The sequence below is a fragment of the Phaseolus vulgaris genome, chromosome 9 (genome assembly GCF_051622355.1).
Source record: "Phaseolus vulgaris cultivar YP4 chromosome 9, ASM5162235v1, whole genome shotgun sequence".
Classification (NCBI taxonomy): domain Eukaryota; kingdom Viridiplantae; phylum Streptophyta; class Magnoliopsida; order Fabales; family Fabaceae; genus Phaseolus; species Phaseolus vulgaris.
In genome coordinates, this window is record NC_143506.1 from 2,601,898 (window position 1) to 2,673,986 (window position 72,089).

Below are 72,089 nucleotides of genomic sequence, written 5' to 3' on the forward strand. Positions count from 1 at the left end.
TAATGTACATAAAAATAAAATCAATACAACTAAACTAAGCAAAAATAAATTGATATTGCATCTTATCAGATTATGAGATATGATGTATAAAAGCATTATTCATGAAAAAATAATAATTAATTAGAAGATATAACATATAAATACATATAAAAACAGAATTAATGTTAATTAAATATGATTGGTGAAGGAACTGATGTTGTAGTTGACATATTTTTGTTGTAACAATATTATATTCAAATTATCAACCATTTAAATAAGTAAATCGTTATTAGCTTAGAAATTAAAAGTGCAAAAAAATAAGAAAACAAATGAGTATAAGTAATAAAGAAAAACACTTAACATGTACATAAAAGTGATGAGTATGAAAACAAAATAATTAAGCATGAGATGTGAAGCAACTGATGTTGTAGTTGGCATATTTTTTGTCGTAACAACATTATATTCAAATTGTCAACCATTTAAATAAGCCAACCGTAATTTTATTTATTGTAATTATTAGTTTTATTATCTACTAGCGAGAACACAAGCGCGACCGCATTTTTTAGTTTTTATGATTACAACACATGTGACACTATTAAGAAATAAACCAAAAATTCATCCTCACTTTAATCAACATTAATCATGAAAAATATTAAATACAAAAGAAAAAAATATAATGAAATATGTTTCTCTTTTCTTTTCTTTGCCTTGGACCCACAGAGAAACTTAATCAAATTGTTTTTATCCTTTACCACCACCGTCAATCACTTCCCTTCCATATCCTTCATCACCACCATCCCCTTATTCTTAACTCTCCCAACCAAATCACAAAACAAATCATTTTTTTTTCTATTCACAAATAAAACTACCAACCTTTCCCTAGACTCTCAAGTGGATGTAGAAGCACATGCAACTTTTTTCTAGGATGCAACACGCACTAAATCCAGATTACATACCGCTCTTAACAATGTTCCTTCTTATTGGAACCTTGTGCTTGGGGGTAAGCACAACAATGATAGGATAACACACGAGAAATAGTGCATTGGGGTTCAGTGTCTTCCTCTTTCTACGTTCTTCTAACTGAGTTTCTCCCTGTTTGAAGACTGTGAATAAGTAAATTAGATTGGAAGTAACTTTTCCGTAAAACATGAGAAAATGAGAATATATTTTAGTCACCGTTCTGTATAATTTTATTTAAATCCATAAAATTGTTTCCAGAAAACGTTTTATGCTCAAGGACTTTCATCACTTACCTTATGTCTCCTCTTGTTGAGTCCTTCTTATACCTCTAGTCACATGTTTCAATCGCAATTTCATAAGAAAAATGTCAAATTAGTGTTTCACAAATTGAAATGCACATAAAGAGAATTACCGATTGTTGTGATGCGTACTGAAGATATTCAGATCCAATAGGGATTAAAGATGACTTCTTAAATCAATTTGAAAACTATTCTTACATACATTTTTCATAAAATATTTTAAATAAAAATTTTGTTTCCAATTTTTTACCTAATATATTTATAAATTTTGAAACTTTAAAATTTTTGAAAATTTTATTATATTTTTTTTTGAAAATTTAAAATTTTTCGAAATTTGAAGTGTTTCGAAAAGAGTTTAGGGTTTGAAAATATGAGAAATTTAAAATTTTGAAAATTTAAAATTTTGGAAAAATTAAAATTTTGAAAAAATAGGAAATGTCGCAATGGCCATAATAATAAAATCAAATCAAATATTTCAATCGCAATTTCATAAGAAAAATGTCAAATTAGGGTTTCACAAATTGAAATGCACATAAAGAGAATTACAAATTGTTGTGATGGTTCCCGCAACTCCTTTTGTTAAGTCCTTCCCCCCATCTAGTCACAAACTTCAATTACAATTTCATAAAACAAATGTCAAATTAGGGTTACACAAAGATTAATCAAAACATATAGAAAGAGAAAGAGAAGTGAGAATAAACATATGTTTTTACATTCAAAAAGGAAAGGAAAGAGAAAAGAGAATGGAAAGTAAGGCACAGAAAAAGTGTGAAGTAGAGTGGGTACATGAGTTTATGTTAGTGAAGATATTCAAATCTAATAAGGATTAAAGATGACTTTTTAATCAATTTGAAAACTATTCTTACATACATTTTTCATAAAATATTTTAAATAAAAAATTTGTCTCCAATTTTTTACCTAATATATTTATAAATTTTGAAAGTTTAATTTCTTTTTTGTTAAATTTAAAATTTTTCAAAATTTGAAGTGTATCAAAAAGGGGTTTAGGGTTTGAAAATTTGAGAAATTTAAAATTTTGAAAATTTAAAATTTTAAAAAAATAGGAAATGTCGCAATGGCCATTATAATAAAATAAAATCAAATATTTCAATCGCATGTTTCAATCACAATTTCATAACAAAAATGTCAAATTAGTGTTTCACAAATTGAAATGCACATAAAGAGAATTACCAATTGTTGTGATGGTGCGCGCAACTTCTTTTGTTAAGTTAGTCACAAACTTCAATTACAATTTCAAAAGACAAAAGTCAAATTAGGGTTCCACAAAGATTAATATAAATATAAAAAAAGAAAGAGAAAGAGAAAGAGAAAGAGAAGTGAGAATGAAAATATGATTTTATATGGAAAAAGGAAATGGGAAATAGGGCACAAAAAAGAAAGTGTGAAGTAGGGTGGGTACATGGGTTTATGCGTAGTGAAGATATTCAGATCTAATAGAATTAAAGACGACTTCTTAAATCAATTTGAAAACTATTCTTACATACATTTTTATAAAATATTTTAAATAACAATTTTGTTTCCAATTTTTACCTAATATATTTAAAAATTTTGAAACTTTAAAATTTTGAATTTTTTATTTAAAATTTAAAATTTTTCAAAATTTGAAGTGTTTCGAAAAGAGTTTAGAATTTTAAAATTTGAGAACTAGAAAATTTTGAAAATTTAATTTTTTTGAAAAAATAGAAAATGTCGTAATGGCCATTATAATAAAATAAAATCAAATATTTCAATCGCATGTTTCAATCACAATTTCATAAGAAAAATGTCAAATTAGTGTTTCACAAATTAAAATGCACATAAAGAGAATTACCAATTGTTGTGATGGTCCGCGCAACTTCTTTTGTTAAGTCCTTCCCCTCCATCTAGTCACAAACTTCAATTACAATTTCAAAAGACAAAAGTCAAATTAGGGTTCCACAAAGATTAATATAAACATAAAAAAAGAAAGAGAAAGAGAAAGAGAAAGAGAAGTGAGAATGAAAATATGATTTTATATGGAAAAAGGAAATGGGAAATAGGGCACAAAAAAGAAAGTGTGAAGTAGGGTGGGTACATGGGTTTATGCGTAGTGAAGATATTCATATCTAATAGGGATTAAAGACGACTTCTTAAATCAATTTGAAAACTATTCTTACATACATTTTTATAAAATATTTTAAATAAAAATTTTGTTTCCAATTTTTACCTAATATATTTATAAATTTTGAAACTTTAAAATTTTGAATTTTTTATTTAAAATTTAAAATTTTTCAAAATTTGAAGTGTTTCGAAAAGAGTTTAGAATTTTAAAATTTGAGAAATAGAAAATTTTGAAAATTTAATTTTTTTGAAAAAATAGAAAATGTCGTAATGGCCATTATAATAAAATAAAATCAAATATTTCAATCGCATGTTTCAATCGTAATTTCATAAGAAAAATGTCAAATTAGTGTTTCACAAATTGAAATGCACATAAAGAGAATTACCGATTGTTGTGATGGTGCGCACAACTTCTTTTTGTTAAGTCCTTCCTCTCCATCTAGTCACAAACTTCAATTACAATTTCAAAAGACAAAAGTCAAATTAGGGTTCCACAAAGATTAATATAAACATAGAAAGAGAAAGAGAAAGAGAAAGAGAAAGAGAAGTGAGAATGAAAATATGATTTTACATGGAAAAAGGAAAGGAAAGAGAAAAAAAAATGGGAAGTAGGACCAGAAAAGAAAGTGTGAAGTAGGGTGGGTACATGGGTTTATGCGTAGTGAAGATATTCAGATCTAATAGGGATTAAAGACGACTTCTTAAATCAATTTGAAAACTATTCTTACATACATTTTTCATAAAATATTTTAAATAACTTTTGAATTTTTTTTCTAAATTTAAAATTTTTCAAAATTTGAAGTGTTTCAAGAGGAGTTTAGAGTTTGAAAATTTGAGAAATATAAAATTTTGAAAATTTAAATTTTTGAAAAAATAGAAGATGTCACAATGGCCATAATAATAAAATAAAATCAAATATTTCAATAGCATGTTTTAATCGCAATTTCACAAGAAAAATGTCAAATTAGTGTTTCACAAATTAAAAAGCACATAAAGAGAATTACCGATTGTTGTGATGGTGCCCACAACTCCTTTTGTTAAGTCTTTTCCCCCCATCTAGTCACAAACTTCAATTACAATTTCATAACACAAAAGTCAAATTAGGGTTTCACAAAGATTAATCAAAACATAGAAAGAGAAAGAGAAGTGAGAATGATAATATGCTTTTACATGGAAAAAAGGAAAGGAAAGAGAAAAGAAAATGGAAAGTAAGGCACAGACAAGAAAGTATGAAGTAAAGTGTGTACATGGGTTTATGCTAGTGAAGATATTCAAATCCAATAAAGATTAAAGACGACTTCTTAAATCAATTTGTAAACTATTCCTACGTACATTTTTCATAAAATATTTTAAATAAAAAATTTGTTTCCAATTTTTTACCTAATATATTTATAAATTTTGAAACTTTAAAATTTTGATTTTTGATTTTTTTTTTAAATTTAAAATTTTTCAAAATTTGAAGTGTTTCGAAAAGAGTTTAGAGTTTGAAAATTTGAGAAATTTAAAATTTAAAAATACATGTTTAGAATAATAACCTATACTTATCTTTATGTGTTACATATAAATAAAACGAACAATACCTGATTTTGTGATAACAAAATATCTTTATAAACAACATTTTTTGTAAAATTTTCATCTCTCCCTCAAGGTATCCTTCTTTAATAAGAATTTTTGTTGAAGCTTGAGAAACACCTCTTGATAGTGCAACATATAATTTACCATGACTAAAAACGTGTCGTGGAAGGTAAATTTCAACATTAGGTATAGTTTGCCCCTGTGATTTATTTATAGTAATGGCAAAACTTAATTTCACAGGAAATTTTTTCCTAATAAGCACAAACAGGAGACTTGCACTTTCTGTTGTTTTATGTTTAATTCTTGGTAAGAAAGATCTTTTTCAAGCATGTTGACCTGTCAAGATTTCAACATTCAACATGTTCATGTAGAACCCACAACACAATAATCTCGTCCCATTACATAACACAAATTTAGAGTCTGTTTCACAACAACTTTAATGGTGCACCTTTTTTAAGCTTTAAAATTTGAGGTGACAAACCACCTAGAGCAATGGATTGCAAGTACTCCTCATAAAATAATTTGCAAAATGTAAAAATAAATATATAAAATATGATAATATTTTAAAAAACATTGTCATCAATATATTATTTAAAAAAATAGCGTAAATAAAAAATATATTTAGAAAATATTTTTCAAAAATGTGAAAATAAATGTATAAAAAGTACTTATATTTTCTATTTGGTTATGTAATGTATTAAAATGTAAAAAAATAATATACATTAGAATAATTATTTAAAAAAATTTAAAATATAAATCAAAACTAAAAGCAAAACAAATTATAAAAACATTGTTGCAAACAATTAAAGAACACCAAGAATCAGTAATGCAATGCAAACATACATACAACAAAGAAAAAAAAATTAGTATGTGACAGAAAATAGATAGCTAAATTAAAAATATTTTCAAAAAATATTTTACAAAATGTGAAAATAAATATATAAAATATGATAATATCTAAAAAACCACTTTGATCTATATATTAAATATTTATATAAATGAAAAATATCTTAAAAAATAATTTGCAATATATAAAAATATGATAATATTTTAAAAGATATTGTCATCAATATATTATTTTAAAAACTAGCGTACATAAAAAATATCTTTAGAAAATATTTTTCAAAATGTGAAAATAAATGTATAAAAAGTACTTATATTTTCCATTTTGTAATGTATTAAAATGTAAAAAAATAATAAATATTAGAAAAATTATTTAAAAAATCTAAAATATAAATCAAAACTAAAAGCGAAACAAATTATAAAAACATTGTTGCAAACAATTAAAGAACACCGAGAATCAGTAATGCAATTATGCAATGCATACATACAGCAAGAAAAAAAATTGAGTATGTGACAGAAAATAGATAGATAAATTAAAAATATTTTCAGAAAATATTTTACAAAATGTGAAAATAAATACATAAAATATGACAATATTTAAAAAAGATTTTTATGTATATATTATTTAATATTATTTATTTAGATGGGAAAAATAGACAGCGTAAATAAAAAATATATTCAGAAAATATTTTCCAAAATGTGAAAATAAATATATAAAATATGATAATATTTAAAAAACACTTTGATCTATATATTAAATATTATTTATACATAAAAAAATAAAAATACAAAATATCTTCAGAAAATAATTTGCAAAATGTAAAAACATTTTTAATAGTATAGATTAAAATGTAAAAATAATTTGAAAACATTTTTATCTATATATTATTTAATAGTATTTATTCAAATTTTATTCTTATATTTATGTTTTATTTTATTATTTTAAAAATATATGAGAAGAGATATTTGTCATTTTGTGACTTCTTTATTTTTAAAACTAAATTTTGAATTATGAATTATGAATTTTAAATATTAAATTTTAAATATTAAATTTTAAATTTTTTATATATAGAATGGATTCTTCTCTTAACTGTCATTTAAAATTTAAAATTTAAAATTTAAAATTTTGAATTTTAAATTTTTAAGGGATTCACCTCTGTCATTTAAAATTTAAAATTTTTGAATTTTGAACTTTAAGTTTTAATTTTGAATTTACATTTGTAGTATTTAATATTTAATATTTAATTTAAAATAATAACTCACCAAACAGGGGTTAAGAAAATCATCGTAATCCCTAAATCTCCTACCTAATATAAACAATTGTCGAATTCTAAGGAACAAACCATAATTCTACAACTCACCTATCACTGCAATGCCTCTCAATCACGATCCTTTGGATCAAAACTTCCTAATGTGCATTTTCTTTTCTTCCTAATCCCTCTTTTTTTCATACCCTCTCACTTTCATTGGTGAGTTAAAACCCTACGATTCTTTAATAGTTCTATTTGTTTGTGTGAGCACAATAATTATAATATTGCCATCATATAATGCCAAATACATTCATAAATGAATAAAAAATAAAAGTAAAATCAAAATATACTTTATAATTGAAAAACAACACTTACGGATTGCTTTTGTGGTTCTGGAACGGAGGTGGTTCTTTTGGTAATTTGAATATGAAAATAGAAAGTTTGATGGGATAAAAGTGAATATGATCGAGAGAAAAAGATGATAGAAAGTTTGATGGGATAAAAGTGAAGATGATCGGGAGAAAAATATGATATAAAGTTTGATGGAAAAAAAGTGAAGATGATCGGGAGAAAAAGAGGATAAAAAGTTTGATGGAATAAAAGTGAAGATGATCGAGGAGAAAAAGAGAATAGAAAGTTTGATGGGATAAAAGTGAAGATGATCATGAAAAAAAGAAGATAGAAAGTTTGGGAGAAAAAGATGCAATTGTATAATGCTCTTAAACAAACCTCACTTTGCAATGTTTAGTTTTAAATTTAAACTCTTTGAGATATAAAATTTAAACTCTTCACAAAATGACAAATAAAATAAGATATACAGATAAAGATAAAATTAAAATAAATTAAGATGGTAGTTAAGAAGAGAATCCCCTTATATATAGGTATAGAATATTTATAAATTTTGAAACTTTAAAATTTTAAAAATTTAAATTTTTTTGAAAATTTAAAATTTTTCGAAATTTGTAGTGTTTTGAAAAGGGTTTAGGGTTTGAAAATTTGAGAAATTCAAAAATTAAAATTTTTGAAAAGTTAAAATTTTGCAAAATAGGAAATGTGGCAATGGTCATAATAATAAAATAAAATCAAATATTGATATAAAGATAAAATAGGAAAAAAATCGAGGGAAGTTAAAAAGGGGAATCCCTTTTATATATAGGTATGGTACATATGCACACAAAAAATTAAAATAAATGCTAAAATAATCACATGTTCTTAGAAAAAGATAAAAATTCACAACTTTGATAAGAAACCCTAACAAGAACGAAAAACGTAAGAAACATAAAACCAAGAACATAAAAAAAAACTGGAGAAAATGCAAAAAAAAAAAATCATTTTGACAAACAATCTAAAGAGGTATGATATGGATGCACCAAAAAATGAAAAGACATGCTAAAATAATCACATGTTCTTCGAAAAAGATAAAAGTTCACAACTTTGATCAGAAATCCTAACAACAGCGAAAGAAATAAGAAACAAAGAACGAAGAACATAAAAACAATTGGAGAAAACACAAAAAATACACTTTGGCAAACAATCTAAAGAGGTATGATATGGATGAACCAAAAAATGAAAATAAATGATAAAAGACTCACATTTGGGAAAAGATAAAAGTTCACAACTTTGATCACAAACCCTAACAACAACGAAAAAAAGTAAGAAACAAAGAACAGAGAACATAAAAACAACAGGAGAAAACGCAAAAGAAAAAACACATTTTGACAAACAATCTGAAGAGGTATGATATGGATGCACCAAAAAAATGAAAAGACATGATAAAAGACTCACCTTTTCTTCGAAAAGGTTAAAAGTTCACAACTTTGATAAAAAAAAAACCCTAACAACAAATGGTGTTGGCCATTTCAAAATTCAAAAAATCGTGCCAAGTGAAAAATACCTAAAAGAAGAGATTTGTTGTGGAGTGGGTTCCATTTGTACCAGTGGCTGCAACAGAATCATAGAGCCCAAATGAAATGAGAGAGGGCCAAATGTGAGAGACAGAGGGCACACAAATCAGAGTAAATGAAAGAGAGAGAAACGAAAAAAAGAGAGAAACGAAAGAAGTAATAAAAAGAGGGAAACGTGGTGAAGGATTTAAAAATGAGAGTTGTGCCACGTGTAAGCAAGGGAGCGTGCCACTTGTCACTCCCATAATGCATATGAGATTCCTATTTTGGGTTAAATTTGCATTGTTTTTATTTTGAACTTTTTTTCTTGTGCTGCCATGTGTCAAAAGTTTCCATGAGAGTCCCCTCTATTTGTATTATAGATAGATATATATTATTTTATTTTTTAAATTTCATCAATACTTTTTTATTATGATGGAAAGTGTTGTGTATTTTTCTATATTTTTAAGGGGTGATGATTGTTTGTGAAGGCTAGTGGTGAATGTTAGTGATTAAAATAATTTTTATGATGTTTTTAGTGGTGATGAATGCATTTTCTTTCATTCATTTGTATATTTTTTAGAAGCCACAAAATCCATAAAAAAATCAACGATATGCAAAAAACAAAGTACAAAACTAAAAAAAAATTGCACTAGAGAGCATAGAATAAATCTTTTCGACAACCATTTTATACACATTCAAATGATGTAATTGTTATCTCAAACGCTGAGATTCAAGAAGAATTAAAATGTTGGGATTGAAATGGAAGTATATGCTCCGAGATATAACTAAATTTATTTGAAAATATATGATTCATTTAAGATTATTTAAATTTTTAAAAAAGATTAAAACCAATTTTTCACCATTAATATGAAAGTGGATGAAATTGTTTCCTTATCCTATAGTGAAATATATATTTTTTTTAAATGGTCAACTTTTTTATAGATGTTTCTAGAATAAAAATATTAAAAATACATATTTTGGATGTAATGTACAAAGAAATATATTTTTTAAAATAAAATAAAAAACATATAACATACCATCTTTATATATATATATATATTGTGTTTAATTATAATGTTTTTAAATATAAATATTTATTGTAATTATAATATGTTTTTTATTTGTATTTATTTATCATAATTAACTTTGTAATTAATTATTCAAATCAAATATAGTTTAATGAAGTTTAGGGTGATTTCAAAGTTACCCATAATTCATTTGATTTAAATTTATAAATTGTAACTTTATAATCAAAATTTACATTTACTTTTCTTCTAAGTAAATATTTGAAAAGAAAATACTAATATATATATATAACAATTGAGGGAGCACAAACAGGCCTATTTTGACACGTGTCGCAAGCTCAGTTTTTTGGAAAAAAAAAATTGAAAAAGAAATTTACCCAAAGAGGAAAATTGACCAAAGCTTCACCAATTATCACATGACACCTGGACCAACCAGAGCTTGCCACGTACCAATTCTTAAAACTCACTTTTTTTTTTCTCTCTCTCTCTCATTCTGATTTCCCATTTTCTTTGAAACCCTAATCTCTCCTCAACTTTCACCGATTTGGCCACTGCACACACTCTGGTCATTGCCTTACCAACAACTCAGATATCTTCTTTTAGGGTTGTTTCTTATGGCGCGATTTTTGAATTTGAAAATCACTTTTTGAGGTTATATAAGTTCTCATAAACTGGAAAACCTTCATTTCTCATTTTGTCTTCCATTCTTCTTAATAAAAGGTTAGTCTTTTATCATTCCTTTTCATTTTTGCAGTTATTTTGATGTTCTTGGTTTTCTGTTTGTTATATTCTTCTTTGTTCTTCGTGTTTCTCAGGAAAGGTCTCAACCTTTGGGTTCTTTTATGTTGGGTTCTCTTACCAAAGTTGCTTGCTTTTAATGTTTATTCTGTTCATCTTTTTTGCATTTCCTTTGCTCCACTAGTATTAATATTGTTACTTTTCTGTTTGTTTCGTTTTCCAGTATTCTATATCATTTTTGCAGAAGATTGCATCAGAATCACAAAGCACCTATAGAAGGCGACTATGTACCTTAAACGACGACTATTTTAAGGTGATAGATGTTCTTCATCATGGAATAGTGTTCTCTCTTCTTGGACTACTCTTTCTCTTCAGCTACTTTCTGAAGTATAAAGTATAATAACTGAAAATTTATTTTTATTTGTCCTAACTTATTTTTATTTATCCTGTGCAGGCACGATTTGAAGTATTGTATCATCTGAATTTGTAGCATGGATTGTAATTTGTGTTGATAATAATATCATAATTGTTGTGAGTGTATAAAAGTTGTTGTATTAGTATCATGAAGAGTTGTAGGCAATTATTAGCAAATGTTGTAATTTTAATCTCACCTCTTCTATATTGATGTTATGAAAATCTATAAAAATTGAAAGATTTATCATAGATCTTTCTTAATGCAATTGGTTTTTATTCTCATTAAAATAGACTAATACAAAATATTAAATTATTTTATTTCCTACTAAATTTTTCCGGCGATGTGCTTCTTGCGGCGACTATGTACACTGCAAAACGTCACTTCCACAAACGGCGACTATGTACACTGCAGAACGCCACTTCCACACTGCAAAACTTTGTCTTTCTTTCTAAGATTTTCAAAATCCTAAATCCTAAATAAATACAAATTCTTATGATTTTTAAACCAAAATTTGATTCAAAATTCTAAATATATCCATATCCTAAAATATTTAATGTCATTCTTGAATAAAAATCTAAAATTAATAAAATTTCTAAGTTTTTATATATGTCCCAAAAAATTTAATGTCATTCTTAAATAAAAATCCAAATTAACTAAATTTATATGTTTTTCAAAAGTTATAAATAAATTATTTATTTTTCAAATAAATTATTTATTTTCCGGCGATGTGCTTCTTGCGGCGATGCCAGACCACCTGATCTTCCGTTATCCAACATGGCGATGACACCAACCTGGCGTCAACCGATTATGTACACTGCAGAACGCCACTTCCACAAACGACGACTATGTACACTGCAGAACGCCACCTCCACAAACGGCGACCATGTACACTGCAGAACGCCACTTCTTATGATTTAAAAAAGGTATTTATATATTTTTATTAATGGCAATTGAATTATTAAAAACTTTGTCTTTCTTTCTAAGATTTTCAAAATCCTAAATAAATAAAAATTCTTATTATTTTTAAACCAAAATTTGATTCAAAATTCTAAATATATCCATATCCTAAAATATTTAATGTCATTCTTGAATAAAAATCTAAAATTAATAAAATTTCTAAGTTTGTCAAAATCATAAATAAATACTAATCCTAAATATTTTTATTTCCTACTTAAATAAAAATATAAAAGAAATAAAATTTATAAAATTTTCAAAATCTAAATTATTTAATTTTCTACTTAAATAAAAATCCAAAACAAATTATATTCCAAATTTATTCAAAATCATAAATAAATACATACCTAAAGAAGAAAATTGACCAAAGCTTCACCAATTACCACATGACACCTAGACCTACCAGAGCTTGCCACGTACCAATTCTTAAAACTCACTTTTTTTTCTCTCTCTTTCATCCGAATATTAGGGTCTTTGCCTATTTTATAATGCAGGATTGTATAAAGTTCATAAAGTTATTGCAACACTTCAAGATCTATGTGCAGGTTTCCTTTTGTATATAACACAACTGTGAAGTTCTGTGAGCTATAGAAAAAGTTGTGCATTGGCAAGTCCCTTTTGTATGGCACAGGTGTATGACACAACTTTATTCTAATGTGTTGCATGAAGTCAACCAAGTGCCCGAATGGTGTTTAAATTGGGCTGTCAAATCAAAAGTGGGTTGTATTGAAGACAGAAGATAGATATGGTTTAATATGACTTAGACTTGAGGTGAACAGTGCACATTGAACAATGTTTGCTGCAATAGTGTATAAAGTTGAAGAACCTATCCCATAAGTCTAACAACTATTTCCAGATTTCCTTTTGTATATAGTTTAGCTTTTGTAGGCAACATGATGTATTTCTGAATTGAAGCAATTGCTAAATCTGCAATACAATATAGTTATGTGGACTATAAGAGCAGTTATTCAATGGCCTTCCCCCAACGGTGTTAAAATTGGGCTGACACATGCAAAGTCCAATCCTAAAAGGCATCATAAGAAGTGCATTCTGAACCTGCATTCTAAACCTCTACTGTACAACTACGAGGTAAATTAATAAATTAATAAATATAAAAAAAATTAATCAATTAATGAAAATGGTGCATCATTTTTTTGGAATGTCACTATTTAAATGAACTTTTGTCATTGTGTTGTGTCACTGAAACTGTTTGGTCCATTTGCTGGAATACACAAAAATTGTTTGGTCCATTTGTTGGAATACACTAATGACGTTAACTCATTTCTTAAATGACGTTAATTCAACAAAGGAGACATGGAATGTGGTTGTCAGAGTGTTACGACTATGGTGTGTGCAAGATTTCACCAAACAGAAAATTCCATTTTCACTAGAGATGGTTCTACAGGATGAAGAAGTAAGTTTTTCAAAAAAACTCTCGGTTCTAACAAACATATATTTTTCATTTGTTGTGTTTAAAGATTGTTTTGTTTTTGAACTTTGTAGGGAGTCCGTATACATGCATCTGTGAGGAGGACTCTTATATACAAATTTCAGAATCAAATATGTGAAGATCGTGTATATTCCATACAATCTTTTACTGTTGCCTCCAACTCAGGGTCTTACAGAACAACAAAACATGAGTATAAGATAAACTTTCAGTATGGGACGAAGGTATCTTTAATGGCTAATGAAGTGGTACCACAAAGTACACCACAATACACACCTCTCTCTCTGATTTTTGCTCCTGGCTTTGACACAGACTATTTAGTGGGTTAGTGAAATTATATGTTGTTTTTAGGGTTTAGTGTTTCAATACAACATTACCGTTTTTAACTTCAGTAATTTTTTTATGTAGATATAATTGGAGTTCTGACTGGAGTGGGAACAGAACGCGAAATGCGAAAGGAAGGAAGAACTAGCAAACTGAATGTCATCTCCATAGATTGTGATGGGTATGTTGTAACTTCAGTCCACCATTGTTTCCTTTTTTTAAACTAACGTTTTAACAAAGATGTTTTTTGAGAGTAGTTTTCGGATTCAATGCACGCTCTTCGGCAATTATGTAGATCAGTTAAATGCCTTCCTCGCTGCTGGGGAAGTAGAGAATGTAGTTATAGCTATCCAATTTGCCAAAGTAAAGTTGTTCAGAGGTATCATTTTGGATCAATCAAAGTATCTTATTTCTATTTTCAATAATTAGGTTCCAAGTATATTTTTCTTACATGTTAATTTATATTATTATATAGACAATATCTATATTCAGAACTGCATTGATTGCACAAAAGTGAAATATAATGTACTGACTGAAGAAGCCTTACTGTTGAAAAAGAGGTACTTTACAAATATCATTATTTGTTGTGTTCAAAAGATGGTTTGCATGTATTCTAATGTAGTTTTAATGTAAAGGATGTTAGAAAGTATGGATTCTCCATCCCAGGGGCTAAGCCAGCTATGTGAATCTTCAAAGCAAACTCCTGAAGATGAATTCCTTCAAACCTCCACCGGGACCACCATAGCAGGGCTGAAGGATTGTAGAGAAGTAAATGTCATTACATATTTTGTAATTCGTGATTTGTCTTTGATTTTCACTTATTTAGACATGATATTTACAATTTATATTTACACAGGTGAACACTTTCATAGTTCTTTGCACTATAAAACATGTTGTGGACAATGATGATTGGTGGTACACTGCCTGCATCTGTAATAAGGCAGTTTATCCTGACTCCAAAATGTTTTTTTGTGAGAAATATAACAAGCACATTATGAAAGTCACGTTTAGGTACACATTTTGCAATGTTTCTTATTTATTTATTACTCAATATTGACTGCAGTTCAATACTGATATTGTTTTTTATGGCAGATATAAGTGCAACTACGTGTCATTGATGAGACTGATTCTACCACTTTCATTCTCTTTGACAGAGAAGCCAACTCACTGTTGAATAAATCATGTGCTGAAATTTTGGAAACTCATGATAAGGTTATCGTTGCACACCTTTAGATGTGAATTATATTATATTATATTATATATATAAAGATCTTGGTTAATTTGAATTTCATTTTGATTTTAGAATGGAAATCTTCCAAAAGAATTTGCAGACATACTGGAGAAAAAGGTTTTATTCAAGGTTGATTCAAAAACTGATACAGGTTTCAGGTTTGAGCAAACCTTTAGAGTTAAAAAAATTTGTATGGATGAAGACATCATAGAACGTTTCATTAGTGGCAATAATAGTTCATTGGTAAGTTATGCTTTCCAGTACCATGTGTGTAATATAAAATATTTCTTCAATACTGATTTCTTTAAATGCATTTTTTTGAGAAGGAATTGTATGATCAAGATGGCAAAAAGGGCAAAGGCAAACTAGCTTTGAATGATGCTTCCTGTGAGAACATCACAGAGGTATTGTTTAATTCTGATAGAGAGTAACATTAGTTGAAAACATTTATTCTTAATGTGTGTGTATTGAAACAGGATTTGTTGAACAAGTTTGGCAGTGAATGCAACGAGTGTCAATCCCAAACTGTGGATTTGAGCAATGACAATGCTACAGTGACTCCACTTAAGAGACAGTCTCCAACATTGATTGAATTTGCAGAGGAAAATCTTCCGCTTAAAACATTTAAAAGAAATATTAAAATTGAAAAGTGAAATGTAGTTTAAGGATTATGCTCAAATTTGATGTTTGGAGGATATTATGGAACATTCCTGAATCAACAAACATTCTTCAATTATGTAATATTGCTATACATTTGAAATATTTTGCAGAATTATGTTTTTCATTTAATATTATTGGACTTATTTATTGGTGTTATTTATGGATAAATACTATTATATATGACATGTTACGTCTTGCATTGTATAGTTGTGTATTGCTATTGTTATTTTGTACATTTGCATATTTTGATATTCAATGGCTGAAGATTGTGAGAGGATGCAGAAACTTCTGTCACAGGAAAGTTGTAGATTGTGAGAAATGAAGCAAGCACATTTGAAGCAAGCACATATCTCTTCATCTTTTTTGCATTTCCTTTGCTCCACTAGTATTAATATTGTTACTTTTCTGTTTGTTTCGTTTTCCAGTATTCTATATTATTTTTGCAGAAGATTTTGCATCAGAATCACAAAGCACCTATAGAAGGCGACTATGTACCTTAAACGACGACTATTTTAAGGTGATAGATGTTCTTCATCATGGAATATTGTTCTCTCTTCTTGGACTACTCTTTCTCTTCATCTACTTTCTGAAGTATAAAGTATAATAACTGAAAACTTATTTTTATTTGTCGTAACTTATTTTTATTTATCCTGTGCAGGCACGATTTGAAGTATTGTATCATCTGAATTTGTAGCATGGATTGTAATTTGTGTTGATAATAATATCATAATTGTTGTGAGTGCATAAAAGTTGTTGTATTAGTATCATGAAGAGTTGTAGGCAATTATTAGCAAATGTTGTAATTTTAATTTCACCTCTTCTATATTGATGTTATGAAAATCTATAAAAATTGAAAGATTTATCATAGATCTTTCTTAATGCAATTGTTTTTTATTCTCATTAAAATAGACTAATATAAAATTGAGAACTAATATACGGATAAATACAAAATATTAAATTATTTTATTTCCTACTTAAATAAAAATTTAAAATAAATAAAAGTTATGAGTATTTAAAATCCTAAATAAATATATGTTCCAAAAAATTTAATGTCATTCTTAAATAAGAATCCAAATTAACTAAATTTATGTGTTTTTCAAAAGTTATAAATAAATTATTTATTTTTCCGGCGATGTGCTTCTTGCGGCGATGCCAGACCACCTGATCTTCCGTTATCTAACACGGCGATGACACCAACCTGGCGTCAACCGATTATGTACACTGCAGAACGTCACTTTTACAAATGGCGACTATGTACACTGAAGAACGCCACTTCCACAAACGGCGACTATGTACACTACAGAACGCCACTTTCACAAACGGCGACTATGTACACTGCAGAACGCCACTTTTACAAATGGCGACTATGTACACTGCAGAACGTCACTTCCACAAACGGCGACTATGTCCATTCACCTTTATACAGTATCTAAATAAAATAAACCAAATATAACACTTCTCTTTAAATGATTTTACTGGTTATAAATTGTAATTGAAAGAATTATAAATTGTAATTGTAAGAATTATTAATAGGTTATAAAATAAAATTTCAAGCATAATATTGGTTTATATATATAGATATTGGACGTTTCATGACAGTATCATAAACACATTGTTGAAGTATCAAAAATTTTTATGGATCTTCAATATGTAGCTTGAGTAGTTACCAATGTCCATATCCAGAAGATTCATTCTGCTCAATCTTCCATTAATTATGAAAAAAAGATTATCTCAAATCTGAATAATTTTGAATGGAGCATCCTGCACAAAAGCAGTAGTTTAGTTGTGCTTATATCAGAACATATAAAATTTAATTGTCTATAAAATAATTGTTCAAGCACAGTATTCAATCTGAGACATATTATGGGATGCTCAATATGTACCTTGGGAACCTACCAATGTCAATAAGTTTTCATAAAATGTGCTTTCTGAATCTTTGTCAGTAATATTTGTAAGTATAACATCCAATTTTAGAATGTGTAGTAACCTTTATTAATCCAATTTTGGAATGTGCAGGCACCTTTATTAATACAACTTGGTTCTATTGTGTGAAAGTTTGTCGTCTAGCCTAATTTGCTCTTACTTTAGCAGAATAAGCATATTATGTACAGATACCTTAACCCAAACTGCAGAATGTCAAAGTGCAACCCAAAATGAAAAATTTGGATATTCTCGCTCTAAACTTTCCATGGTGAGTAAGTATTTGACCAATTGTTTTGTGACTTTAATTGAGGAATTAATTGAACTTCACTAATAACTCTATATTCATATGGATCCATATGAGTCCAAGTATGCAAGAAATCGAAGGAAAATCATCCTTCAAAACAAGTTCAACAGAAAAACTAGCAAAGTCACATGTAGAAACTCATGTGTTTTTTATTTTTTTGTAATATTGAATTTAAGTTTATCATTGATGACTATATTTCTTCAGGCACTTCAAATAAAAATTGCAGTGAACAAAGTTCTCAGACAAGCACAATTTCATTTGGAGAAACAGATTCTGTTTTAAGAACAGGTATATGAGTTTATGATTGTTGTTTATTATTTACTACTAATGTATTACAATGAAAATGCACTACAGATGTCCATGACAAATCATACCACCATCCAACAAAGAAAATGAAGTTGGTTTTTAACGAAGAAACCATAAGCCAAAGGAATAAGGTAACAACTACTGCATATGGATTAAACTACACACAAAATGCATTTTTTGGCAGAGACAATACAAAAGATTTTTGTCTGTCAAGTAATGCTAAGTCTGCAAGAAACTTATATTCGGGTTAGACCTTATAGGCAAGTAATTATTTAGAGTTTAGAATGTAAGTTTTCTGAAGCAACTGCTAATGCATTCAATATCAAAATTTAATGCAGATGTACTTTACAGTTCATCCGAAAATGCAACAAAGGAACATTCCATGGTTGTTACCCCACAATGTACAACCAAAAACAAAAACTTAAGGGGTACAAAGCCTATGTTGTCACAGAATGCAGGATCAGACTTAGAGAATAGACAACCCTCATGTCCTTTAAGTATAGGTAAGTCTTTAAGCCTTAGTTATAAAGTAATATTGTATATCATTAACTAAATTAATGATTGTTTATACTATTCTTTATTTGCAGTTAGTCGTTCTGGAATTCAAAACACACTGCACTCAATTGCACAAAGGAAACCATTATCGGAATTGAACTATAGTAAGTGGACGTCTTAAACCATGAAATTCATTAAGTTATTCAATTAATACTGGATTTGTGAGATGTCATATCTTATTTTAAACTTTGATGACAGATACTCCAATGTCGGCTCAAATATCTTCTTTATGTTCTAAACTCCAAAAGTCATCTGACCATGTGCAAAATAAGAAATTATATCAGTTACCTTTGAATAGTAAGTACTCATTATGGAACACATCAAAAAATTGATGAAGAACAAATAGGTTGCAATTGTAATTTATTAATTACTGTTTATATGTATCCATTGTTGATATCAATAATTTGTCTATACAGGGGAAATTGAATTTATTCATTGTTCTGGAGGTGGACACCATTCTTACTCTGTCTCTCAAAAGAAAGCTATTAGATATCCTTTGAACATAATGAATTCATTTAGCAAAACTTTGCATTATCCTGAATCTTCTCCAAGTTATGAAAATAATGGTAAATTATCTTTAAGGTGCTTCCTCATATTGTGTATAGAACTATTCCCATATCTAACTATGATTATTTTATTTATCTCAGATGATGTATACAACAATTTTAGAAGTGAACTATATTCAAAATCTGAATTACAAGGTTAGCACATTATGTAATTGTTGATATTGTATAACTTCTGTAAGCATATTAGCAATTGTGTGAGAAAGTAAAGCATTTCTAATACATTATTAATTGATTCATAATACATCATATTAGAACTCATGATTCCTGTATAGAAACCAAAATTATATGAGTTCTTTTTAATTTTCAGATGTTCTTCATGTTGGTCAACCTTTGATTGAATGTGTTCACTGTGGAGCTGTTTTGTGGTATGAGGAACGAGCTGATAAATCAAAACGTCCACAAGAAGTTCAATTTTCTATATGTTGCCAAAAGGGAAAAGTACAACTACCTTTCCTACAAAGACCTCCAAAAGTGCTACACAAATTATTAAATGGTGAAGATCCTAGAAGCAAGCATTTCTTAGATAACATTAGAACTTACAACAGTATGTTCTCCTTTACTTCAATTGGTGGAAAGATTGATTCTTCTATGAATAATGGTAGTGCACCTCCTCAGTTCATACTTAGTGGCCAAAATTATCACTGTATTGGAAGTTTGTTACCAGAGGCAGGTTCAAATCCCAAGTTTGCACAATTGTATATATATGATACAGAGAATGAATTAATTAATAGAATGAGCCATTTTGAGTAAGTATTTATGTATTTACTCATACTTAAACATTCTATTTGTCGCATTGTTTATGGTTAATTCTGTTGGATATGGTTTCAGGTCAAATAATGATAAATCCATACTTGATAAATCACTGGTTGGTGATTTCATAAAGATGATTGATGAGTACAATGTTCTTGCTAAATCCTTTCAAAGAGTAAGGGATGTCTCTGTTCAGGATAGACCATCAGATTTTACACTTCGATTATTTAGAAATAGATTCAAAGATCCAAGAGTGTACAATACGCCGTCATCAGATGAAATAGCTGCTCTAATAGTGGGAGATTTTGCTAACATGGACGTAGGCAGAGATATAATTGTTAAGAAGAATTGTGGTAATTTAACAAGGCTTCATGAAACACATACCGCTTTCATTCCACTACAATATCCTTTGATGTTCCCCTATGGAGAAGATGGTTATCAAGAAAATATTCCAATAAGGGATCGGCACCGTGGCAGTGAAACTAGAAAAAGAATCTGTGTTTCCTTAAGGGAATTTATTGCATTCAGAATTCAAGAAAGAAATTGTGAGTTTGGTAACATAGTACATGCACGTAGGTTGTTTCAACAATTTTTGGTGGATTATTATACCATGATTGAAGCACAACGTTTGTCTTTCATTAGGGCAAATCAAAAATTAATTCGGTCTGAAATTTTGAATGGCTTACAAGAAGCAATTAACAGAGGAGAGACTGATTCTTCCTGCGTTGGTAGACGTGTGGTTTTGCCTTCATCTTTTACGGGTAGTATGCGTTACATGTTCAATAATTTCCAAGATGCTATGGCCATCTGTAAAAGATTTAGTTATCCTGATTTGTTCATAACAATAACATGCAATGTCAATTGGCCAGAAATTCGTGATGCTCTTGAGCCAAAAGGATTAAGTCCATCAGATAGACCTGATATTGTTTGTAGAGTCTTCAAAATCAAACTTGATCAAATGATGACAGATTTCAAGAAGAATAACTTTTTTGGTCAAACAAGTGCAGGTTATTATTTACAGTAGTATGTTTTCTGCATATACTTTTTTGCATATTCCCATAATTAATTCTGCATATATTTTTCTTTTGTTTCAGGAATGTACACCATTGAATTTCAAAAAAGAGGTTTACCACATGCTCATATACTATTATGGTTGGATGGATCAAACAAGCTGCAAAATTCAACAGATATTGATAAAGTCATATCTGCTGAATTACCTCACCCAAATTTGTATCCGAAATTGTTCAAAGTTGTCAAAAGCTACATGATACATGGACCATGTGGAGTGGCTAAATTAAATTCACCTTGCATGAAACAAGGTAAATGTTCAAAATTCTTTCCCAAAAAGTTTACATGTGTAACTACTATTGATGAAGATGGATATCCAATCTATAAACGTCGGAATAATGGAATTTTTGTGGAAAAAAATGGTATCCAAATGGATAATAGCAATGTTGTTCCATATAGTCCCCATCTTCTTATGAGGTATCAAGCACATGTGAATACAGAATATTGCAACAAGTCAAATTCTATCAAATATCTTTTCAAATATGTCAACAAAGGGCCTGACAGGGCTACAATGAAAATTATCAATGGTAGTACACAAGATGTTGATGAAATTAAGAATTATTATGATTGTAGATATTTATCTCCGTGTGAAGCTGTTTGGAGAACTTTTGGCTTTGACATACATTATAGATGGCCACCTGTACAAAAGTTATCATTTCATTTACAGAATCAACAATCCATTCTGTTTAAAGATGATGATAATCTTGATCAAGTATTTCAAAATAATGAATCTATGAAGACAATGTTTCTCGGTTGGTTTGATGCCAACAAAAAATATGTTGATGGAAGGAATTTGACATATGCTGAATTTCCAACCAAGTTTGTCTGGATTGCTACACAAAGACAATGGAAACCAAGGAAGCAAGGTCAGAATATTGGTAGACTCACCTATGTACCACCTGGATCTGGAGAATTTTATTACATGAGGATATTGTTAACTATTCAAAAAGGTTGTGTTGACTATGCTAGCATCAGGACAGTAAATGGGCAAATATTCAATACATATGAAGAAGCTTGCTATGCACTAGGGCTATTGAAAGATGACAAAGAATTCATTGATGCAATAAAAGAAGCAAGTGAATTAGCTTCTGGTCATGAACTCAGGCATCTATTTGTTTCATTATTGTTCATGAATACAATGTCCAAACCGGATGTGGTTTGGAATGCTTCTTGGAAATTACTGTCAGACGGAATTTTATACCACAAAAGAAAGGAGTTACAGTTGCCAGGTACTGATTCTTTAAAATGAAAATTTTAATTACATAGTTTCAACTATAAATTATGAACGTGTTTTGTATATTTGAAAAATGTTAGGTCTTCAAATTGAGGATAAAGAACTACATGATCTTTGCTTATTAGAAATACAAGAGTTATTGATGGCAAATGACAGGTCATTACAAGAGTTTGTTTGTTTGCCACAACTTGATCCTTCTCATTCATCTTTCTTTCAAAATAGCTTTATTATGGATGAACTTAACTACAACAAAGATGAAATGGTAAAAGAGCATACATCATTATTGAAATGTCTCACTGCTGAGCAACTAAATGTTTATGAAAACATCATTTCATCAGTTGTCTCTGAAAAGGGTGGTTTTTTTCTTTCTATATGGTTATGGTGGAACAGGAAAAACTTTCATTTGGAGAACATTATCTGCTGCAATTAGATCTACAGGAAAGATTGTGTTAAATGTAGCATCGAGCGGAATTGCTTCTTTATTGCTTCCTGGAGGGAAGATAGCACATTCTAGATTTTGTATTCCTATTTTAATAAATGAAGACTCGACTTGCAACATAGCTCAAGGAAGTCATAGGGTCAGGCTTTTAATTGAAACAAAATTGATTATATGGGATGAAGCACCAATGATGAATCGAATGTGCTTTGAAGCCTTTGACAGAACTTTGAGAGATCTTATGAGAACGGTGCATGAAGAAAATAGTAAGAAACCATTTGGTGGGAAGGTTGTGGTCTTAGGAGGTGATTTCAGGCAAATATTGCCAGTTGTAAAAAAAGCATCAAGATATGATGTTGTGAAGTCAACAATCAACTCTTTTCATCTTTGGCTAAGTTGTGAAGTCTTAAAACTTTCTCAGAATGGTGAGTGTTCACTGGAAATCCCACATGATCTATTGATTGAGGCCACTGAAACCCCTTTGTTGTCATTGGTTAATTTTGTTTATCCTAATTTTTTAACTAACATGATGTCTCCTGGGTACTTTGAGGATGGAGCAATACTTTGTCCCACAACTGAATCAGTAGAGCAAGTGAATGATTTTATTTTATCTCTATTAATGAATAAAATGATATAATATTGATAATTAAATGGAAACTTAACATGAGCTATACAATAAATTACTAATTTAAAAAAGGTATTTATATATTTTTATTAATGTCAATTGAATTCTTAAAAACTTTGTCTTTCTTTCTAAGATTTTCAAAATCCTAAATAAATAAAAATTCTTATGATTTTTAAACCAAAATTTGATTCAAAATTCTAAATATATCCATATCCTAAAATGTTTAATGTCATTCTTGAATAAAAATCTAAAATTAATAAAATTTCTAAGTTTTTCAAAATCATAAATAAATACAAATCCTAAATATTTTTATTTCCTACTTAAATAAAAATATAAAAAAAATATATCCATTTTTACTTCCACAAACGGCGACTATGTACACTGCAAAACGCCGCTTCCACAAACGGCGACCATGTACACTACAGAACGCCGCTTCCACAAACGGCGACCATGTACACTGCAGAACGCCCCTTCCACAAACGACGACCATGTACACTTCAGAACACCACTTCCACAAACGGCGACCATGTATACTGCAGAACACCACTTCCACAAACGGCGACCATGTATACTGCAGAACGCCACTTCCACAAACGGCGACTATGTACACTTCAGAACGCCACTTTTACAATGTTTACCTTCTTCATTTCCTTCGTAAAAATTTTTGGTAACTAATTCATAGTATTTTCTTTTAAACCATAAATTAAATCACACAAAAAAAATAATGACAAATTTATTGGCTTTGATTTTCATTTCACATGATTTTATGAACAAAATATAAATTATAATATTGAAAAGTTAATGAATAAAATGATATAATATTGATAATTAAATGGAAACTTAACATGAGCTATACAATAAATTACTAATTTAAAAAAGGTATTAATATATTTTTATTAATGGCAATTGAATTCTTAAAAACTTTGTCTTTCTTTCTAAGATTTTCAAAATCCTAAATAAATAAAAATTCTTATGATTTTTAAACCAAAATTTGATTCAGAATTCTAAATATATCCATATCCTAAAATATTTAATGTCATTCTTGAATAAAAATCTAAAATTAATAAAATTTCTAAGTTTTTCAAAATCATAAATAAATACAAATCCTAAATATTTTTATTTCCTACTTAAATAAAAATCTAAAAAAAAATATATCCATTTTTACTTCCACAAACGGCGACTATGTACACTGCAGAACGCCGCTTCCACAAACGGCGACCATGTACACTGCAGAACGCCACTTCCACAAACGGCGACCATGTACACTGCCGAACGCCACTCTTACAAACGGCGACCATGTACATTGCAGAACGCCACTTCCACAAACGGCGATTATGTACACTGCAGAACGCCACTTTTACAATGTTTACCTTCTTTATTTTCTTCGTAAACATTTTTGGTAACTAATTCATAGTATTTTTTTTAAACCATAAATTAAATAACAAAAAAAAATAATCACAAATTTATTGGCTTTGATTTTCATTTCACATGATTTTATGAACAAAATATAAATTATAATATTGAAAAATTAATAGATAAAATGATATAATATTGATAATTAAATGGAAACTTAACATGAGCTATACAATAAATTACTAATTTAAAAAATGTATTTTTATATTTTTATTAAGGTCAATTGAATTCTTAAAAACTTTGTCTTTCTTTCTAAGATTTTCAAAATCCTAAATAAATAAAAATTCTTATGATTTTTAAACCAAAATTTGATTCAAAATTCTAAATATATCCATATCCTAAAATATTTAATGTCATTCTTGAATAAAAATCTAAAATTAATAAAATTTCTAAGTTTTTCAAAATCATAAATAAATACAAATCCTAAATATTTTTATTTCCTACTTAAATAAAAATCTAAAAAAAATATATCCATTTTTACTTTCAAAAACGGCGACTATGTACACTGCAGAACGCCGCTTCCACAAACGGCGACCATGTACACTGCAGAACGCCACTCCCACAAACAGCGACCATGTACACTGCAGAACACCACTCTTACAAATGGCGACCATGTACATTGCAGAACGCCACTTCCACAAACGGCGACTATGTACACTGCAGAACGCCACTTTTACAATGTTTACCTTCTTTATTTTCTTCGTAAAAATTTTTGGTAACTAATTCATCGTAATTTTTTTAAACCATAAATTAAATAACAAAAAAAAATGACAAATTTATTGGCTTTGATTTTCATTTCACATGATTTTATGAACAAAATATAAATTATAATATTGAAAAATTAATGAATAAAATGATATAATATTGATAATTAAATGGAAACTTAACATGAGCTATACAATAAATTACTAATTTAAAAAAGGTATTTATATATTTTTATTAATGTCAATTGAATTCTTAAAAACTTTGTCTTTCTTTCTAAGATTTTCAAAATCCTAAATAAATAAAAATTCTTATGATTTTTAAACCAAAATTTGATTCAGAATTCTAAATATATCCATATCCTAAAATATTTAATGTCATTCTTGAATAAAAATCTAAAATTAATAAAATTTCTTAAGTTTTTCAAAATCATAAATAAATACAAATCCTAAATATTTTTATTTCCTACTTAAATAAAAGTCTAAAAAAAAATATATCCATTTTTACTTCCACAAACGGCGACTATGTACACTGCAGAACGCCGCTTCCACAAACGGCGACCATGTACACTGAAGAATGCCACTTTTACAATGTTTACCTTCTTTTCTTTCTTTTTTACAAAAAAAAATAATGACAAATTTATTGGCTTTGATTTTCATTTCACATGATTTTATGAACAAAATATAAATTATAATATTGAAAAATTAATGAATAAAATGATATAATATTGATAATTAAATGGAAACTTAACATGAGCTATACAATAAATTACTAATTTAAAAAAGGTATTTATATATTTTTATTAATGGCAATTGAATTCTTAAAAACTTTGTCTTTCTTTCTAAGATTTTCAAAATCCTAAATAAATAAAAATTCTTATCATTTTTAAACCAAAATTTGATTCAAAATTCAAAATATATCCATATCCTAAAATGTCATATACATAAAATAACTGTTTTATGATTTCACTTTTATTTATTTTTCAGATTTCACTTACAACATTAATTTTTTATTTTACTTTTATAATATAGTTTAAATCTTAAGTTATTTTTTATATCAATAGAAACATCAAAAGCAATCAATTTTTTATAAGAAAATCAAAAAAGAAATCATTTTTATGTTGCGACAAACATAGAAACAACCATATGAAAAACAATAGAAGAAACAAACCGATAAAGAGATGAAAAGAATCGACATAAATGATAAAAGTATGAAACTTTAATAAAAAAAAGCTCAAAAAATACCATAAAAAAAGTCAAAAATATAATATAAAATATTATTAATATAATAATAATAATACTTCATCAATCATTGTACCTAATAATTATATCTGTATTTTTTTTCCGTGCGATGCACAGGTTAGTAACACTAGTTTTATACAAATTAAAGATGGATAGAACTAATACAGCAACTCCTACGCTGGTTTAGAAACTCACTCTTAAATAATCTACAAATTCAGTCTTACAGAACGCTTATATTTCCTAAACTTAAATTTAATATGATATTTAAATTAATTAATAAATTATAAACATTTATATTCGTATTTATTTGTACATAATTTAAAATTCGAAATCAACGTATAATAGTATGTGGATCTTGACTTTAAATTTACCAAATTAAAAATTAAAGACACAATGTATGGTAAATCATGAAAAACAGATTAAATAATACCGCACTTCATATAAACTTAAATATATCCCCTTCAATAATTATTGATTTTTCAATTTTAAAAAATAATGATTCAGTTACTCAAATTTTTAAAAATATAATTTTATGTTCATTATTTATTACTCAAAGACTAATGATTTTGAAAAATAATTAATTTTCAAATTTATTCTTTAAAACTAAAAAATATATATTTATATTTGAGGAGAGAAAATATCTTTTTAATTTAGAAAAAAAAAACTGATCTCAGATTTGAAAGATGAAAAACATTGTTAAGAGTCTATTAACTGTTCTTGTCAGTTGACTAGGTTGTCGGTTGACTTCAGGTTGAATAATCCATTCTATATCTACCTCTTTTGGAATCGATTCCGCATCTCCTTGTCACACTAGAATAAAGCTTCGTTGAGACAGATGGCGCCCTATTTGTTGATTACACTCCGACGATTAAGAAAGTGTATAAAAAACAGCGTACCTTTACCTGGAGACTTACTCTTCTTTTATTGTCGCGTATGCAACATGCAACCATTCTCCCTGGAGATAAGCAAATCTTAACTGAAAATATACTTGTTCTCACCGGTTAACTCGCTTGTCGGTTGACTCGAACGATAGTCTTTGGCCCGTCTGTCTCCGCCTGAGAATCAAAACTTCCTTGGGTGGAAGAACCTCTCACTTGCAAAGACAAATGGCGCCTTGGCGGCCATTTGCACTCCGACACTCAAATCAGTATTGGGCAAAGAAACAGTAAATGTATAAAGTAGTTTCAGTCTTAGAAACAGCGTACCTTGTTAGGGTTCTTAGCACCCTTTATATAGGTTGTAACTAGGGTTTACTTATGTTTTGTTACCCATGTCTAATGTGTTAGAATATATGGCCTTAAACGAGAGGGGGGGTGAATTGTTTAAGAAAGATTTTAGTAAACTTTTAAGCTTAGAATGAAAATTCTTCAAAAGAACTTTGATTAAGAATTCAGTTTTTCAAATCAAAACAGCAAAAGCACAAAGCTGGAAAAACAATCGGTTGTTTTAGCGAAACAATCAGTTGTTTATACCAGTTTCAAAATATCAAAACTGAATTTAAAGAGTTAGAGATAGAGAGATTGTACACAGTTGTTTATACTGGTTCACTCCAAACTAGAGCTACATCCAGTCTTCTCAGAAACCCTGAAGATATCCACTAAGCAATCACCACTTGATCACTTACACCACAACCAAGAGAATGACCTTGAAACACCTCAAGAAACACACTCTCCTTGGCCAACACTAAGATTGCTGATCTTGAACACCTCAAGAACACACAGCCAATCTCAGCAAACACAGAAACGAATTGTTCAACAGATTACAAAGATTACACTTGTTACAGATGAATATCTGAAATCAATACAAGTAGAATCCTATTCCAGCACCTTGATCAATCACAAAAACTCTTAAGCAATCTCAGCACTTTGAAAACTCTCTTAGAAAAACTTTGTCAAAAGATTCTTTATTTCTTAAAACTGTTTTTCTGAATATATTCAAAGATATAGTTTGTTATCAAATCTTAACAAACTCTTAAATTGCATTAAAAGATTGGTCAAAGCATTTAATGACTGGAGCGTATATAGTTAAAGCATTTAAAGCTTAGTCAAAGAAAACAGTTTTTCTGTTATGGTCTCAAAACAAACAATCGGTTGTTTCCTCAAATCAATCGGTTGTTTCCTCAAATCAATCGGTTGTTTTGGTACTTAACAGTTTCAACCATTCAAAAATAGTTTTCAATCTTTCTTAAAACACCTAAGTATAAACAATCGGTTGTTTCGACAAAACAACCGGTTGTTTCAACTTAGTTTGAAAAACATTTTACTTTTATAAAGATTGAGATGCTAATTGCTTGAGATTAAATACAAGGGTGGATTACAACATATAAACTACCCCAAAACAAAGCTTAAACAAGCACAACAACATCAAGCAAAGCAGAGGCTTCAACATCCTTCAAAGGATTTGGATTCTTCAAAACATTGAACATCACAAGGTTCAACATAATGTTCCTTAGAGAATGACCCTGCTGTTGAACCAAGTGGTGTTCAAGCTTTGAAGAATCCAAACCCTTTGAAGGATTTTGAAGCCTTGGTTGTGCTTGGTGTTGGTTTAGTATAGTTCTGGGGTAGTTTGAGTATTGTAATCCACCCCTTGATCGAATCTAAAGCATAAGCATCTCAATCTTTGTGAAAGTAAAATGTTTTCAAACTAAGTTAAAACAATCGATTGTTTTGTCGAAACAACCGATTGTTTATACTTAGATGTTTTGAGAAAAAGATTGAAAACTGTTTTTAAAATAGTTGAACTGTTAAAAACCAAAACAACCGATTGATTCGAAGAAACAACCGATTGTTTGTTTTGGGACCATAACAGAAAAACTGTTTTATCTTTGACTGAGCTTTAAATGATTTAACTGATTACGCTCTAGTCATTAAATGCTTTGACCAATCTTTAATTGCAATTTAAGAGTTTGTTAAGATTTGATAACAAACTACATCTTTGAATAAATTCAGAAAAACAGGTTTGAGAATTAATCTTTGACAAGTTTTTGCTAAGAGTTTTTGAGTTTTTCAAAGAGCTGAAATTGCTGAAAGTTTGTGATTGATCAAAGTTGTGGAATAGGATTCTGCTTGTATTGATTTCAGATTATCTTCTGTAACAAGTTTAATCCTTGTACTTTGTGAAACAAGTTTCGTTTTTGTGTTTGCTGAGATTGGTTGTGTGTTCTTGAGGGGATCAAGATCAACAATCTTGGTGTTGGTGTGTTGGCCAAGAAGAGTGTCTGTCTTGAGGTGTTCAAGGTCATTCTCTTGGTTGTTGTGTAAGTGATCAAGTTGTGATTGCTTAGTGGATTTCCTCAAGGTTTCTGAGAAGACTGGATGTAGCTCTGGATTTGGAGTGAACTAGTATAAATATCTGTGTGCAATCTCTCTATCCTTAACTCTTTAATTTAAGTTTTGTTTGTTGTTTGCTGGTATAAACAACCGATTGTTTCTGTGAAACAACTGATTGTTTTTCTGGTTCTGCTGTTTTGTTTGTTGTTTTTTGGTAAGCTAAATTTCTTATCAATTGTTTCCTGAGATAAATTCATTCTTGTTTTAAAAGTTTGCGAAAATCTTCTTTAAACAATTCACCCCCCTCTAGTTTAAAGCCATCCATTCTAACACTTGCGCCGCTATTACACAATCTTAGCGTAATCTGGCACATAGGACTTTCCTTTATTGGAGTGCAACGACTAACAAAATGGCCGCCAAGGTACCAACTCATGTACTAATGCTGTGGGGCCATCTATTCTATGAGTGCCCTAAGTATTCACGTGCCATGCATGCAGTCTTCCCTTGGAAAGACTAACCCTAAAGGGCCTTAGCGCCTCCAAGGGTTGTTTACTTGTGCCGCATCCGAATGCACAATACACTTTGCGTGCATGGATCCCTTGTGACTTAGGCTTTTTCTTAGTATCTGGGAGTTACCTTTGTGTTAATTCATATTGCTTGTGGGACCAGTTTACGTGGCCCATCTTTATTATATGACACCGATGTTTGATGTTTGAGGTCTTCTCTGGGGTCGATGACCGAGGACTGGTCGGTACAATACTAATAACATTAATCTTTTATCTCTAACAGAAAAACCACCTGCCACGGGCACCAATAATCTTCAGGTGTCATCCAGGCCCATTTTCTGTTACCCATGCATCTGTCAATCTTACTAGGGTTAATAATAACTAGCCATGTGGAACAGATATGCAACAAAAACATGCAACAGAAAATATTGCCACATACTCACAACAACACATGCAAAATAACAACAATATTATATTCACTGCCCCAAACGTATCTATAAACAAATGTATATATAAAATTACTTTGCATAACGACCCTATCGCGTGCTTTGGGCCTACCCTAAAAATTGTCATCCGCACAGGTCTCACCCAGACCCAACAACCGAGCACGAAAATATTACCGAACTTTGGTCAGTACACATACATATAAAGAGTAATGATAATAATATACAATATTATACAAAGAAGATAAATCATTTTAAAAATGTTTTTTTATATTATATTTTAATTAGACAATTTTATCATTAAATAAATAAAAAATAATTTATTTATTTATTTAATAAATAAATAAATAATATTTGTTATTTTAAAATAATTAAATAAATTTTCCTTTTAAAAATAACAGTTATATATTTTTTAATATTATTTTACAGAATTATAGATATCTATTTTTTAAATTATTTATTTATAAAAATAATAAAGTTATAAAATTATATATATATATATATGTTTATATAATCTAATCAAATAATTAATAAAGAAAGTAAAAAAGTGGCGACTGGCGTTTCGGGCAAGCGGCGTTTAATTCGTGCCCGCCTCTGCAGACTGCAGCTTTTCCGTTTTTCTCTCTTTGCCCAAATCTCCCTTTCCCAATTTTGCTGTTCACAGTTCTGGACTTGCGTTGAATGGCGTTGTGCAAACGCGCTTTTCATTTGTGTTCCAATCATCGTCTCTGCCTGGCCAAATACCGCGACCTCGAGTATGTACTCCCTTCAACGACGTCGCACAGTAACAGGCACCTTTCGCAGGCCCTGAACTCCAACCTAAAGCGCGCGTTCCTCGTCGACACACTGGCGCTGGTAGATTTCTATTACTTTTTGTTTGATTCAAAAGTTGCTTTCGTTGTTTCGGTTGTGAGACAAATTTTATTGCCCCAGGTAAGGGGTTTAGAGGCCCAAGGGGTTCCGTCCAAACAGGCCGAAGCGATAACTTCTGCAATCACCGAAGTTCTAAATGATAGTTTGGAAAATGTAGCTCATTCTTTTGTTTCAAAAATAGAAATGCAAAAGGTGAGGTGGTTTTCTTTTTTCTTTCCTTTTTTTTCGCGAGGCCTGAATTAAGCATTATGAATTTGGAGCTATAATTGATTTGCGTATGTTTTCGTCTGGAGTTTCGCAGTCAGAGATGCTCCAAGAATCGAGTTTGTCCAAGTTCAAATCGGAAGTGCAAAGTTCTCAGGTATTTGTTTACCGACTGTGTCAAGAAATTTCGCTTAGAACCAATTAGTAACCATCTTGGTATGAATTAGCTGGTAGTTATTGTAAAACTTACCATATATGGCAGTTTATGTTTTGATGACAGTGTAAATTTAAAATCCTGTAAGGTATTAGTGCATATTCAGAAGCAGGTTTCACTTTCATCATGGCCTTTGGTTAGCTATAGCATTTATAGATTGAAATTCGTGTATAGCCACTATTGCAGTAGGTTATTCCCATGGAAAAAGTTTTCTAGTGAGAATAGATGTCAGCATTGTATAATGAATTCCCACGATTAGCAATCTCTGGAGATTGTAAGAATTTATGTCGCGCAGAATTGTGTTGTCTTGGAATTTGGAACCATTATAACTTGAAGGGTTCAGCCAACAAGTACCCTGTCCCTTGTTAAGGAATGAGAAAAAAATAAATTTGATGAAAAGTATGATATTTAAACAACAACAAAAACAAAGTCTTATCTTGCCGGGTGCGGTTGACTACATGGATCGGGATGTCATTCAACTTACTCTAAGAGTAGAAAAATATGCTGTGATGAGAGTGATCCATATGTCATATTGGAAACTTTTACATCGGCTGCCAAAGGCTTAGCACGACCCTTCTCCTTTATCCAGGTACGGGGCCATAGGTGGAGTTGAAAAGTATAATATCTTATTAATACATATTTGCTTTTAATTCTTCAAGAAGTATTTTATCCTCCATGCTCACCTGTTAACATTTGCCAAACTCCAAATCTCAGTCTGCAATAACTAAAAGCCGAAAGCAAACAAAATAATGTCCAAATGAACAGTGGTTAAGTGCTTTGAGTACTTAGACAATAAACTAGGATATTTTTTCAGTGGATAACACACTCCTCCTGGTATTCTTGAAAGACAAATAAGGTGACCCCTGTCAAGAGACTAATAATTTCAATTTTTGTTTCCTGAATATGCAATAAATTTTATATTGTGAAATAGGATTTGGAGTTCCCATTTTATCATATAACAAAAAGAAGCTGTAGGGTCAAGGATGGGATGCTGAGGTTTGACATATTGGGCAGACAACCAAAAGTCTGAAATCTCAATCTGTGGAAGATAAATAAATCATTTGCCTAAGCACCTTGTCTGTGGGGTTATTCGTTCTGTCAATCTATAGACTTTTGAAAATGAAATGCCTAAGCCATAATGCTAACGTATGGTGTATTATGGTATCCTAACTTAAGAAAATCTTAGGCATTTGCTGCATTATGTTTGCATGGACCTCTCTTTTTACCGTTGTTAAATATTTTAACCTATGATAAAATATGATAATATGCTTATTTTAAAAGTAAGTAGATAAGATATGTGACATGCATATTTAAAATTCTGTAAAAAATATTAAAACATGTTAATTTTATAATTGCAAATGTGTGGATCCATATTAAGATCACATTTCTTAGGCATTGCCAAAATAAAAAAAGTATAAATATTTGTTACTATAAAATTATTTGAGCTTCATAAATTTGGATACTTCATTGATATGTATCGATGAAGTATCCTAGAGTATCATCAATATGTATTTGATATGTGACATAAATTAAAGTATTGGTGCATTAGAGTTTTTAACTGGATAGACTATATGGTAAGTGGCACTTGAAGTTGTAGACAGTGTCATAGAGTCCATTGTCTGCTCTAAAGTTCAAGATTACCATGGAGGTGTGGAGTGGAAAGCTAGCAGACTATGATAATCTGGAGGTGTTTGGTGTCGTGGCATTTGCAAATGTCAAGAAGGATAATTTGGAAGCACAGGTAGAAAGATGTATCGTCATTACATGTGTTGAAGCAACAAAAGGGTATAAGTTGTGGAGGTTGGAACCTAGGGAATCTAGATGCTTCATAGGAAGTGATGTCACATGTGATGAAACTCAAATGGCTATATGTTTAGAGATTCCCAGAAAGGCAAGACGAAAGCTCACATTAAGGTGAAGTCTTCTAGTGTTGGATTAGACTGTTTGGAGACGACAAGAATAAACCTTTTGCTTCTCACTTGAAAAGGCTAGGATGTGCAGAATTCGACTCCAACTATCAGCTTACATGTGATAGAGAGAGGAGGACCATCAAACCAACATAGACATTTGAATATGTTGATATTATCTGCTAAGCTTTTACTGGACCGGGAGAGATAAAAGGTTCAGATTCTAGAAGGTTCAGACACAATAGGAGGTGTAGTAGGTCAACAGTGGTAGTGTGTCATGGAAGAGGAGATTAAATATTTGAAGAGGAACCACATATGTACACTTGATGATTTGCCAAAATATCATAAATTAGTTGGATGCAAGTGGGTATTCAAGAAGGAGGAAGAAACACTAGATGTGGAGAAATAAAAATTCAAGGCAAGATTGGCGGCAAAAGGTTTTACACAAGTGAAGGGGATAAACTATATTGATGGTAAAGCACCGTTGGATTAGGGTTTGGACGTCAATTGCTAACTAGTAAAATCTAGTATTGGAACAATTGGACGTTAAAACAACTTTTTTGGATGGAGGAGACAATCTACATGTAGTGCTTGAAGGGTTTGTTGAAGATCAAGGAAAGGTGTGTCTCTTACGAAAATCATGTATGGCACAAAGTTGAGTCTAAGACTATGTACAAGAGGTTTGTCCTAAGGCAGATGATGGGGTTTCAGGGTAGCAGTTTTGATAATTGCATTTACATCCTTAAAAGAGAAGAAGGGAGTGTGCGGTTCTTGCTCTTGTATGTAGGCGATATCCTTATATCCAACTAATATAAAAATGAAATAAAAGAGTTCAAAGAACGATTAAACTCAGAGTTTGAGATGAAAAATCTTGGTCTTGTGAGGCAAATACTTGGGATGGATATATAGAAGGATTAAATAGTTGGAGCCTTGCTTCTATATCAACAAGAATATTTGAAGAAGGTTGTTGAGAGATTTAGGATGCATGAATCTAAATCTGTGGCACACCTTTGGGTCACCACATGAAGTTATCGATTACCCAAGCTTCTAATTCTAAGGAAGACATGAGGGAGGTGAAGACTATTTGATATGTTAACGAAGTGGGAAGCATCATGTATGAGATTGTGTATCAAACTGGATTTGGCGCATCTTGTTAGAGTGGTTAACAGGTTCATAGTAGATCTTGGATGTGCTCATTGAGAGGCTTTGAAGTGAGTGCTAAGATATTTGAACGAAAGAGTATTGTCTAAACTGGTATATAGACGGTCTACCCATAACAGATAAACTATAGAAGGGTTTGTAGATATAGACTATGCAGGGAATGTTGACACTAGAAAGTCGATTTTTGGGTATATTTTCACACTATCTGTAAATTCAATGTTAGAAAGTCAGTTTACAATTAGTGGTGGCTTTATCTACGAGTCAAGTTAAGTATATCGCCTTCACTAAAGGGGTGAAGGAGGCTTTGCAGTTGAAGGGGATGATGGAGAGCTTGGTATTATCAAGGACTTTGTGACTATTCATTGCGATAAAAGTATCATAAATCTAGCTAAACCTTAGATCTACCATAAGAGAATCAAATACATCAATGTTAGATTGCACTTTTTTAGAGACTTTCTTGAGTTTAGGGAGGTCAAGATTGTGATGGTAACTTCAGAGGAGAATCCTGTAAATGTGTTTGCAAAGTCTTTGCCAAAATCGAGATTCAAATGTTGCTTGGAATAGATTGATTTTTTGCTTGAAGATAACTGTAGATGATGCGAGAGTTCTTCCATAATTTGGAGTCAAAGTGGATAATTGTGCTATATTGGCTTTAAATCATAATAGTTTAATGAAGAGCACAAAAGAGCATCTACTACAAAGTGTCTGGTAGATGGTGTTTTGTTTTGATTGTCTTAGCAATTTTCTGTTATTCTTTTTTGTTAGTTCTATATATAGAGAACCTGTGAAACTCTATGAGGAAGAAATATACATTGTGTTGATATGTACTATGTGTATGGAACCTTCTGTTATAATACAATTGCTTACTTTCATTCTTGGTCTTGTGTTTTTTCTAGTGATTGTTTGAACGCAACAAAGTCCTTAAGGGCATTGTTGAACCATGCTGAGTCATTTTGTTCGTCTTCTAAGTCTCTTTTACTACAATCTATATGTATATTCCATTGTTAGTTTGTTTCAAAATGTAGATGCCTTTTAGGAAAGAAGGAAAAACTTAAATGTAGTAGGAAAAGGGAAGAAGAGGAGCAGGGTTGGTGTTAGCCTGAGGTTACTGCTGCGGAAGAAGTATGCCATGCAACAGTGGTTTCAAATTTTCAACTGCTTCTGCTAATTAAAATTAAAAGCCCCAGTTTGTGTTTCATGAATATTAGGCCTTTGTCAATTCAGATGCAATGTCAGGAGTTAGGATTTGGCATCGAAAATTTAAAGTTATTTACATACTGTGCTGGTCAATATTCTATTCTGACCATAACAAATTCTACTGGGGAAAAAAATAAACTTGTGTATAGGCATAGTGTTGTGTTGTGCTATTTAGGCGAAAAGTGTAATTGTTAAACTCATTTTCAATGATTGGGGATGCAGGAGCATCATTTTTCTCTGTTGCAACGTGAGACTGAAAAGCTTCGTAGTAACATTGAGAAGATGAGAAGTGATTTGAGGTCCGCACCTAGGAGTATCAAACAAAAATATTCTTCCAACTGAGTAAATTTCATTTCCACTTTCACAAGTAATACTTCAATGTCTTTGATTATCTGTCAGGAACGAGATTGACAAAGTCACTGCTGGACAACGTCTAGACCTGAATCTTGAAAGAGGGTAAGTGAAATTATGAAATTTTGGGGAATAATATTCCCACCCTATAAGCTCTTTCGCGAAGCTATTCAAAATGACTACTTAAAAAATAAACTGCACTAATTACAATTCTAATTTTTTGATACTCTTGACGTAGTAATCTTTAGTTGGCTTAACCTAATGTTACTCTCTCATATATTTATATATCTTTCAAATATAAGCACAGACGCATACGTGACGAGCTTGCAAATCAGAACGCTGAAACCTCCAATTTGACAAACAAACTCGATCGGGTGAGTTTATGATCATTTTAGTTTTTATTTGGAGAATGTTCAGTTTCGATTGAAATCTGAAGGGGGATATTTCTTTCAGGAAATTCATGAATTAAGAGCCCAGGTAGAAGCTGCAAAGTATGATGTGATCAAATACTGCATAGGTACTCTGGTTTCCATATCTGCAGTGGGTCTCGCAGTAATCCGCATCATATTATAGTTTTCCGTAAATTGAGTGGAGGGTGAATTGTATCTGTATTGAGGTCTCGGTTTACCTTTTTCTTAGCAATTCGGTAAAATACTAGGAGCACCAATTTTTTTCCATTGCTTCCGCAAGACTAAAGTTCCAATTGTAGTTGTATTACCCAGTGCCTAGACAATAAGCATTTAATAAATATTGTTTATGTAATATTAACCACTACGTCCATTGAATATAAATCGCTCGTTAGTGGATAACAATCACCTGGATTTACCTTATAACTCAGCAGAAACTGTTTTTTCCTTGCACTTTCATATGTTATTCTGTCACTTCTATTCTATACAAAATATGAAAATACCTTTTTTATTCTTCTTGTGCCATCTCCATATTACATAATTTAGAAGTTAATTTCGGAATCAGAAATAGCTTATGGATTTCTAAATATATTTTAAAAAAATGGTATTTCATATTATATAATTTGAAAGTTTGGATTTGAGTTCTGGATTATGTAATTCATACACATTTAAAAAAAAAAGTTTCAGGATTACATAATCGGAAAGTTAAATTAGACTTTAGGATTATGTAATCCGAAAATTAATTATACAACTTAAAAAAGGTTTCTAGATTATTAATCCAAAAACTAATTATGAATTTGGAAAAAAAACTTTTGAATTATGTAATCCAGAATATTACAAAGAAATATTTTTGAAATATAAAAAATTTTATAGAGGTGGGAGAATAACATATGAAAAGTCATCGGCAGATCACATCCAACAACTTCGAGTGTTCATTTATCTCACCTCAAACGAGAACAATAGTGTATTTGGGTGAATATTAGAATTTCAACCTTGACTAAATGTGCAATACATCCTATCCCCACTTCTAAAACAAAATGTATACAAAATGATAATTAGTATTATTAAGAAGTGAACTTTAAATTTAAGTCAGCCTTATAAAATTGATTTATAAAATTTTACATTCCTTTATATATTATGAAATATTTTAATCTTTTATCGATGTGGAATTTCCAAAACACATTCTCTCCAGGTTGAGACTGTAACAGTCTGATAGTGGGTGATCTGATAAGTTCAATAAATATTCGCTAGGATAAGTTATTAAGAAGTGAATTTAAACCTAATTCAACATTGTAAAATTTGGTGAGATTTACACTTATATATGTTATGATTTTATATGTTATGAAATCATAATTTCTATTTGACGTGAATTATTGTATCTTAATAAGAAGACTAATGGAAGGAATTGAAACGACCTTATATATGCATTGACAAAGGATGCACTTTTCCTGAAGTCTTGATGTTGGTTTTAAAAAATAAATCGTTACTGATTTCAACGGTTGTTATATATGGAATGACAAAGGATGCACTATTCCTGAGGTCTTGATGTTGGTTTTAAAAAATAAATAGTTACTGATTTCAAAGATCGTCACCGATATTTTTAGAAACCCCGCCAAAAAAAACTGTGTACAGAATCATAGAAGATTCTACGGGTTTGATTTTTAGAGCGACATTTGAGATTCGATGAAGTGAAAGGTTAGAGTGTTATCTTCTCTCGGCACAAGATATTTTTCTATTCGTCTGGGGATTCTTGTGGTGCTGCCCGAAAGTTGGAGTGCTGAGAGTTTTCTCCACCAGTAAAGGTATGACAAAACCATATCTATATTTAACTTTCTAGGATGTAAGGTAGAGAATAATTTGGATAAATAATTACCTATTTTTGAAACTTTTATTAATAAATTGATACATACCAGTGAATATGTTTTTAAATAAGTTGAACCAAAGCAAAAATAAATAAATGTTTCTGATAAGACCAAGGACGAAGATTATTCTTTGTTGCAAGCTTAAGCTTTAACTTTACTTACACATGGTGGCTAAGAATTTTCGCACGGACCTACTTTGTTCGGTAGCCGTCATGTCCTTGTATAAATTCGTTTGATTTTTCTTTTTTCTTTTTGCAATTTCGTAGTAAGAACGTTTGATTGGTGTAACTGTTTCTCCTTTATATCTCTATTCTTCCCCCTCTATATCTTAAATTTGACTTAATTGCATTTTTTATTTCCACATTTTAGTTTATGATTTTTTTTAAATTCTTTTGGTCCCAAGTGCTTCAATTTACCGTGCTTTGAAATTCGAAATTTATTTACCGCAATATGCTGTTTTGCACCTTCTCAATTATTCAAATTAAGTCAACCCTCTTAAAATTTATTTAATAGATGTAATGGTATGGTCGACCACGACAAGAAGGTCACGCAACGACATGTGACCGACCAATCCATAACGACGAGTCATGAGTTGACTAAGTCAACAAGGTTAATCCATAGTTAAGAACTGTTTAGCGCAACCCTAAACAGTAACCAATCTTCTAATCCAATCCACCAACGAAGGTCCACTAAGGTAATATAAATAGCACAGATTCCAAGAATCAGGTACGTCATTATCTACAGTACTCTAACAACCGAGTGTTAACACCTTGACTGACTTGATCGTCGGAGTGTCTTCTGCAGGTATCATCCCAGCCTGTGCTACTAGACGACCGAGAGGAGGAAGGCAAAGCAGGAAGCTGAGAGTGATAACGACCGACCAAAGGGAGAAACAAAACAATCGTTTTCTAGGCTTCAACATCCGTTCTAGAACAATAGATAATAAAAATGTAACAGAAATACAACATATCATTACTTTACATAAGCTACAAAAACATTTTCAAAAATAAAATGTAACAATTCATTCTTATTTTTATTTAATTCTTTTATAAATCATCTTTTGTAAGTCTACACACAAATTAATAATATATCAAACCTCCATTACAACAATTCTATTAATTATTGAATACAATTTTAAGGTGATAACCTTAATTTGAACCATTACTGTATGTAAACTAAAATACAATTAAGTTATCTGATTTTATGTTTTGAGGACATTGGACATATTAAAATGTACCTTATGTAAAATTTTATTACATTTTTGTGATTTATTGTATTGAACGTAAGATTTTATTATCAATGAATGGGATGAAGTATTTATAACATTATTAAATTATATGATTTCAATAAAAGTTGTTTAATTTCTCAATTATTATTCTAAAATGGTTAATAATTATTTTACTAAATTAATGTTAATTAACTCTTGCTAGAGGCAATATTTTAAGCTAAATTTGTAATGGTACTTTAACCTTTGATTTCTCAATGGATGTAAGACTCGATTATTTAAGCTTAAAATTCATTTTAAGAATGGATGTAACATTAGTTAATGTTTTAAGAGTTTTATGAAAAGTATAATTTCATTTTCTTTATTTACTATTATAGAATGATTTTCATTCTGACTCTAGTACATTTGTTTCATGTAACGTGTAATCTTTGTCTTGCCCTGTCATATTATTTATAAATTCTACAATTCTTTGTTTCTCTCTATCATTGTTGTGAAAATTATTGTCCTAATAACATTATTACGTTAAAAGTATTCCATCACAAACATATTTTCATTAAAAAAAGGCTTAATAACGTACTCCAAAATTTACAAAAACTATCTCATAAATTCATTATATAAGAAGTGCAACTCAATAACTGTGTAATTTTCAACAAATTTGAAACAGTGATGAAAAACGTGTTCGTTCAATATATATATTTTGTTTTTGTTAACCTTTCTTAACCTTTCTTTTGCTTATCTATAATCTATAATAATTAGTAGTTAGTAATGTGGATTTATGTGAAGAACTGTTTTTATACACAAATTTTTTTATTGTTTTTGCCCTTATAAATGCAACCACCTTTATAAATTTTATGATGGGTAAAAAAATATTTACAATTGTTCCTGCTAGGGAGATAGTCCTAGAGAACTATTGAAGGCTTCATCCTCTTTCTTCTTTTGGACAAGTTGCTCAAACTTCACTACGATCTTTCTGACTTTCGTGCTACTCTTTTGGTTCTCGGGTGAATGCCAAATGGGGGAAGTAATTGCCGAAGACACTCCGACGCTCAAGTCAGTAAAAAGTGTATTCAGCACTCGGGAATGTACAGTGATAATGACGTACTTTTCTTCTTGGAATGTGCGCTATTTATATTATTTAAATGGACTCACCTTATTGAACCTGATTAGTGGGATGAATCACACTTACAGTTGTATTACCTAATTCTTAATGATAATTTAGCTTTACTGACCTTGATTTGAGCGTTAATGGATTAAGTGTGTCGATCGGCCTGACCGTCCGTGAGAGTATCGGTCAACTTGGTCAGAGAAACCGAGTCATGACAGTGACAGTCGGTTTATGCCAGTACAACAATGTTATATTTATCTTAATAAAAAATTACAATTACTCCTATTATATAATTATAATATTATCAAAATTAATATATATATATATAAATCCCTTTTTTCAGTTTAGTAATATTATAATAATAATTTTTTTACTTATATTCTTATTTTTTATTATCCTAAGAAAGTGGAGGCCTTTAAGGCACCTATTTTTTCAAAGACTTACGGGATAATAAATTCCACTTTTGACCAAGTCTGATCCTTTTTCTAATGATGGGCCAAAAAAATGGGATTTTTTAGCAATTTGGCTATTTGTTTCCCTCTTGAACAAAGTATTAGAATAAGTGGCTCCTTTGTGTTGCTTTCAATGCTTTCTTTAAGAATGAACCTTTTTCTTATATAGCAGAAATAAAAGAAGTGGTTTTTTTCTTCTTGCTTTAAACATTTGTCTTCATGTTTTGTTTCTGCATGTGCTTCTCCTTTTCTACTTTTGTTTTAGCTTTCGTTCCTGTTATTTCCATGAACAAGCCTCTTTGGTGGTGTTGGGACTCTGTTAATTTATGGTTCGTGAGATTGTGTTATCACAAGATCATAGCTTTCTCAAACAACCAAAATTGTAGATTTGTCGTTAGAAGCAAATTCAGCAATGAGTTCTTTGCCGTCGTTAATTGACCAACTCGACTGAGATTATAACCACTTTTATTAGTTTGGTAAAACTCCATATTTACGTAATTAATTTGGTCCTCCTCATACCTCAATAATTATACGTATAATATAATTGTTTTTCATTTATACTTCTTTCATTTCTTTTTTCAGATTTCTTAAAAACAAAGTTTATTTATTCATCACTGTAAAGTTCAACATTACACTCATTAATTTTAATTTTTAAATGATGTAATATTGTGTGTGTGTTTTATGTTAGATGAAAAGAAAAATATATAAAATAATAAACTACATAAATATTTTACTGAAAACAATAAAATTTACGGCATTTCTTTGTTCTTGCAAAACAACTTAAAGACAAATAAAAGAAAATAAAGGGAGTAAAATATGGAAAGTAAATAAAATAATGTAATTATGACATGGGAGTTAATATCTTATATTAATTCTAGAATATTAAACGTAAATGAGCGAAAATTAATTGTTATTGTTTATTCAATCAAGGATTCCTCCACTAAAGTTAGAGTTAAGCTAGTATTCTTTAAGTTTTGTTGTGTTGTGTTGAGTTTTTTTTAGACTTATTTTAGAAAAAAAAAATTATTTTAATAAAATAGTCTCTTTCTATAAACTTATTTAGAAATAGAAGAGGAATAAAAAAGTAGACCTAATTGATTGAGATACAAGAGAATATACAACCTTTTATTTCCTAGCTATATATATTGATAATGAAGAGTTAGAACATTTCAATAATCTGGTAAAATAATAATAATAGGAAGAAGAATAACAAAAGGTGATATTTTGACATCAACCGATAAAAACTACCATTTCACAGTCAATATATCAATAAAATTATTTTAATTCAATAAAAAGTAAAATTATTTAATTAAAAAATAACACTAAAAACAACAACTATGAAAATTATATTCCCTTTATATATTATTCATTCTCTATAAGCTGCTGATAGTGAATTTTAAAGGTTGTAAATGCAAAATATTTTGACTAGTTCATGCAATTGAATAAATAGATTTACTGAATAATTTGAAACTTAAATAAAACCAAGTATAAGTTAAAAAGTGGTTTTTATTAGACTGGAGTGAAGTTTTGAATTGTACCAGTTTTATCAAATTAAATCAAGTTGAACCAAATTGTTGCAGCACCCATTAAAAAAAATAACTTAAATTAATTGTTCTCGAACGGTTTTGGACTTAAAGAACGATTCCTCCTGCCTATGTCTTTGGTCGGTTACTGGTGTTTCAAGTTTTCTGCTTCGCCTTCCTTTTCTCGGTCGTCTGGCTCCACAGGCGGGGATGGTACCTGCAGAAGGCACTCCAACACTCAAGTCAATCAGGGTGTCAGCACTCGAGTATCGGAGTACTATAGATAATGATGTACATTTTTCCTTGAAATACGTGCTATTTATATTACCTTAATGGACCTTCATTGATGGGGCGGATTAAGAGGTTGGTTCATGTTTAGGGTTGCACTAAACAATCATTAATTATGGATTAACCATGCTGACTTAGTCAACCCTTGACTCGTCGTCAAGGGTCGGTCGGTCACATGTCGTCATGTGACCTTCTCACCATCATGGTTAGATGGTTAGCTGATTCGAGTGTTGATAAGTCATCGGTTTAAAATGAATTGCAAAATAAAGGTTTTTAAGAGTGTAAATTTTTTTTTATATATATAATATATGCAGTTGGCAACTTGCATGCTTTGTACAGCATGCAAAAACATAAAATTTATAATGGTGGAGGGCCCTCTGTGTTCAAAGTTGCAGCCAAGTCCTCTTGTTGAGTCTCTTCTAAGCAAGCACAGAATAGTCTAAATATTGAACCTAATAATCAAACATTAGAGTGTTTCAATGTTAAAGTTTTGAATAGTTCACTAAAAGTCTCGATATTAGATTCCATTAAATGAGACCTGTTTATCTTCTCTTAAAATTTGGCAAGAAAAAAAAAAGGTATAGTGATTTCAGTGATTGAAGTTAAGCAGAGTTAGACTTGGTCCTTATCCACCAAAATTTTATGTATGTGTGAGTCAGTGATGCAATACACAAACCGTTTCAACGTCACTCTTTATCTTGAGGACTTTTTGCTTTTTTGTGAGGCAATGTTGAGTGCTGCAAACTATTTCGACCAAATTACTTGCTATTCACTATTCAGATTTTTATTTTTTTTATGTTGGGTAATTGATATTTTAGGTGAGGAGCATTGAAAAAGTTTGGTTTCTTTCTTTTTATTTGACCATAATATCTAAAGTCGTGAAGGTCAACTCGTGAATAACTTCATCCTTAGTTATATAAAGGTGGACGTTGATTCATTTCTTAAATGTTCTGAAAATCATATAAGAAAGTTTGAGTAAAACATAGTTGAAGTGTGATTGCAATTTTGGTATTGTTAACACTACTATAACTTGAAGAATAAAATGGAGGCTTTATTAGAGGGTTATGTTATGAAGCATTAGGAGTGAGTGGTGTGAGGGGTAAGAATCGTGCATCGTCCTCCATGGGATGGACGTTATTGATTAATCGTTGAAATAATTAGGTGTCCCACCACCGACTACTACTTCACCCACATGCAGGCACGTTACATGGATTGCAATAAACACACTCTCTATACCACTTAAAAACAATTGCCCACTGCACTTCCACTATGCTCTTCCCATAATATCATCCAAAGGACAACCTATTTCACCCACTACTTTCAACCAATCCAACTCCGTTTCCCACTAACACCTTCACCAAATTTCAACTTTCACCCAAACTCTCACCATAATCAAACAAAAAAATGCCCAAAACTTTATTTATCTTCATAACATTTGTATTGCATTAAATAAAATCAAGAGGCTAAGGAAAATGGGATACATCGTTACAAACAATCAATGCCTAATTCCTATTCTAATAATATCCGACACCTAACTACGGCCTACCACTAACTATAGCTCAAAAAACACTAAATAAATATCATACAAAAAAAAAGAACAAACCGGTTCAAACCGGTTTCTGTATACCTAATCTGCCATGTCTCTCTTCCTAATCTAAAGTATCAGCAGGTGGGAACCATTTGGGCCTGGGCTGAACCGGTGTCCGGCCCAGCCACCTCTTTCTTCTTGCGAATCTCCAACACTTTCCGGTGACTATTGGAGTGAATATCGCTGCAGAAGGTTGGGCTGCAAGCCGGTCTGTACTCCGAAAAAAGCCGGCCCGATTTGTACCGAACCCCGCACGCGTTGCAGAGGGTTTTGGCGCCCAGGGGGCCCGTCCTCCACTGCGGCGTCTTCTGCACCTGACAGTGACTGCACCGCCGCTGAACCTGGGCCCCAACAGGCTGGGCCTCGGCCCGCTTCTTCTGCTTCTTCGCGGGTGGCTCCGTCACAGAAGAAGAGCACGAAGACGGCGAGGACGGGAGCGAGAGCAACGGGCCCAACGACCAAACGCGAGCGTTGGGCTTTCTATTCCGTACAGTTCTCGCCTTGGTCGTTATTTTCATTTCGCACGGAAAACGAGGCGTTTTCTTCGCTGAGGGTTCCGGTTCAACCCGCCGGTTCACTTCCTCCGAACGAACCGGGTATAAAAGTGACAGCTCCGGGAGGGAATCGTCAACAAAGTGTGAAACCCACTCTAGGTCCTCCAAATCACCGGCCTACACCAAATTCCAATTATCAGAAAACAAAAACAAGCAATAAAAAACTAAAATAGGGCTAGAAAAACAAGGAACAGACAAAAAGACAGAGAGAGAGAGAGAGAGAGTTACCGGAACGGCTAATTCGGCAGAGAAAAGTGAATCATAGGAAGCGCCGGTGGAATTGGAGTTGCTATCGTCTTCTCCTTGGTCCTTTGACTGCGAGGAAGCCGATAAACTTTTTTTTTCTTCGACGCAATCTTGTTGTTCGTAGTGAAGAGAGCCATCTGAGAAGTCAAATAGGTCGTCGACGAAGAAATCGTCGCCTCCGACGACGGTGTTGGCGTTGAGACAGAAAAAATCCTCGCAGTTAGTTTGCTGAACGATGAACTCTCCCATTAAACTCGGTTTCAACGCTTTGGCCACTGCTACCTCCATTTCTACGACAAACTGAACCAGAGTTTTCAGTTAAAGCGTTGGCAGAGTTGAATTGTGTTGAAGGAGAAGGAACGTGAAAAGTTTACTTTTTTATTTAGTCGTTAATTAATTATTATAGTTTTAGTTACCTGTGAAGAAGAAGAAGGAGGAGGAAAGGAAGGAGAAACCGCAGAGAAGTTTGGTTAGGTTTGAACTTTGAAGGAACAAGAAACGAGAAACGAGACGGAGATGGAGAGAGAGAGAGAGACAGAGAGGGTTTCGTGGGTGAAATTGGTGGTATTTAATTTCTTTAACTTTATCTCTCTTTCCCTTCTCTCTTATCAGGATCTCTGTTCGTGCACCCTTTTTCAATGTCAATAAATAATAAAAAAATAGAAATATATGTAAGAGTACCAAATCTTGGTTGTAAGAGTTGAAGGAGAAGGTGTGATCTAGCTAGAGGCAAGCGTGTGATATTTGGTCACGTGGTGGGGCTTCACTATTATTAGTACTCCTCTTTTTTTTTCTTTTTTTTTTTAAATTTGAATGGGATCGTTCTTTGATGGCTCCGTAAATTCAAAAGTTGTTCCCTCGATGATTCTTATTTTTGACCCAACCTAGGATTAAAAAAAAAACGGAGCTGGTCCAATGTAACCGCGTAAAAACAAAAACGTTCAAATCACACGCCGGTTTTGACTGTTGCAATCGCAGCGCAGGCTCCGTTAGGGGTGCGATGAAGGGTTGAGATTGCGCGAGTTTTGAAAAAAAAGCGAGCGATTAATTGGTTTGGTTGGGCGCGTTGATCTCGGGCAATGACGTGGTTAATTAAATTTTTTGGATAATGGGTGTTATTTTTCTTCCTTAGTTCACATCGCATGCTTTGTTGTTCGCGGGCGTTTGATTGGTGGAGTGAAAGACATGCAGACGAAGGATGAGGCGCGTGGAGGTTTAGATGGTCTATTGACTTTTAACGGTGTGATGAGGCGCTTTGATTCAGACCTCAACTTTACGTTTGGAGCCATTACATTACTTCCAACGCGCGTTTCTTCTCTCATTTCTCCGCTCTTAGCTGTCATCCTAAACACACATATTGCTTTCTTCTCAATTATTAACCCAATTATTATTCCAATTCAAAATAATTCCAATCTCCTCAAAGATACCACCCCCCACACCCAATCTCTAAAACCCCTTCATTAAAACTTGATATCCTCAATAAAAAATAAAATCATAAATAAAAAAGTACTTTCATAACAACATCGTTACATTAAAATAAATTAGTTTGGTTTTGTTTATATTTATATTTTTTTTATATCTATGATTCATAATAATTATGATAATTTTTTTTAAGTGACTAGTTTAAAAATCATATATGCATGAAAATTAAATTTTAAATGTATTAATTAGGTAAAAAATAAGTTTAATTTTTATTTGTATTATTTAATATGTAAAGCACGAATGTTAATATTTATATGTGATACTCGACATTAATTACTTATAAAAAGTAGTATATCTTTTAATTATTGAAGAGTAAACAACTTACGTTGTCATTAGAATCAACTGAATATCCAATCATGAGTATTAGTTATTAAGATATTATATAGGTTTAAAAGTCTATAAATATCACCTTAGCACTTTCATTTCATTTTTTAAATTCTCGATGACTTAAGTATTGAAGATTTTTATGCACTTAGACTAGCATACTTTCATCACAACCATTTATACAAGAGATCAATCAACTCTTACAACTGAGTCATTCTCCCCAAATAATTTCAATTTAAGTTTAGTAAGAATACTACATTATTAATAATAAAAAAATAAAAAGTTTACATAGTCAATCTATTAAAAAATTCACGATATTTGTAAATTTTAAGGAAAATAAAAAATATAAAGTGGATTAATCATGTCAATTTAATTTACTTAATTAACCATATTGAATTATCCCAATTTATATGGTCTAATACAATCAATTTAACAGTTAATCCAAATCATTTTGATTGTGAGTGATTATAACTTGTTAATGTTGTGATTTTTTTATGTGTTTTTGTATTTTTTTTTGCCGTGGTATTTTATTTTAATAAATTAAAATTTAATGTGTTTATTAATTTCAATTTTATATTTTATATTATATATTATTTATCTTAAATCATGATTAAAAAAAGTACTTTAATAATAACATCGTTACATGAAATAAATTAGTTGGTTTTATTTATATTTAAATTGGATAGTGTATTACAATTTTTTTTTCTATATCTGTGATTCATAATAATTATGAGACTTTTTTGTTACATTTTTTTTCTATATCCGTGATTCATAATAATTATGATACTTTTTTGTTATTTTTTTTAGTGATTAGTTTAAAAACATATATGGATGATTAGATTGACATGAATGAAAATTATATTTTAAATGTATTAATTATGTAAAAAATAAGTTAATTTCTATTTGTATTACCCAATATATAAATTATAAATATTAATACTCAATTGTGATATTGGACCTTAACCATTTCTGAAAACATTATATATCAAAAGTATTAGAAAGTAATTTATTCATGTTGTCTTTAGGTCTAAAAATCTATAAATATCACCTCCATACTTTCATCTATTATATACTCACTCACATTTTTTAAATTTTTGCTGACTTAAGAGTTTGATAGTTTTATGGACCTTTATCACAAAGTTATTCATAAAAGAGATCAATCAACTCATAGAGCTCACTCATCAAACATAATTTTCTACAATATTTATTATTTAAATAATATGTGAACGAAACTTTCATTATGTAATTTATAAAAACTATTCGTGGGGTTCTTATGATAGAAAACATCAAAGAAATTTAATACCCAAAAATATAAATAAATCATATAAGAGATAAAATAATCACTTCTAATTCAAAATCGTAAAATGTTAAGTTTATGAATCTTATTTCTATAAATTACTTATCTTTTTTTATAAATATTATTCATATTTGAAATTCTAATATAAAAGATACTATATTAATTCAATCAAGTCAAGTAATGTAATTTGAATATTTCATAATGTATTACACGTTACTTAGTTTATATATTTTTTAAAAGTTTTATATCAAAAAATTTATATTTGAAGTAGATAATAAGAATTGTGGATTTTGCTTATATGAAATTATGAATTTATTTAGTAGAATATCTAAATATATTAATTACACAAAGGAAATACTTTTGTTTTCTTCTTGAAAAAAAAAAGGAAAGTGGTTTCTTTGTGATACTTTCAATGTTTTGTCGTGTCCTCTTCTAAGGAATTGAACCTTTTTATACAGGAAAATATGAAGTTCCTCTCTTCCCGCTTCAAACATTTGTGTTCGTGTTTATTTACCTCCTTTTGTTTCAGAATGTGTTTTTACTTTTAGGTCATCTTTAAGGTGTGTTTGGTAGAAAAACAAAATAAACAAAATTTTAAAACAAGAACAACTTCCAAACTGAAAACTGCACATAACCTTAATCATATACCAACATTAGTTTAATCATTACATTTTAACTTTAAATTAAGAACTTCAATAAAAAAGTTAACAACCCTTATACTTTAGCACCATCTTTTGCTCGACGTGGTATAAAAAGCTAATCTTTTTTCACAACCACCCTCTTCTACCCACACTATCTCATCTCAAAATCTCAACACTTGACATTTTTTTTAGTCACCTTCTTTGTCCACTTCCCCATATCATGAAGCTTATTTTTCTTTTTCAATCTCATCACTTCATTTTTTCAGCCCACTACAAACCTTTTCATCAACTACAGAGCATCGCCCACATGTCTAACCAATGGATATTTTATGGATCTACATGGGAAAAAAAATCAAAATCTGTGTTAACTTTGTTAACATATTTAGTTTTTCTGTTTTAAGTTATTGAGTTTTGGGATTATCAATTTGTGTGTGAGACTATATATTATGGTGATCTGATAGTGACTCAATAGCGGGTGACATTATAGGTCCAACACAAGGATAGGCTCGAAATGGTTCTGATACCATATTACGAAATAGACTTTAAGCCTAACTCAACCCCATAAAATCGACTCATGAGGTTGAGGTTTGCATCCACTTATATACAATAAAAAATGAAAAATGAAAAACTCTAATCTCGATGAAATCTACAACAAACTTTAAAAGAAAAAATTGACTATTGATGCCTTAAAATTAACTTTTCTTTTGACGGATTTGTTTTCCTAAACCCTAATTTTACATAATTATTAAAATAGATAAATTTTAAAAAATTATTAAAATAAGTAAGTCATATTAAAGTAATACAACTTTAATTGAATTTTAATGTGACATGACACTATTTTAGTTTTTTAATTACCCTGAGGTAATACAAATTATACCAAGTTCATAAAAGATCCTCTTTTGACAACACTACATATGAATCTTAAAAATATTAATAGTAAAAAACAAAGTTTATTTGAAGAAACACATGTTGAGACCAGAGTCAGTGGCTTCACATGACGGCAATGACGAGGGAAAGCAGCAAGCAAACGCGTGTAAACAACACTGATACGTGGATGGTCCTGCTCGTTTGGGAGGCTTAGTGGATAAATGTTTTTTATATTTTATATTTTATTTTGGTATGACATTTCAAATTAAAGGTCAGAAAACTAAAACATTATAATCAAATAAATAATTTTGCAAGGAAACAATATTTTAAAAATATTATACCATTGATAGTGTTCGAATTTATAGCAGAAAGGAATTATAACAGGTTTCACAAGAACAGTACAAAACTAATTAATACAGGGTAGTTTAATATAAGATATTTAATATATATGAGTGTTGACCGTTAAACAATACTGAATAGTTTTCAAACTGTTAATAACTAAAAAACAATCAACCTTCTAAGAACGTGAAATGCAATATATATATATATATATATATATATATATATATATATATATATATATCCTACGATTACATGTACAAATATTTATAGAAAAGTATTTTTGGATTCGTTTGAGATATAATAATATTTATAAAAATAAATATTTTCGGGGTGATTTGGGATGTGATGTATCAGTTGTAGTACATCAAACTACATAATTGAAGGTATTCATCAAGATCATTGACACGATAATTTTTGAAAGAGGTGATTGTTATCTTATACCTCATGAATATCATTGTAATTTTATTTAAAATTTGAAGTTTAATTTGTTAACTTATCTTAATCTTGATTCACTGTTAGAGGATATTCGTAATCCTATAAATAAGCACATCAATTAAGATAAAAGTGTTAGCATTGTAGGTCTAAAACAAGATGGGTGAATTGTTTTTAAACGTTTTTTTTGCAAACTTTGAAGGTGTGGAGAAAGCCAATAAAGAACCAAAGTCAAATGAATGAAAATGTCCAAGTTACAAAACTGTTTTAGTTGATTTTCATAAAATCAACCGGTTGTTTTGCGATTCAGCCAGTTGTTTTTATCAACAGTTAATAAAAACAACTTTAAAACAGATATAACAGAGATTAGGGAAAGAGAGAATCACACAACCAAATTTATACTGGTTCACTCTTACACCAAGAGCTACAACCAGTCCCCAGAAACCACTGGCTATTCCACTATGTAATCAAACCTAGATTATAAAACACAAACACCAAAGAGGTAATATTGAGCCCTTCAAGAACACTCACCCTATTTGATACACAATTCACTACAAGTCATAACACCCTCTGACTGTAGACACCAATACAAGTAAGAACAGGAAGGATCACACCTGAAACAAAAGGATTATAGCAGTTCCCTATTCCACTTTTAACCAAAGCAAAGCCTTAAAAAATTTTGCAATCTTGAAAACCTTTAATCTTTTTGGTAATCTGATATATCCTCTTCTTCATAGATGTAAACACTAGTTATATAGTCTCAAAAATATCCGTTTAAGACTTTTAATCAAAGGTCAAAACAATTCAGAATCATGGAAAATAGATTTATCAGACTTAAGAAATTATGTTAAGATTTTACAAAAAACAATTGATTGAAAAACTGTTAGGTCAGCCAATTTCATCTTTTTCAAATCCTTTTCAAAACTACTAAGTGTAGAAACACCAATTGAAATGATAAATCAACAGGTGTTTTTCACTACTTTGAAAAACACTTTTCTTTTGAAAGAACTTGATTGATCTAGTTTTGGATTAAGCTAAGAGTGGATTGACAAATTCTAATCTACCCAGAACCCATGCCCACAAGCAACAACCCAACCTTCAAGCCATCTTCATGGATTTGGAGACATCAAAGCTTTAAGTTCAATAAACAATACATTAGACAATATTTATTACACTTGCATACCTCATATTGAATTCTAACATAATTATAGGAATACTATTTATAGACACACCACCTACACGAAGATCAAATGCATGACCTCATCTACAAGAATCAACAATAGCATAAGAAACTTAATGGAAGACAAATACCTTTTCAATCTTTTGTAATAACATAAACCAAAAATAATTAATGTGTATTAGTGGTCAGATTATCATAATTGATCTATTTTTAAATACTTTAAATTTTATTCTCCTCAATATTACACTAGTGCAAAATGTAAAAACAACTACTTTTTATTTAATGCATTTTTACCATACACAATCTTTCAAAACGCAGTGGCATTTTTAAATTAATTTCATTTACAAATGCAGCTATTTGTAGTAGCCGCATTCTTAAATCCAAGCGCTTGATTTATGAATGCGGCTTTACCTATAGTCGCATTCTTAAATCATTTTTAACCCTAACTCAGAAGCGCGCCACTTACATTTTCATACTTTCTTCCTCTTCTTTCATGCTATATTCCTACTCACACCTCTTCTTTCGCTTCCGCGTGCCACTGTAAGTTCTCGAACTCTCTTTCTTTTTCTTCTTCTTTTGCATTATTCATTTCTCTTACTTTTTTTTGCATTGGTTGAAGTATTGTTTCATTGCCTTCGCGCTTCTTGGGTGTGTTTTTCTTTGCTTTGTCGCTGCTGTCGCCGTTCCCATGCCACCCTTCACCAACGTTTCACACACAAGGTTGGTGGTGTTTTAAATTTTTTTGATATTTTTTAATGTTATGAATATGTTTATTTTTTATTTATTATAATTTATATTTTTTAAAATTTATATTATTTAATATTTATTATAATTTGTATTTATTATTAATTTATATTATGTTAGTTGTCAGTTTAAAATAGAATTATCGTGTTGGTATTGAGTCTGAGGGTGTTCGACCCTCGACAATTGATACGTGCTGGTATTGAGTTCGGGGGTGTTCGACCCTCGATAAATGCGTGAAATAGAACAATTATTAGAAACACTTGAATGACTATTACAAAATATAATGGATCGAAATTGGATTAATTTTGTTCGCATAAGTGATGAGTATGAAAGAGGAGTAGAAAAATTTATACAATTGGTGCAACGTAACGCGAATAATAATGGTCATGATGGAGCAAAGATCAGGTGTACGTGCGTTAAGTGTTTGAATGAAAGAATACTGGATGTTAAGATAATCAAGGAGCACCTTCTATGTGATGGGTTTCTTCGATCTTATACAACTTGGACATGACATGGTGAATTATTAAATTTACCACATGTTTCCGTAACTGAAGAATATGTGGGGTTTAGCATAGATGATGCAATACATGATGATGTAGATGATGATCGGTTGGAGGACATGATTCATGATGTGGGAGCTGAGTCTTTTGTAGAAGCGCATGGATATGGAAGTATGTCAAACGATGTAGAGATTCCATTGTATCCTGAATCAACTAACTTCACACGGTTGTCAACAATGTTAAAATTGATGAATTTGAAGACAATAAATGGATGGACTGATAAAAACTTCACGGAATTGCTTCAATTGTTGAAGGATATGCTTCCAGAGGGAAATATTTTACCTAATCGTAATTATAAGGCCAAAAAGATTCTTTGTCCAATGGGTATGGAGTATAAAAAGATACATGCATGTCCTAATGATTGTATATTATAGAGGAAAGATTTTGAATTGTTGAAAAGTTGTCCAAGGTGTGGGTTATCACGTTATAAGTTGAAACAAAAAGATGATGATACTATTGAAGAGATAGAAAAGCATAGACCCCTAATGAAGGTTATGTGGTATCTTCCCATCATTCCAAGGATGAAGCGTTTGTTTGCAAATCCAAACGATGCTAAGAATCTTAGATGGCATGCAGATGAGAGGAAATGTGATGGCATGTACCGACATCCAACTGATTATATTCAATGGAAGAAATTTGATAAAGAGTTTCCATAATTTGGTAAAGAATCAAGAAATATCCGACTTGGTTTAGCTATAGACGGAATGAATCTGTTTGGTAAAATGAGTACAAATCACAGTTCATGGCCTGTTTTACTAGTTATTTACAACTTACCTCCTGGATTATGCATGAAGCGAAAATACATAATGTTGTCTATGACGATATCCGGTCCGAAACAGCTAGGGAATACGTAGATGTTTATCTAAGTCCCTTAATTGAATATTTGAAGTTAATGTGGGATCAGGGTGTTGAAGTATTTGACGAATTTGCTAATGAAACTTTCGAGTTGCATGCCATGTTATTTTGCACCATAAATGACTTTCCGACATATGGTAACTTATCAGGATATAGTGTTAAGAGTTATAAAGCATGTCCAATATGTGAAGAAGACACTACTTCTCAACAATTGAAACATGGAAGGAAGATAGTATATCTTCGGCATCGAAGGTTTCTTAGAAGTCATCATCCTTACCGAAGGTTGAAAAAAGTCTTTAATGGACATCAAGAGACTAATGGTCCACCAACTTCATTAACTGGTGTTGAGGTTTACGAAAAGGTAAATAACATAGACCACACCTTCGGTAAGTAAAAAAAAGGCATTTGTGACAAACATTTGTAAGAAAAAATCAATCTTCTTAGATCTTCCGTACTAATCGAGGTTAGAAGTCAGACATTGTATAAATGTAATGCATGTTGAGAAGAATGTGTGTGATAGCTTAGTTGGTACACTTCTTAACATTAACGGGAAGACGATGGATGGTCTAAATGCTTATTTAGATTTGATTGAGATGAACATACGAGGCGAGTTGGCACCGATAGAAATGGGTAAGCGTACATATTTTCCCTCAGCCTGTTACACCATGTCAAAAGATGAAAAAGTAAGTTTTTGTCAATGTCTAAAGGGTGTGAAAGTGCCACAAGGACATTCCTAAAATGTGAAGAGCCTTATGTCAATGCAAGAATTGAAGTTAATTGGGTTGAAGTCTCATGATTGCCACATCTTGATGCAACAGTTGTTGCCGATAGCTATTCATGTGATCTTACCAAAAAATGTTAGACATACCATAACCCGTTTATGCTCATTATTCTATTCCCTCTATTGTAAAGTCATTGATCAATTAAAACTAGATGAACTTGAAGATGAAATTGTTGTTATCTTGTGTGAATTGGAGATGTTTTCTCCTCCATCTTTTTTTGACACCATGGTTCATCTAGTTGTGCATCTTGTAAGAGAGGTTAGATTGTGTGCACCAGTGTACTTGAGATGGATGTATCCTGTTGAGCGGTATATAAATTTTTTGAAAGGTTATGTGAAAAATATTATCGTCCAGAAGCTTCAATGATTGAAAGGTGCATAGCTGAAGAAAGTATTGAATTTTGTTTAGAGTACATGTCAAAAGCAAATCCAATAGGTCTTCCAGCTAATTCATGGCACCACAAACATTCTACGAGTAAATGTTTACATGGTGTGAATATTGTAAGCAAATCTCGATCAGAAGTCTTGCAAGCACATTTGTATATATTGAACAACACAGATGAAGTTATACCTTACATAGAAGCTCATAAAACCATTGTGAAGGCAAATAACTCAAGACAAGCAGAGAAATGGGTCTTGATGGAACATAATAGAATTTTCATGCCTTGGTTTAAAGATGAGGTGTTAAAGGATTCAACGGCATCGAAGACCTTGACTTGGTTGGTTGTTGGATTGAAGTTTGAGGTCATTTCTTGTACAACGTATGAAGTGAACAATTGTATATTTTACACCAAATCTATGGATGAAAAGAGTACAATTCAAAATTCTTGTGTTACTCTTGAAGTCGAGTCAATGCAGTTTTCCACTTCGAAATATACAAATTCTGTACTTGGATTAATGGCATACTATGGGTTTATAGAAGAGATATGAGAGGTTGACTATACTAAGTTTTTCGTTCCAGTTTTCAAGTGTACATGGATTGACAATAAAAGTGGGGTTAAAATTGACGAATCAGGATTCACATTAGTGGACTTTCGAAAGATAGGGTATCGAGATGAGCCATTTATAATGGTTCAACAAGCATCTCAGGTTTTCTACATCAAAGATCGTACGTCAGAACATTGGTATATCGTTTTATACGGGAAAAAACAAGGGGAGTCCATAGATGATGATATTGAAAATGGTGACCCCCGTTCATTTACACCAATGATAATCAATAAAGATGACGATGTAGTTGATGATGTACATGCAACCCGTAAAGACCACAATGAAGGAATTTACATATGAACATTCAACCCACTATGGTAATAAATTTAGAAATACTTTTTATAATACGCATTTAGAATTTTATGTATTTGTTTCATATGATTTTCTTTCAATGCAAATTAACTAACTAATGTTTGTTTCCTATCTTTTTTAACAAAGATATGGATGATGATTAGACTCCAATCAGACCCCGATCCGGACGAGGTAGCAGAGGACCTACTAGATTGAAACGTCTCTCATTGAGACGTGATGCTGGTGAGAAGACACGTGTTGACATTGATGTCAACACTAGAGTGACTTCTGGTCTTAATGTTGAGACCTTTAACCGCTATCTTGGAGTTCTTTCTCGTGAGAGGCTTTCCATTTTGATTCATTCATGGGATAATGTGTGAGAGGTTGATCAGAACATGCTCTAGGAGGACGTTCAAGTAAGCTTTACATATTATTGTTATCATATAATGTTTTTTAATATTCTTTGATTAATTTTAATTTGATGATATTATTTTTGTTAGAATGTATGGCTTTAAACTAGAGGGGGGTGAATGGTTTAAAGAGGGTTTTCGCAAACTTTTAAGCCAAGAATGAAATTACTTCGAGAAACAAATGATAAGGAAATCAGTTTGCCAAAACACAAAGCAAAAACAACAACACCAGAAAAACAATCGGTTGTTTATACCAGTTTGCAAATATTAAAACTGAATTTAAAGAGATTAAGGATAGAGAGAATGCACACAAAAATTTATACTGATTCACTCTAAACCCAGAGCTACATCCAGTCTTCTCAGAAACCACTGAGGAATTCCACTAAGCAATCAAACCTAGATCACTTACACCACAACCAAAGAAGTGACCTTGATCCCCTCAAGACACACACTTCTCTTGGTCAACACACCAACACTAAGAATGCTGATCTTGATCCCCTCAAGAACACACAACACTTCTCAGCAAACACACAAGGTTTCTTTCAACAGATACAAGGATTACACTTGTTACAGAACGAATTTGAAATCAATACAAGAGAAAATCCTATCTCACACACTTTGATCAAACTCAATCTCTAAGCAATCTCAACTCTTTCAAAATCTGTAAGTTCTGAAAAACCCAAATCTATTTTTCTATTTGTAAAACAAAGTTGTTGTTTGTTATCAAATCTTAACAAACTATTAATTGCATTTAAATATTGGTCAAAGCATTAAAAACTGGAGTGTAAACAGTTAGAAAATCATTTAATGCTCAGTCAAAGCACAAAACAGTTTTTTGTTATGGTACCAAAACAAACAATCGGTTGTTTCCACGAATCAATCGGTTGTTTTGGTTTTGACAGCTCAACCATTTGAAAAACAGTTTTCAACCTTTTCTAAAAACACCGAAGTATAAAACAATCGGTTGTTTTTCATTTAGCTTGAAAAACACTTTTCTTTTAAAAGGATTGAGAGTGCTTATGTTTTGGATTCAATCAAGAGTGGATTACATATTAAATCTACCCCAGATCCTATCTAAAAGGACAGCTCAACAACAGCAAGCACAACCAGCCTTCATCATCCTTCAAAGGGTTTGAATTCTTCAAGGCTTGAACACCACTTGGTTCAACAATTTTGCAGGCAAATTTTAAAATCTCTAATGTGGAACCGCTTCAATCAAAGATTATATCCAATATCGGACTTAAATTTCGTCAGTTTAAGTTAACACTGATGACGAAATATATTTTTTGGCAAGCTTAAAGATGAAAATCCTTGTTTAAAGTACAAACATATTGATGAAGAGACATGGCGTCTTTCTGTTCAAAGTCGTGAATGTGAAGCTTGGAAGGTAAATGAAGTTACTTAACTATTTTTGTTTATATAACATTAATAAATTAATATTATTTAATGTTACCCCATACGTATTGTCTTGTTCAGGGTATCGAAAGCTTGAGCAATCACTAATGGAGGAAAAGGTGCAATCCAGACAGGGGATTGGGTCTGAGATTGATAGAGGGGTCACTACTCCTCCATCACCACCTTTGCGCCATGTAAAATGAAGAGGGCCCAAATTAAAAAGTCAGGTGCATTTAGTTCTGTTCAATCAGAGATAGTATGCGAAAAAATTATAAGTTATTTTTATCCTCTTTTGCATTTATTTTAAAGCATTAATTATATTAAAAACAAATATGATTTTGGTCTCTTCCTGAATTCCTTAAGCTCCCAAGGTAATTTTGTGTCTGAAGGTCGTCGCGATATTCTGGTTGAAGCAATTGGACGACCTAAGCACTATGGTCGTGTTCATGCAGCTGGAAAAGGGGTTGGAATTAAACTTTATTTTAGAGTTGCACCACGAGATGAGAAAGGAGATTGATCGGATGCGGCTAGAGTTGCGACAAGAGTTACTATCGCAACAACTTTGTGTTGAGCCAGTGGTTCATGCGCTTGTTAGTCCCGCTCCAAAGAGTACAAAGAGGAGTTGTGCGGCTCCTACAACATCAGGGGAGGATGTCATTGGCCAGACAAGCCAATGTTAGCTACTGGTAGAGGGTGACATTATTGATCAAGAGTGATCAAGAGCTTTGAAGAATCCAAATCCAAGGTGTTCGATGAAAGGATGGTGTTGTTGTTGTGTGTGGGTGGGATATGGGTATATTAAAGTGTGATCCACTCTTTTGTTGAATCTAAAACTGATATGAATTGAAACTTTTTTGAAATTAGATGTTTTTCCAACTACGTGAAAAGGGATTTGGGATGCAATTAAAAATGACCCTTTTATTCCTAAATTTGAAAAGGAATGTGCTTCTAATGAAAAACCTTGGTCCCAATGGGCTGATGCTAAAAATAAAAAGGCCAAGTTTGATTGCATTGCCAAGAATATCATAACCTCTGCTTTGAACTCTGATGAATTTTTCATGATCTCACAATGTGCATCAGCTAAGGAAATGTGGGATACTCTAGAGGTTACCCATGAAGGGACAAATGATGTGAAAATGGCAAGGAAACATACTCTAATACAAGAGTATGAGATGTTCAGAATGCTCAAAGGAGAATCAATTGTTGAAGTACAAAAGAGATTCACCCACATAGTCAATCATCTAATGAGTCTTGAAAAAATCTTTAACAAGGAGGAGTTAAACATCAAGATTCTAAAGTTTCTTGATAGATCTTGGCAACCAAAAGTTACTGGCATATCTGAGTCTAAAGATTTGACATCCTTAACCACAACCTCTTTGTTTGGAAAGCTTAGAGAACATGAGTTGGAGATGAATAAACTCAATGTTCAAGAAAGTGAAGACAAGCATGTAAGGAACATAGTCTTGAAAGATGCCAAGAACAAAAATAAGCAAGACTCGAGTGATAAAAGTGAGGGAGAAACTCTTAGTTTGTTGTCCAAAAAGTTCTGTAAATTCTTGAAGAGAAACCGCAACAAAGAATCCAACAAAGAAAGGTATGGAAACAAGAAAACTAGTGATTTTAATCCTAACAATTATACTTGTTTTGGTTGGGGAGAACAGGGGCATATAAAAGCTGAATGCCCAAATAAAGAAGGCAATGAAAAGAAGTCAAGCAAGAAAGGAAAATCAAAAAAGGCCTACATTGCTTGGGATGAAAATGAAGTTTCATCATCAAGCTCCTCATTAAGTGAAGATGAAAAAGCCAATCTGTGTTTAATGGCAAAGGGAGAAGATGACTCAAGTAGTGTAAGTTCTTGTGCCTCTTTAAATGCTGAAAACTAGTCAATTGCTTCAAACTTTTAAAGAAACTCATGAGGAAGCTAACCGATTGGCTCTCTTGAACAACCGGTTGAAAGGGTTGAACAACTGGCTTGAAAAAGAATTGGAAAATTCAAAAACTGATCTTGAAAATCTTGAATTGCATTGCAATAATTCTTCATGCTTGTGTCACTCAAAAGCTTGTGAAAATTGTGAAATTCTTGAAAATAAAGTCCATTATCTTATTAAAATTGTGGATAAACTTTCAAAGGGTAAATCTAACTTTGAAACTGTCTTGGCATCCCAAAAATGTGTTTCTAGAAAATCTGGTTTGGGGTTTAATCCTCAAAGCAAGAAAAATGGGATTTCAAAGTCTTTTTCAAAAGTGTCAGAAAAAACAACCGATTGAAAAATCGAAACAACCGGTTGTTACATGTTTTTATTGCATGCAGAGAGGCCACTCTATTAGATTTTGTAAAATCAGGAAATATTTTGTTCCTAAAGGTATTATGAGATGGATTCCCAAAGATTCTGAAGTTCCTAGTGATAAATGTAAAACAAAAGGACCCACTTTTGTAAGGGGACCAATCTTGTTGCTTGAATTTGTTGTGTTGTAGGAATATACTAAGAGAAGCATGGACTCTTGAGTCATTAGATCAAGCATTTGGAAGGAAAAGATTTTGTCTGGAATTGAACTAAGGATTATGTACCAGCTTAAGTCTTCTTAAAATCCAAAAGAAGTTTTCTTGATCATGCACTATGACTCATTGAATGGACTCTATGACAAAAGGATAAGGCTTTCTTTGTTTCTATTTTTCTTTTCTTAATTTGTGTTAAATCTTCATCTAATTGTGATATATGTGGAGCAATTACATTTTGATTCTTCTTTACTTTTAAAAATTATTATTAGTTGTTGTTTCAGAAAAACAACCGATTGTTTTCTCGAAACTCGAAACAACCGATTGTTTCTCCTCTGACAGCACTGCATAAAATTGATTTAATTTCTTTATGCATTCTATCTTTTACAGATTTCAATCTTAAAGGAATTATGAGTCAATAAGCAGTCATATGAGTCTTATTTGGTTCAGGAGGAGGTTACTTCTTGTCATAAAAGGAATATATTCCATATCTTGGAAATTCAAGTGTCTTTATGACTAGTCAAATCCACATGTGCTGATCATGTGTTTTTCTGGTGTGGGCTGACGTTTTTCTTGTGCAAGCTTGGACCAGATTCCTCTTCTTGAAGATTGAAACCCACTGCAACCAAATGATCAAAGAAGGCTTCTATGCTGCTATAAAACCCTATGCATTTGTTTTTCTACACACACAAAACTCATTGGCACATCTCTTGCTACATCTCAAATTTGTCTTTGTTTCCTTCTTTTTTTTTTTTTCTATTTTGTCACCATGGATTCCACTCCTCCATCATAAAAAAGGATCAAAACTAGGGTTGTAAGAATAGGAGGGCATCTTGAAGGCTAGTTTTCAGGAGACATTGAGCTTGTTGAAAAATATCACTTTGAAACAAGTAGAAAAGTGATAAACAACTCAAAAGTTGTCTCTTTCAGTTGGGTGAAACGCCAAAAGTTGGATGATGTGCGAAATCTTCTCAAGGAACAACTGTTGAAGAGGTTCTTGGAGATGAAAGGGAACATTTATCCTGATCTTATTCGGGTTTTCTACACAAACTTGAAGTTTGTTGACAAAAATCTTGTTTCTCATGTCAAAGCGTGGATATGGAGATTACTCATGAGGTATGGGATGCAGAATAGGAAAGAAGATTGAAGCCAAGTTCTGTCAAATTTCTATGCTAATATTACTTTATTTTGAACTATTCTGTTTTTATTTCTTCCTAATTCTATTTGTGAAGACAAATAAGGGGAGAATATGGTTTATGTGTTGTCTTAAAACTATTATAACTCTGATTTAAGTATGCTTTAAGTTTCTATTGTATGCTGGTTTGATTTGGTGCTGCAGTTTTTGATAATTTTGGCATTATTTGTGGCTGGTTTTTCTACTATTGTGGTTATGTAGAAAACTAGTTGATGTGTCATCATAACCTGCTATTAGAGATGCTCTGGTATGCATAGTTTCTGTTTTGCAAGTGCTGTTTCAGATTCAAACAAACTCAACACAAGCAACAAGGGATTTGTCTTCATCAAATAAGGGGAGATTGTTGATCAAGAGCTTTGAAGAATCCAAATCCAATGTGTTTGATGAAAGGCTGGTGTTGTTGTTGTGTGTGGGTGGGATCTGGGTAGATTAAAGTGTGATCCACTCTTTTGTTGAATCAAAAACTGATGTGAATTGAAACCTTTTTGAAGTTAGATGTTTTTCCAACTAAGTGAAAAACATCATGTTGTTTTGTCGAATCAATCGGTTGTTTTGCTCTTAGGGGTTTAGAAAAAGGTTGAAAGCTGATTGACTTGGTTGACTTAACTATAAAACCAAATCAATCGGTTGTTTCATGTTTTCAACCGATTGTTTCTTTGAAAATCCTAACAGAATTCAATTTTGATTGGTGAATCTGTCTTAAATGATTTCTAACTGAATACGCTCCTTCATTAAATGTTTTTAACCAACCTTTGGAAATATATATAGTTTGTTATATGTTTCTAAAATGTAAGAAACAGTTTTGAGAAATTCAGTTTGACAAATTTGATCTCAAGTTTTTGAAGATTCACATCAAGCTTTGGATTTTCAAGTGAGTGGAATAGGATTGCAATTGTATTCTTTTCAGTTGTACTTTGATCAAGTGTAATCCTTTTCTCAATCTTTTGTATTTCTGTTGTTGTATTGCCAAGGAGTGTTGTGTTCTTGAGGTGTTCAAGATCAATACTCTTGGTGTTGTTTTCCAAAGGTAGTGTGTTTCTTGAGGGGTTTAAGGTCACTACTTGGGTGTGTGGTGTTTGTAATCTGGTTTGATTGCTTAGTGGATTACCAGTGGTTTCTGGGAACTAGATGTAGCTCTTGTTGTAAGTGTGAACCAGTATAAACTGTTTGTGTGCATTTCTCTTTCTCTAATCTCTTTTAAATTCTATTTTTAAGTTGTTTAAGTTTTGACTGGTATAAACAACCGATTGAATCGAAGAAATAACTGATTGTTTTTCTGTGTTTCACTTTAAAACAAATTGTATTCTTGGCTAACTTGATTCCTCTTCTGGATTTCTTCACCGAGTTTCATTAAACCTTCAAAAGTTTTCGAAAATCTCTTATACACAATTCACCCCCGTCTTGTTTAAGGCCATATATTCTAACAATTGGCATCAAGAGCTAAGTTCTTGTAGTAACTCAAGTTTTCGATCCTAAATCTTTTTTCTATGGCTGAAAAACTACCTTTTGGGGAGGGAGCCTCAATTAACAGACCACCTTTGTTTTGGGGTTTGAACTATCAGTTTTAGAAGGTTAGAATGAAAATCTTTGTTGAATCTCTTGATAAAGAGATTTGGGATGCAATTGAATTAAAAGTAAAAGCAAAATAAGAAAACAAATGAGTATAATGATTAAGAAAAACACTTAACATGTACATAAAATTGATGAGCATAAAAGAATAATAATAATAAAAATGGATGTGAATCATTGATGTTATAGTTGACATATTTTTGCCCTAACAATACTATATTGAAATTGTCAACTATTTAAAAAAGCCTACTATAATTAACTTAGAAAGTAAAAATGCAAGAAAAATAAGATTAGACTATGTGAATAACAAAAAATCGGATTTTGTTACCTATTTATAACCAAATATCACTCATGACTATTTGCTTATCCAATGCCTCAAAGAACATGTCCTTTTCACTTCAAATACATTATTAAATAAAAAATAAAAAAAATAAATATAAATATTAAATATTAAATATTAAATAATCAATATTCAATAATCAATATTCAATAATCAATAATAAATAATAAATAATATAACAATTTAAATACTAATTTTAAAAAGAACAAATAAAAAAAATTCGAAACCTTAAATAAAATTAGTATCTTACCTCTAACAATATATTTTATGACTTTTCACTTATGCATTACCACATTCAACATTGTCTTTTCAGTGCCATATTAATTAATAATTAATATCTAAATTAAAAATAAAATTAATTAACATAAATAATAATAATAATAATAATAATAATAATCCCACTAAAAAATTAACAAATAAATAATATCTAATACATAATATATCTTAAGTTTTAATATTTGCAATAATGTAAAAAACAATAATATTGTTTTATCTACTCTATGCAGGATGTAATTTCTTATATATAATAAGTAATTAAAATCAAAAGGTTAAAATTTAAAAAATATTAAAATTTAAATAAATTTTAATTTTGTAGAAAATTATTTTTCAGAATCATAAGTTGTTAACATTGTTTAATGTTGGTATAAAATGGTTATTTGATGCATTAAATATCTAAGAAATATGCATATGAAGAATAAATAAATATTTTGAAAATAGTGTATAAGAAATAGAGAACAACCACAGTGTATGCAAAAAAGAAAAATTAAAGTAGCAACTTAATTGCTCTGATAAGTATTTAATGTACACATGTATCAATAAACATAACGCTTGTCAATGCAATGATGTGTATATATATATATATATATATATATATATATATATATATATATATATTTATTCCATTAATACATTTATTCGAATAATGAATTTGAGAGTTTTAAAATAATTGATAATGAGTAACATAGCGTAAGAAAAAAAAAACCACTAAAATGATAATGACTTCGACCCAAAAAATTACATTACAAAACCTACATACAACATGCATGTGCAGAAGAAATAGAAATACATATATTTATTAAGTGATGTAGCTTCCATCTTCTTTTGTTGAGTATAATATTGATATATACTCAACAATTAGGTAAATAATGTATGTATAACCAAAAAAGTTGTAAAAAATAATGTACATAAAACAATAAAAACAGTACAAGTAAACTGATCAAAAATAAATTGTACTGCATCAAATCATATTATGAGATATAATGTATAATAATAGAGTTCATGAGAAAATAATAATTAAACATGAGATTTGAAGCAACTGATGATGTAGTTGGCATATTTTTGTCGTAACAATATTGTATTCAAATTGTCAACCATTTGAATAAGCCAAACGTAATTAACTTAAAAATTAAAAATAAAATAAAAATAAGAGAAAACAAATTAATATAATTATTAAGAAAAACACTTAACATATACATAAAAATGATGAGCATAAAAAAATAATAAAAATGGATGTGAAGAATTGATACTATAGTTAACATATTTTTTTTTCTAACAATATTATATTCAAATTTTCAATCATTTAAATAAGTCAACTATAATTAACTTAGAAAGTAAAAATGCAAGAAAAATAAGACCAGACTATGTGAATAATAAAAAATCGAATTTTGTTACCTATTTATAACCAAAATAACTCATGATTATTCGTTTATCCAATACCTCAAAAAACATGTCTTTTTCAGTTCAAATACAGTATTAAATAATAATGAAAAAAAATAGAAAATAAATAAGTAATAATCAATAACAAAAATAATAACAATAATAAATAATATTAAATAAAAAAATAATAAATAAATAAATAAGAAATAACAAATAATAAATAATAATAAATAATAAATATTAAATATTAAATATTAAATATTAAATATTAAATATTAAATAATAAATTATAAATTATAAATTATAAATTATAAATTATAAATTATAAATAATAAATAATAAATAATAAATAATAAATAATAAATAATAAATAATAAATAATAAATAATAAATAATAAATAATAAATAACAAATAATAAATAATAAATAACAAATAACAAATAATAAATAACAAAAATAAATAATAAATAATAAATAATAAATAATAAATAATAAATATTAAATAATAAATAATAAATATTAAATAATCAAAAATCAAAAATCAAAAATCAATATCAAATATTAAATAATAAATAATCAATATTCAATAATAAATAATAAATAATATAAAAATTTAAATACTAATTTTGAAAAGAACAAATAAAATAATAATAAATTTGAAACCTTAAATAAAATGAGTATCTTACCTTTAACTATTTATAGAGCAATATATTTTATGACTTTTCACTTATGCATTACCACATTCAACATTGTGTTTTCAGTACTATATTAATTAATAATTAATATCTAAATTTAAAATAAAATTAATTAACATAAATAATAATAATAATAATAATAATCCCACTAAAAAATTAACATATAAATATTATCTAATACATAATTATTAAATATATATATATAATATATTTTAAGTTTTAATATTTAATGTAAAAAATAATAATATTGTTTTATTTGCTCTATGTAAAATGTAATTTCTTATATGTAATAATATATAATAAGTAATTAAAATCAAAAATTTAAAATTTAATTAATATTAAAATTTAAATAAATTTTAATTTTGTAATAAATTATTTTTCAGAATCATAAATTGTTAACATTGTTTAATGTTGGTATAAAATGGTTACTTGATGCATTAAATATCTAAAAAATATGCATATGAAGAATAAATGAATATGTTGAAAACACTGCATAACAAATAGAGAACAACCACAATGCAAAAAAGAAAAAATGAATTAGTAACTTAATTGTTCTGATAAGTATTTAATGTACACATGTATCAATAAACATAACGTTTGTCAATGCAATGATGTATATATATTTGTTCCATTTAATACATTTATTCGAATAATGAATTTGAGAGTTTTAAAAAAATTGATAATGAGTAACATAGCATAAGAAAAAAAACCACTAAAATGATAATGACTTCGCCCCAAAAAACTACATTACAGAACCTACATACAACATGAATTTGGTCAATGCAATGATGTATATATATTTGTTCCATTTAATACATTTATTCGAATAATGAATTTGAGAGTTTTAAAAAAATTGATAATGAGTAACATTGCATAAGAAAAAAAACCACTAAAATGATAATGACTTCGCCCCAAAAAACTACATTACAGAACCTACATACAACATGCATGTGCAGAAGAAATAGAAATACATAAATCTATTAAGTGATGTAGCTTCTATCTTCTTTTGTTGAGTATAATACTGATATATACTCAACAATTAGGTAAATAATGCATGTATAACCAAAAAAGTTGTAAAAAATAATGTACATAAAACAGTATAAGTAAACTTATCAAAAATAGATTGTACTGCATCCTATCATATTATGAGATATAATGTATAAAAATAGAGTTCACGAGAAAATAATAATTAAACATGAGATTTGAAGCAATTGATGTTGTAGTTGGCATATTTTTATCGTAACAATATAGTATTCAAATTGTCAACCATTTGAATAAGCCAAATGTAATTAACTTAAAAATTAAAAGTGGAAGAAAAATTAGAAAAAACAAATGAATATAATTATTAAGAAAAACACTTAACATGTACATAAAAATGATGAGCATAAAAAAATAATAAAAATATATGTGAAGCATTGATACTATAGTTGACATATTTTTGTTATAACAACATTATATTCAAATTTTCAACCATTTAAATAAGTCAACTATAATTAACTTAGAAAGTAAAACTACAAGAAAAATAGGACCAGACTATGTGAATAATGAAAAATCAGATTTTGTTACCTATTTATAACCAAATATCTCTCATGATTATTCGTTTATCCAATGTCTCAAAGAACATGTCTTTTTCAGTTCAAATAAAGTATTAAATAATAATGAAAAGAAATAGAAAATTAATAATTAATAATAAAAAACAATAACAATAACAATAATAAATAATAAATACTAAATATTAAATACTAACTATTAAATAACATATAATAAATAACAAATAACAAATAATAAATAATAAATATAAATAATAAATAATAAATATAAATAATAAATAATAAATAATATATAAAAAATAATAAATAATATATAAAAAATAAAAAATAAAAAATAATAAATAATAAATAATAAATAATAAATAATAAATAATAAATAATTAATAATTAATAATTAATAATTAATAATTAATAATTAATAATTAATAATTAATAATTAATAATTAATAATTAAAAATTAAAAATAAATAATAAACAATAAATAATAAATAATAAATAATAAATAATAACTAATAAATATTAAATATTAAATATTAAATCATCAATAATAAATCATCAATAACCAATAATCAATAATAAATAATAAATAATATAAAAGTTTAAATACTAATTTTGAAAAGACCAAATAAAAAAATAATAAATTCGAAACCTGAAATAAAATGAGTATCTTACCTCTAATTATTTATTGAGCAATATATTTTATTATGCATTACCACATTCAATATTGTGTTTTCAGTACCATATTAATTAATAATTAATATCTAAATTAAAAATAAAATTCATTAACATAAATAATAACAATAGTAATAATAATAATAATCCCACTAAAAAATTAACATATAAATAATATCTAATACATAATTAATAAATATAGATAATATATCCTAAGTTTTAATATTTGCAATAATGTATAAAACAATAATATTGTTTTATTTACTCTATGTAGAATGTAATTTTTTATATATAATAATATATAATAAGTAATTAAAATCAAAAGGTTAAAATTTAAATGATATTAAAATTTAAATAAATTTTAATTTTGTAAAAAATTATTTTTCAGAATCATAAGTTGCTAACATAGTTTAATGTTGGGATAAAATGTTTACTTGATGCATTAAATATCTAAGAAATATGCATATGAAGAATAAATGAATATGTTGAAAACAGTGTATAAGAAATAGAGAACGATCACATTGTATCCCATAAACATGTATCAATAAACATAACTCTTGTCAATGCAATGATGTATATGTATTTGTTGCATTTAATACATTTATTCGAATAATGAATTTGATAGTTTTACAAAAATTGATAATGAAAAACATAGCATAAGAAAAAAAAACCACTAAAATGATAATGACTTCGACCCAAAAAAAACTAAATTACAGAACGTACATACAACATGCATGTGTAGAAGAAATAGAAATACATAAATCTATTAAGTGATGTAGCTTCCATCTTCTTTTGTTGAGTATAATATTGATATATACTCAACAATTAGGTAAATAATTATATATATAAAAAAAAGTTGTAAAAATTAATGTATATAAAAAAAACAGTATAAGTAAACTTATCAAAAATAAATTGTACTGCATTCTATCATATTATGATATATAACGTATAAATATAGAATTCATGAAAAAATAATAATTAAACATGAGATTTGAAGCAACTGATGTTGTAGTTTGCATATTTTTGTCGTATCAACATTGTAATCAAATTGTCAAGCATTTAAATAAGCCAAACATAATTAACATAGAAATTAAAAGTGAAAGAAAAATAAGAAAAAACGAATGAGTATAATTATTAAGAAAAACACTTAACATGTACATAAAAATTATGAGCATAAAAAAATAATAAAAATGGATGTGAAGCATTGATGCTATAGTTGACATATTTTTGTTCTAACAATATTATATTCAAATTGTCAACCATTTAAATAAGCCAACTATAATTAACTTAGAAAGTAAAAATGCAAGAAAAATAAGACTAGACTATGTGAGTAATAAAAAATCGAATTTTGTAACCTATTTATAGCAAGATATCACTCATGATTATTCGTTTATCCAGTGGCTCAAAAAACATGTTTTTTTCACTTCAAATACAGTATTAAATAATAATAAAAAGAAATAGAAATTAATAATTAATAAACAATAACAATAATAAATAATCAATAATAAATAATAAATAATCATTAATAAGTAATCAGTAATGAGTAATCAATAATAAAAATCAATAATCAATATTAAGTAATAAATTATAAATTATAAATAATAAATTATATATTATACATTATAAATTATAAATAATAAATAATATAAAAAATTAAATTCTAATTTTGAAAAGAACAAATAAAAAAAACAGTACATTGAAAACCTTAAATAAAATGAATATCTTACCTCTAATTATTTATAGAGCAATGACTTTTCACTTATGCATTACCACATTCAACATTGTCTTTTCAGTACCATATTAATTAATAATTAATAATTAAATTAGAAATAAAATTAATTAACATAAATAATAATAATAGTAATAATAATAATAATCCCACTAAAAAATTAACATATAAATAATATCTTATACATAATTATTAAATATAGATAATATATCATAAGTTTTAATATTTGCAATAATGTAAAGAAAATATTGTTTTATCTACTCTATGTAATGTAATTTCTTATATATAATAATATATAATAAGTAATTAAAATCAAAAGGTTAAAATTTAAATAAATTTTAATTTTGTAAAAAGTTATTTTTTGAAATCATAAGTTGTTAACATTGTTTAATGTTGAGATAAAATGGTTACTTGATGCATTAAATATATAAGAAATATGCATATGAAGAATAAATGAATATGTTGAAAACAGTGTATAAGAGATAGATAACGACCACAGTGTATGCAAAAAAGAAGAAAATAAAGTAGTGACTTAATTACTCTGAAAGGATTTTAATGCACACATGTAGCAATAAACATCACGCTTGTCAATGCAATGTTGTATATATATTTGTTCCATTTAATACATTTATTCGAATAATGAATTTGAGACTTTTTAAAAAAAATGATAATGAGAAACATAGCATAAGAAAAAAACCACTAAAATGATAATGACTTTGACCCAAAAAACAACATTACAAAACATACATACAACATGCATGTGCATAAGAAATAGGAATACATAAATCTATTAAGTGATGTAGCTTCCAACTTCTTTTGTTGAGTATAATATTGATATATACTCAACGATTAGGTATACAATACATGTATAACCAAAAAAATTGTAAAAAACAATGTACATAAAAATAAAAACAATACAACTAAACTGATAAAAAATAAATTGATATTGCATTCTATTTGATTATGAGATATAACGTATAAAAGCATTATTCATGAAAAAATAATAATTAATTATAAGATATAACATATAAATACATGTAAAAACAAAAATAATGTTAATAATTAAATATGAGATGTGAAGCAACTGATGTTGTAGTTGACATATTTTTGTCGTAACAATATTATATTCAAATTGTCAACCATTTAAATAAGTCAACCGTAATTAACTTAGAAATTAAAAGTGCAAGAAAAATAAGAAAACAAATGAGTATAAGTAATAAAGAAAAACACTTAATATGTACATAAAAATGGCAAACATGAAAAAAATAATAATTAAACATGAGATGTGAAGCAATTGATGTTGTAGTTGGCATATTTTTGTCGTAACAACATTATATTCAAATTGTCAACCATTTAAATAAGCCAACCGAAATTAACTTAAAATATTATATTTAATTTGCCAACCGTAATT

The 72,089-nt window shown here is 29.6% G+C and overlaps 3 protein-coding genes and 1 pseudogene across 6 annotated transcripts; 3 read left to right on the forward strand and 1 right to left on the reverse strand.

Annotated features, from left to right (window-relative positions):
* Nucleotides 1-13,291: 13,291 nt before the first annotated feature.
* On the forward strand, nucleotides 13,292-15,679 carry LOC137820559 (uncharacterized). The gene is made up of 11 exons (XM_068624700.2): nucleotides 13,292-13,438; nucleotides 13,528-13,795; nucleotides 13,880-13,976; nucleotides 14,053-14,174; nucleotides 14,271-14,355; nucleotides 14,431-14,563; nucleotides 14,652-14,806; nucleotides 14,950-15,007; nucleotides 15,099-15,269; nucleotides 15,353-15,430; nucleotides 15,503-15,679. The coding sequence occupies exons 1-11, from the start codon at nucleotides 13,292-13,294 to the stop codon at nucleotides 15,677-15,679; spliced, it is 1,491 nt and encodes a 496-aa protein (XP_068480801.2).
* A 4,544-nt stretch (nucleotides 15,680-20,223) lies between these two features.
* Nucleotides 20,224-23,465, forward strand: LOC137820560 (uncharacterized; annotated as a pseudogene).
* Nucleotides 23,466-31,547: 8,082 nt separating this feature from the next.
* Nucleotides 31,548-37,749, forward strand: LOC137821631 (protein fmp32, mitochondrial). 3 transcript variants are annotated; one of them, XM_068626312.1, is made up of 7 exons: nucleotides 31,548-31,885; nucleotides 31,964-32,095; nucleotides 32,205-32,264; nucleotides 36,809-36,885; nucleotides 36,986-37,042; nucleotides 37,245-37,311; nucleotides 37,391-37,749. In XM_068626312.1, exons 1-7 carry the CDS (start codon nucleotides 31,712-31,714, stop codon nucleotides 37,508-37,510), a joined length of 687 nt encoding a protein of 228 aa, XP_068482413.1. In that variant the 5' UTR covers nucleotides 31,548-31,711; the 3' UTR covers nucleotides 37,511-37,749. The 3 variants fall into 3 exon arrangements, with proteins under 3 accessions (XP_068482413.1, XP_068482415.1, XP_090151546.1); XM_068626314.1 differs by having other exon boundaries at nucleotides 31,557-31,885; nucleotides 37,240-37,311; XM_090295420.1 differs by having other exon boundaries at nucleotides 31,585-31,885; nucleotides 32,197-32,264.
* Nucleotides 37,750-45,214: 7,465 nt separating this feature from the next.
* Nucleotides 45,215-46,929, reverse strand: LOC137820131 (GATA transcription factor 7). 2 transcript variants are annotated; one of them, XM_068623972.2, is made up of 3 exons: nucleotides 46,604-46,929; nucleotides 46,170-46,487; nucleotides 45,215-46,058 (listed from the first exon to the last, which is right to left on the reverse strand). In XM_068623972.2, exons 2-3 carry the CDS (start codon nucleotides 46,473-46,475, stop codon nucleotides 45,462-45,464), a joined length of 903 nt encoding a protein of 300 aa, XP_068480073.1. In that variant the 5' UTR covers nucleotides 46,476-46,487; nucleotides 46,604-46,929; the 3' UTR covers nucleotides 45,215-45,461. The 2 variants fall into 2 exon arrangements, with proteins under 2 accessions (XP_068480073.1, XP_090151085.1); XM_090294959.1 differs by lacking the exon at nucleotides 46,604-46,929 and having other exon boundaries at nucleotides 46,170-46,597.
* Nucleotides 46,930-72,089: the final 25,160 nt, after the last annotated feature.

Excerpts from the sequence above, each read along its gene's own strand:
- LOC137820559 (XM_068624700.2), top strand. The coding sequence starts at position 13,292 with ATGACGTTAACTCATTTCTTAAATGACGTTAATTCAACAAAGGAGACA. Across the intron at positions 13,439-13,527 it reads TGGTTCTACAGGATGAAGAA|GGAGTCCGTATACATGCATC; the intron begins GTAAGTTTTTCA and ends TGAACTTTGTAG. Across the intron at positions 13,796-13,879 it reads TGACACAGACTATTTAGTGG|ATATAATTGGAGTTCTGACT; the intron begins GTTAGTGAAATT and ends TTTTTTATGTAG.
- LOC137820131 (XM_068623972.2), bottom strand. The coding sequence starts at position 46,475 with ATGGAGGTAGCAGTGGCCAAAGCGTTGAAACCGAGTTTAATGGGAGAG. Across the intron at positions 46,059-46,169 it reads CTGCCGAATTAGCCGTTCCG|GCCGGTGATTTGGAGGACCT; the intron begins GTAACTCTCTCT and ends AATTTGGTGTAG.
- LOC137821631 (XM_068626312.1), top strand. The coding sequence starts at position 31,712 with ATGGCGTTGTGCAAACGCGCTTTTCATTTGTGTTCCAATCATCGTCTC. Across the intron at positions 31,886-31,963 it reads TCGTCGACACACTGGCGCTG|GTAAGGGGTTTAGAGGCCCA; the intron begins GTAGATTTCTAT and ends TTATTGCCCCAG. Across the intron at positions 36,886-36,985 it reads AAGATGAGAAGTGATTTGAG|GAACGAGATTGACAAAGTCA; the intron begins GTCCGCACCTAG and ends ATTATCTGTCAG.